The sequence below is a fragment of the Gnatocerus cornutus genome, chromosome 2, assembly GCF_029298725.1.
Source record: "Gnatocerus cornutus isolate USDA-ARS CGAHR chromosome 2, icGnaCorn1.1, whole genome shotgun sequence".
Lineage (NCBI taxonomy): Eukaryota > Metazoa > Arthropoda > Insecta > Coleoptera > Tenebrionidae > Gnatocerus > Gnatocerus cornutus.
Window position 1 is genome coordinate 4,579,390 of NC_142234.1, and position 51,590 is coordinate 4,630,979.

At 33.0% G+C, this 51,590-nt stretch overlaps 3 protein-coding genes across 7 annotated transcripts; 2 read left to right on the forward strand and 1 right to left on the reverse strand.

The window, feature by feature from the left end:
* Positions 1 to 1,879: 1,879 nt before the first annotated feature.
* LOC148178226 (fatty acid synthase-like) lies at positions 1,880 to 11,391 on the forward strand. Its single transcript, XM_088031531.1, has 18 exons — positions 1,880 to 2,358; positions 4,525 to 4,728; positions 4,775 to 5,725; positions 5,773 to 6,162; positions 6,209 to 6,438; positions 6,483 to 6,825; positions 6,869 to 7,123; positions 7,174 to 8,164; positions 8,212 to 8,342; positions 8,398 to 8,547; positions 8,594 to 9,238; positions 9,295 to 9,450; positions 9,497 to 9,748; positions 9,796 to 9,949; positions 10,000 to 10,355; positions 10,403 to 10,691; positions 10,740 to 10,997; positions 11,047 to 11,391. The coding sequence occupies exons 1-18, from the start codon at positions 1,889 to 1,891 to the stop codon at positions 11,389 to 11,391; spliced, it is 6,570 nt and encodes a 2,189-aa protein (XP_087887657.1). The 5' UTR covers positions 1,880 to 1,888.
* A 1,296-nt stretch (positions 11,392 to 12,687) lies between these two features.
* Positions 12,688 to 16,354, forward strand: GCS2alpha (glucosidase 2 subunit alpha). The gene is made up of 14 exons (XM_088030282.1): positions 12,688 to 12,773; positions 12,950 to 13,039; positions 13,092 to 13,328; positions 13,381 to 13,557; positions 13,604 to 13,894; positions 13,945 to 14,194; positions 14,243 to 14,570; positions 14,619 to 14,857; positions 14,903 to 15,157; positions 15,205 to 15,454; positions 15,504 to 15,658; positions 15,705 to 15,818; positions 15,866 to 16,076; positions 16,127 to 16,354. The coding sequence occupies exons 1-14, from the start codon at positions 12,697 to 12,699 to the stop codon at positions 16,234 to 16,236; spliced, it is 2,784 nt and encodes a 927-aa protein (XP_087886408.1). The 5' UTR covers positions 12,688 to 12,696; the 3' UTR covers positions 16,237 to 16,354.
* A 763-nt stretch (positions 16,355 to 17,117) lies between these two features.
* On the reverse strand, positions 17,118 to 50,264 carry Awh (LIM/homeobox protein arrowhead). Of its 5 annotated transcripts, none has more exons than XM_088029649.1 (7): positions 50,036 to 50,264; positions 26,195 to 26,376; positions 17,901 to 18,118; positions 17,802 to 17,845; positions 17,606 to 17,747; positions 17,446 to 17,553; positions 17,118 to 17,392 (listed from the first exon to the last, which is right to left on the reverse strand). In XM_088029649.1, the coding sequence occupies exons 1-7, from the start codon at positions 50,039 to 50,041 to the stop codon at positions 17,331 to 17,333; spliced, it is 762 nt and encodes a 253-aa protein (XP_087885775.1). In that variant the 5' UTR covers positions 50,042 to 50,264; the 3' UTR covers positions 17,118 to 17,330. The 5 variants fall into 5 exon arrangements, with proteins under 5 accessions (XP_087885775.1, XP_087885774.1, XP_087885772.1 ...); XM_088029648.1 differs by having other exon boundaries at positions 17,802 to 17,854; XM_088029646.1 differs by having other exon boundaries at positions 17,606 to 17,854; positions 17,901 to 18,115.
* Between the last annotated feature and the right edge of the window lie 1,326 nt (positions 50,265 to 51,590).

Sequence of the window (51,590 nt, forward strand, 5' to 3'; positions counted from 1 at the left end):
ATGTTCCTATGAAGTACATTCCTCCACACAATTTTTTGGGATAGTCCCAAATTTCGGGCCAAGTTTGACATTTGGACCTCACTATCAATTGGTATGAAGTATAGGTGGGCATTCGCTTATAATAATTTATGAATTTTTAGTACTTGGACCTAATGCTTGTGACTTATCGAGCTCTAGTCATTCTATCTTTTGGTTAGTTTGTTTAAGAAGGTTTTTAAACACCTAAAAATCTGTCCTAAAAAGGGTGCTACCAGTTTATCGTCGTGTGGAAAAGCTGCCGGCTGCAACATCATTTATTGACCATTCATCAAACATGAGGATTTTATTTATATACCTACAATAACGCAAATATTTTGCTTCGTTTATTTGACAGAATTATTGCTAATGTCAAATAATTTAAAAGAAATAAGAGACCACTTCAATTTCCTAGGCAACAGGATCGTAATGTCAGCTTGACAAATGGACAACAGTATTCTCTATTTTGCCTATTCTAATAATCATAAGAAACCTTACACAATACCGCTGGCCATTGTCGGTTCAACGATCGTGATTGGCTACTGCATTTTCATCTTAACTCGATTATGTTTTGCCTTGAACATTGTTCGCTTTAAAATTTTGGTTTCGAATGGCTGTCTGCATGTGCCTGTTTTTTTTTGGGTCACGAGTTCGAATTAATTCAGAGCTAATAAAAGTTATAGTTTTCAATTTTTGATTAGATTCAGTTCAGAAGCTTTTACCCACTAACCGGAAAAGTGCGTTGGTAAATTAAAATGCATTATGGGCCGGTCAAGCTGTATCGTGCATACTATTGTGGACACTGAATCTTGGACAGAATTGTCATTTGATTGTCAAAGTTTCTAAACCGGGGTTACGGAAGACGTTTGTTCATAACCAGACTTTTATTTTTTGATGTAATTGTCATTTTGACATTTTAGCAATAATAAAACCACTCGACTCTAAAACTCTTCGCCCATGACCAAGTGTTGTAGCGCAAATCCAATTCTGGCTTCCTTGTGGCGGCACAATCAATTGTTATTGGTGGCATATCGCAGAAATACGTTTTCAAAATTTGTTTGACTTTTGTATTAACGTCAGTCATAATGACACTAAAGCTAGGATTACATCGATACTTTTTGAAATGACAGGAAAGTACTGTCCAAGATTCTGTCTCCACCATAGTATAATGCATTTTTTGTTTTTTTTTTGACGAATCTGTCTTGTCTGGAAGACGAGGGAAATGAAAATATTAAAATATCATTGTATATTATTAGTGTATGTTTGAATACTGATTTTTGACCATTGTTTCTTTTATAATCTTTAATGTATATTAATTTTTTTCGTGTTATAAAATAATACCACAAAGACAAAAAAATATTAGTTTTGACTAATTTTCAATATGAACGTTGGTTATCCTTCTCTTCACCTGGTGAGGAAGTGGTAATCTCAGGAATGTCGACGTCTTCCAGAATCTAACAGCATTTCTAAATTTCAAGACCATCTCTTCAACAAAGAAGACATGTGACAGATAACGATATAAGATAGAAATTAGATCACCCAGAAATTCCACAGAGGTTGGGATAGATATTGTACATATGCATATGCCCAGGAAGAAATTGTCTGTAAAAATTACCAACTTCCGCAAAAGTTTGTCGGGAAATTACAATCCATTGTGCATACAATGAATTTTTTCTGTTTTTTTTGTCGAATCCCTTTTAAAGGATTGTGTGGAAGACGGCCGAAATAGAACATCATTGCATATTATTAGTGTATGTTTGAATATTACTTTTTTGTGCATTGTTCCTTCTATAATCTTTAATGTACCTTTATTAATTTTTTTGTGTTATAAAATAACTCCACAGAGATAAAAAGGTGTAGTTTTGTGATAAACATGTCCTCAAACGATCGTAAAACCGACCCTAATTTCCAATATGGACGTTGGTTATCTTCCACTTCACCTGGAGAGGAAGTAGTTATCTCAGGAATGTCTGGACGTTTTCCAGAATCTAAGAACGTTTCTGAGTTTCAAGACCATCTCTTCAACAAAGATGACATGGTGACAGATGACGACAGAAGATGGAAATTAGATCACCCAGAAATTCCACAGAGGTTCGGAAAAATTTACGATGTAGATAAGTACGATGCTGGATTTTTCGGAGTGCATTATTGTCTAGCTAATAGTTTGTACCCGAATATACGAATTATAATGGAAACTGCGATTGAAGCGATAATGGATGCTGGGATGCATCCGAAAGAGTTGGAGGGGACAAAAACTGGAGTTTTTATAACCGCTGCTACAATTGGTATAGAGACAATGGAAGTTTTTGCAAGTGTGGGCAAGCACAACGATGGAGTTTCAGGGTAATTAAACTTGTTTATTTTATCTTTTTATCCCACACTATCTTACTGTAGCAGTTAGAATCTTAAGAACCAAAAAAAATGTTGCAAACACCCTAACTCGCCTATGAACTCACTAATTGCAATGAAATAACTTACGCAGAAACTAAATTTCTTCAATATTAAGTAGTTTTTAGTATCATGGGCATTTTCACTATACACTTGTCCGAAAACTTGCGCACTACCTCGAAGGAACTTTTAGAATTCGAAAAAAAGGCAAAACAAAATAAGGAGAATAGACAACATTATTGAATTGTGCACCCATTAATTTAAATTTCTAGTTTTCAAAGCCATGGTAACGTTGTTGCATTGTTGCTTTTAGTCGGCTCAGTTAAGTAAAAAAAATGTAACTAAGGTTTCATGTAAACGATGCCACACTAATTAACATTAATTCGAAATTTCACTTTTCAGAGATTTTTTATAAGATTCTTTTAACTTTTTTACCCCACGTCTTTTCACGCATGCCTTTTATATCATAAACGCTTTGGAATGTAAAATTATTGCCCAAAAATCTCAAATTTTAGAATTACATTTTTATTTTTCAATCCATTATACAGGAGATTTTGAAATAGTAGTGGAAAAAAAATCACGGTTTCACGGCAATGCGTAGAAGACGTTTTCGGTATTTTTTATTAATCTTAAGGTAAAGGTAAAAATTCCAAAATCCGGACCTTACTTGGCGCCACTGATATGCTGAAATAACCTTTATCGAAACATGAACATTAAGATGTATCTAATACATTTGTATGCTTACGTGTAAAGTACATCATAATAGTGATGATACAAATAATTCATAATAACATAGTTACTGTTTCATAATAGCATAGTTACCATCTCATAATAGCACAGTTGCCATTAATCCATAATATTCAACGTTTTTATGCAAACGAAAGCAACTCCAAAAACCAAAATTAAAAACATTCTGAAGATCTACATTTATTTATAATAATTCTAACATAAAATATCTCGGAAAATGCTTTTCTCGCTGTTTCATCGCGTTCAAAACTTCCGTCAAAAATTGGAAATTTGCAGAACTGTTGAGTGGTAACATTGCCAACTTCATCCATGTTTCGATAAAGCTTTGTATTTACTACGGATATTAAGTAATTCATAAAAAACTCGGACGTTAACAAGTAACGTCCTCGTTCATTATGAATTACTTAATATCCTTCTCAAATAAATAGCTATAATAACAACGCAGAGCATTTTGTTCGTTACTAATGTATCAATGCATAGTAATCTTAGTAATCATTGGCGTAGCAAAAAAATTGGAATTAATTTCTTTATTTTTTTTTTTAACTGAGAGAGCAATTTAAAGAACGAAACCTGCCAACTTCCTTTATTTACAATACGCTGTAATGGTTTGTTTCCGCCTCTATTTCAAAATTACCCTGTACATACATACGTATACTGACAAATCTTGCCACCAATTAAATTTTGTGCCATTTCAATAAAAGTAGTAATAGAAAAAATTAAAAAACCTCCATAATGAAGCATAGGTTAAATATGCGTGACATTAAAATGTTGTCATTTAAAAATTAAATTAAATTAATGTAAAATTTAAAAGTCAGGATAATAAACACTGTCTCTTCTGTTTTTGTTTCCTTAACACGGTTATTTTATCGACTGACAGTTGGTGTGATTATATCGAATGACAGAAACTAAATTAGTTGATAATATCAAAGGTTGCTTATATCAAATGTTTCTTATATCAAAGGTGACTATATCGAATGTTCAATGTATATTGTCTTATAATCATTTCTAAAAATTTTTTTCTAGTCTAGGAATGCAAGAAATGAAAATTTTTAACACCCGGTACTTATAAAGTAGAAAGAAGTTTTTAGAATTGGGCAATTTTTTTTTGAGTAGCTCAATATAATCTAATATAATACTATAATTAATTTATGTACGGGGGACACATATCCTGGCCAGTTAGTTATTATTGTGATTTCAAAAAATTTCAATGAAAAGTTGTGGCACAGACCACATTAACTATTAAGTGTTAAGTTTATTTTCTTTAAATGCTAAGATAAGTAAAAGTATCTAGTCTAAGTTATAATAAATCAATAACAATTTTGCCCACGATTTCGTTTCCAAACCTTTCTATTGGTTATTGTGGTTTGATTTTAGCAAGCTACTATGTTTACTAGCTAACAGGCTGAGTTATTATTTAAAAGTTAGAGGTCCATCGGTCATGATAGATACTGCTTGTAGTAGTTCTATGAATGCGTTAGATACTGCTTTCCAAGCTATAAGAAGTGGTCAATGCGACAACGCAATAGTTGGCGGTGCCAGTCTCCACGTGCATCCTAGTCCTACACGCCAGTTCTTCAGGTTTTTCTTGTACAAGTCAAAGAGCTATGTTAATGGTCCGTTTTAGATTAGGAGTTCTGAGCAGTGATGGTAATTGCAGAGTTTTTGATGAAGATGCTGCTGGTTACGCCAGAGGTGAAGCCATTACTTGTGTTTTTCTTCAGCGGGCTGTAAACGCTAGACGCATTTATGCAAGAGTCATCAACATTAAAGTCAACGGCGACGGTTTTAAAGAAGAAGGAATTACGTTTCCGTCATCCCAAGCACAAAAAGTTCTCATGTCTGAAATTTACGATGAAAGTGAAGTTGCTTCTTCTGAACTGAGTTTCTTGGAGACTCATGGAACGGGAACCCAAGTAGGTGATCCTAGAGAAGTGAAAGCGATTGATGGAGCTTTGGCTCAAAATAGAAAAAAACCTCTTCTTGTGGGATCTGTTAAATCAAATATTGGTCACACGGAACTTGCATCTGGTCTTTGTTCCATGATTAAAGTCTTGATTGCAATGGACAGCGGATTTATACCGCCCAACATTAACTTTAAAAAAGTGAAGAAAGGGCTGAAAGGATTTGAAGAAAAGAGAATGAAAGTGGTGACTGAGCTAACTGAACTCAAAGATGACAATGCGGTTATTGGGGTTAACAACTTTGGATTTGGTGGCAACAATGTCCATGCCATCTTAAAAAGACACCAAAAGGCAAAAATTAGAACCAAAGATGATTGTCCTAGGTTGGTTTGTGTGAGTGGCCGCACTGAAGAAGCGGTCCGGAAGCTGTTAAATGTCAATAAAATGGATGCTGAATATGTTGGGCTTCTCCACCAGATCTTTAAGATCAATTTTCAAGGTCATTTTTACAGAGGTTACACTATAATTGCTCAGGATAGCGTCGCGACGACATCAATAAAGTTCTCAAAATCACAATCACCTTTTTACCTCTACTTTGGCCAATTTCACCTTAATTCTGATGTGCTTGAAACGTACTTAAGAAATTTTCCAATCTTCAAAAATATTCTTGAAAGGTAAGCTACCAAGCTTTGTTATAAATTATTTTAACATTCTTTTGAAGAATCAATGAATTTCTACAGGACAATGTGAAAACTATTAGCGGCTTTATGAAATACGACATCTTGAACTCTCTTTGTCTTCAAATTGCAATTATAGATATTTTCAAGCAACTAGAATTAAGCCCGACAGCTGTTTATGTCGACTCTTGCTGTAAACTTGTTGCTGCATACCACTATGGCATCATCACGTTCAAAGAAGCTGTTTCTTTAGCAGTCAAGACTACAGAGTTAGATGACTTCAACTTCCAACTAGTAGACGCTTCGATCGCTGATACTTTGACTCAAGTCCCGAAAGACTCCATAATTCTGAATTTTTCAAATTTCTCTCTAAGCGACAAAGACACGATGATAGTACGCGGTGGCTCAGTGGTTTTCCTCGAGGCCTTGGGAAGGTAAGTTTAACACGATTTTACCACTGAAACTAATTTAATTTTGCAGATTGTTTCAAAACGGTTATACGCCTCAACTCCACAAGCTGTATCCTGAAGTTGAGTTTCCAGTGAGTCGTGACACTCATATGATCGCACCTCTGGTTCAGTGGCACCATGATAAGCACTGGTACACTTATAAATTTAACGAAAGCGATAGGTCAATTCATGAGCTAAAGGAGTTTAGATTGTCCTATTCGTTTGAAGAAAACAAATTTTTGGCAGGTCACATTATCGACGGTGAGTTGTCACCAAAAGAGTCACCTAGTTAAAAGATGTCTTAGGTCGTAATCTCGTTCCGGCAACTGAATATTTGCGTTTGGTGTGGGAGACCTTGGAGAAATATCGTTTAGTTGACGATGTTCAGCTAGTTTTCAGTGATTGCAAATTTTTAAAACCTGTCACAATACCAAAGAGTGGTTTCATTACGTTGTTGGTGACAATTCAAAGAGGAACTGGTTACTTTGAAGTACTTGAAAATGATTCTTTGGTTACAAGCGGATTTGTAAATATAGGAACTGACTTAAATCAAATGAAACCGATTGATTTTAACGAAGACGATTCCACGAAAATGTTGCAGCATGATGAAATCTACAGAGAATTGTACTTGCGTGGGTACAACTATAGGTAAAACTGCTATAAAAGAAAATGCTGCTAATGTGTCGCTTAGTGGCTTGTTTAAGAGTATCCAAAAATGCAGTGTTGATGGTTCTGTTGGTCTGATTAAGTGGGCAAACAACTGGAGCGCCTTCATTGACAACATGTTGCAAATGATTATTCTTCAAACTGATTCAAGGCTGCTTTTCGTTCCTGTTTCTATAAAGAAATTGAGTATTGATTCTGTAAAACACTTGGAGGTGGTTGACCAACTGGGAGAAGAACCTCTCATTCCAGTCTACGCGTACAAAGATGCCAACATTATTAAGTAACAAGTACCTTCCATGTTTAGCCTGATTTTTTAACATTTTTTTCTAGATCCGGTGGAATCGAGATAAGCGGTCTTCACGCCACATCAATTTCAAAGAAAAAGCCGCGATTAGAGCCTGTCTTGGAAAAATATGTTTTTGTTCCTAACGTCACATCTCTCAGTCTTTCAGATGCAATAAGAGTTAACACTCAGATTATTCTTGAGAATTCTTCAGGCAGTCATTTCAAAGCTGTGGAAATCATCGACGACACTCAACTTGAAAGCGATTTTCTATTACTTTTAGTATGTAATGTACTGGATGATATGCCTTTGGTCGTTCCAGATCTTACAATTTCTTCCAAGACAGAAATTGAAGATTTAACCGGTGTGAAGGTTGAAAGCGTCACTCTTACACCAGAAAGTAACTTGCTTTTGCTTGTTGGTACCAAAATCTTACAGCGTCCGAACTTGAAACAAATGATGGTTGGTTTGGCCACCAATGGGTTTGTTCTGACGCGCGAGTCGATTGATTTTGATTTAGACTCTACTACGGATGTCGACGTTTTAACAGTTTACACAACTCCCAAAGAAAAATTGGTGTTATTTCGACCAAGTCAACCAGTCTTAAAGACAAAGTTCGTACAAGTGTCTTCAACTAATTTTGAGTGGATACCAGAATTAAAAAGTGCTCTAAAAGATGAAGAAAATGTTGTCATCTACTCCACGAATGTTGAGACTGAAGGAGTCTTAGGTTTGGCGAATTGTATTAGAAGAGAACCAAGTGGCAGTAAAGTGAAGTGTTTCTTTATGATGGACGAAACTTTGGGAATTCATCCTCAAAAACACGAAAATCAACTAAGAAAAAATTTGTCAATCAATGTCTACAAGAGTGGAACCTGGGGAACATACCGTCATTTGTTGCTTGAAGAAGAGCCAAATGTTCTCTGTGAGCATTGTTTTGCTAATGTTACCAAAAGAGGCGACATTTCAAGCTTGACATGGTTGGAAGGAAATCTAACTGATAGTACGCCTATGCCTGAGGGAAGACGCTTAATTTCAGTTGGTATCGCTGATGAAAAACATAAAATTACAGAGGTATTTTCCAGACTTACTTCTGTGCAATTAACTTTAAAGACATAATGGTGGCATCGGGACGAATTCCTGTGGAAGTTTTTGCTCTTAGTCGTTTGGACCAAGAGTATCCCATTGGTTTCGAATTTTCGGGAACAGACCAAAAGTAATATTTTTCATTTTCGAATGTACCTTTTGTTCAACAAATTATTTCTTTCTAGAGGACGACGTGTAATTGGAATTGTTAACAATAAAGCATTGTCTTCGTACATCGTTGGTCATGATGACTTTTTATGGGAAATTCCAAATATGTGGAGTCTTGAAGAAGCGGCAACTGTTCCTGTTGTGTATTCAACAGTTTTATCTGCCTTTTCAAGGGTAACTAAGAAGAAATCACTTACTTGATGTTTGGATGACAATTTTGCAGAGCAAATTGCAGCCCGGATCTTCAATATTAATTCATTCCGCCACGGGGGGCATCGGTCTAGCTGCTTTGAATGTTTGTTTTTATTACAACTGCAACGTTTATGTCACTGTTGGCACTAAAGAAAAACGCGAATATCTTAAGAAACATTATCCTCAAATTTTGGAGAGTCATATTGGAAATTCACGTGATACATCATTTGAAGAGATGATCAAGAAAGATACTGCTGGCCGTGGTGTTGACTTTGTATTGAATTCTCTTGCAGACGATAAATTGACGGCTTCGGTGAGGTGTTTAGCGAGAGGTGGTAGCTTTTTGGAAATCGGTAAATTTGATTTGGCCAACAACACCCCACTTGATCTCTTGCTTATGGAAAAAGGAGCGAGTTATCACGGGATCATGTTGGATAAATTGATGTTTAGTTCTTCAGAAGAAAAACTTGTTTTACACAAGCTTGTGTCTGAAGGGATTAAAGCTGGTTTTGTAAAACCGCTTCCTCGAGTGGTGTTCAAGAAAGAAGAAATTGAATCTTCGTTTAGACATATGATGACTGGCAAACATATAGGGAAAGTATTGGTGAAGATGAGGGAAGAAAGAATTGATGTCCCAAAACAAATCCAGTTTGATGCCAGACCCAGGTGGGTAGTGATTTGATAAATATAACGATGCAGTTGCTTAAATCACTTCTTTAAAGATTTAACTGTGACGTGCGATTTTGCTATGTGATAATTGGTGGTCTTGGAGGAGTTGGTTTAGAGCTAGCAGACTGGTTAGTACTAAGAGGAGCTAAAAAGTTGATTCTAGTATCAAGAACAGGAGTCCAAAGTGGGCACCAAAAACAGAGAATCAGGTAAACTAAAGGAATGTTGAAACATTCGACTAACTCAACTGTATAGATTGTGGACATCATATGGTGTCGATGTCAAAATATCAACAAAAGACGTAACAACAGAACATGGATGCTTAGAATTATTGAAAGAAGCCTCAAAGTTAGGACCTGTTGATGGTATCTTCAATTTGGCGGTCGTTCTTAAAGACGCTCTCTTCGAAGACCAAACTACAGAATCCTTCTTGGAGTCGTTGGGACCAAAAGCTCGAGCAACTATGTATTTAGACAAATTATCAAGAGAAGTGTGCTCTCAACTAAGGTCTCTACTAACCTCTCCCCAATTTTTGTTACTTTTTCTCTCTTCAGATATTTTGTTGTTTTCTCGTCAGTGTCTTGCGGTCGTGGCAATGTAGGCCAAAGCAACTACGGAATGTCAAATTCAATAATGGAAAGAATCTGCGAAAAGCGTAAAAGTGAAGGTTTTCCAGCAATGGCGATTCAGTGGGGTGCAATAGGAGATGTAACTATCATCATTCCTCTCACAGTTCTTTTTAATCAAGTCTTTTTCAGGTCGGCTTGGTTGCCAAAATGCAAAAAGAAAATAGAGAATTAGTCATTGGTGGTACAGTTCAACAAAAAATTTCGAGTTGTCTTGAAGTTTTAGGCAGATTCTTAACCCGAAACGATCCAGTAGTCTCCAGTATGGTTGTCGCAGAAAAAAATAACAGAAGTCGTGGTATCGTTAGCGCAATAGACTCTGTTGCCAGCATTTTGGGCATCAAAGATCTAAAAACTGTTAGTTCACATTTGACTCTTCCAGAACTAGGAATGGACTCGATGAGTGGAACCGAGATTATCCAAGTGTTGGAAAAAGAATTCGACATATACGTCACACCGAAAGAAATGCGGGGTTTAACATTCGCAAAGTAATAATCACAGTAAAAACGACACTCTTTAATCCGACATTTTGTAGATTAGCTGAAATGGAAGCTGATAAATCCACTAAAAATGATGAAAGTACTACCATAAACCTAAACACCAACATTTTTATACAGAATATTCCTAAATTTTTTAACTACAACGAAGCAATAGTTGAACTTAACAATTATAAGAGTGACACTGTTGCAATTTTAGCGCCAGGCCTTCAAGGCATGTTTTCCAATCTCGAGCGGTTGTACAAGATAAAAGCACGTCTTTTGGGTGTACATTACAACTATTATAACGGAGAGACAATCCAAGAGCTTGCTCGCAAAATATTCTCAGTGAGTAGTTTAAAGTTTTCAACACCAGATTTGCATTTACAACTTTAGGACATTGAAGAAAAGTTCAAGAAAAACGTTGAATTCGTTATCATCGGTTACTCTTTTGGCGCAGATGTTGCTATAGAACTCACTGTCCTTCTAGAACAAAGCGGTTACAGTGGAAAAATCATCTTAATTGATGGTTCTCCAACATACCTCCAAACTTTAGCAAAGTTATTTTATTCTTCAACGGAGGAATTCGATAACGCAATCATACAACAGATTCTCTCTTTAGCGTTATCTACCACCGCACTTTCACGAAACAAAGTATCTATATTCATTTTGTTAAACTGAAAAAATTGTAACGTTGTTTCAGGACAAATTCTTGAAGTGTTCCAGTTTTTCGGACAAAATTGACCTCGCAGCCTCATTAGTACCCATCGAAATGCTGAAAGAAGCACATTTTAATAAAGAAGCTGCACTTGCTCAATATCAACGCTTTAAAGCTTTGATTAGGTATAATTTCGCTCAAAAACAAATTAATTCGGATCTTTATTTAATCAAAGCTAAAGCTTCTATGGTTGATGTTTGTGACGATTATGGGTTATCCAAAGTTTCTAAAAAGGTTCCTGTGATTACGACAATAGAAGGAAATCATCTGACAATGTTAAATAATCCAGAAATTGATCAAATTATCAATAAAATTATATTTAATGGTTAGATGTAACTTAAAGGCGACAAAATAAGACCATAAAGAACGGGTGAAATGGGTTTAAAAAAGGGTTTTTACGATTGTCAATTACACTTTGTTTAATGTCTTAACACTTTTGGTACTGAGGATTTGCTGGTTATAATATGAGTAATTTTGAAAATACATGATTGCCTTATTTTGTATTGCTATGTTAATCCTACTATTCACATTAAACTTATTGATAGCTCCTAAACTATTTAATTTATTTTATTGTTTATATTGACACCAAACGTATCGATATAAAGCGTAGTTCTAATTCCCTTTTTTCCAGAGACTCGGGTATTTTTCTTTTATAAATAGAAATCATTTTAAACTTTTCAACAAAGTATATAAATTGCAGCTCATTGCTATCAGTCCACTCTTCTCACTACTTCTCAATTATTTTGAATACCACATTTTAAGGTCATAAAAATTCAATAAAAACTTTACATACCACACCGTTGCCACTAAATTCTGAAAAAGTGAATGATATTTTATTTATAAATATTTTTCAATAATTTTCAATATTTTATTTATAAAAAATAGCCTTTAATGTAAATTTTCTAGTCAAAATTAATAGTATTAGAATTTAATAAGTTTTTACTTTAAACGAAACGAAAAAGTTCTAAAGCTTTAGGTTGCACTATTCCATCAGATATGCAGTTTTGAAAGGATCAATCTGATCATTTTAACAAATATTTTTTAAACAAAAATGACCAATCTAATTATTTTTTTAAATTTTTTGGAGTTTGTTCTCAATGTAGTATGAATAAATGTGAATAAAAAAATAGAAAAAAAAAGATTTTTTTAACGTTAAATGGATGCACAGCACTATTCGACGACAGTTATTAAATCCATAATTATTATTTCCATATCATGTTTTTCGGGATTGGCTTTTCTCGCACTAAACCATAGAATTAATAATAAATTATTATCCTACGTTTGAGCGAGGCAACCAACAATACAACACGTCGGCAATAACTTTATTTTGCTGTATGCAACAGACTTGGTGGTGGGGATTTAGAACTGAGTTAAGGACGCTAGGTTCACACAATTCACACCAACTCAGATGTGTTGAAATCAACTGCAACAGAATAAAGCAAGGAATAAAGTATATTAGTTCCAACAAAAGTAACTTGAATGTAACAAAATAACTGATTCGGTGTATTAAAAGGCTATAAAGTAATTACAATTTTGTGAGTTCCAAATTCCCGCTGAAACAAGAAAACCAATAACAAATCACCTCGTCTGCTTCTTATGATACTTGTCTTCTCATTGGTCGCATCTTTACGTCAAATGAAATCAGCTGGTGGATTGTCAAATCTGTCAAAAATCGTTCTCGTTCAATTCGCCAACATGGCGTTAAATTTTAAGTAAGTAAAATTTATTCCACTCTAATTCATTATTTATATCTCATGTATCAACATTGTGTATTAAAAACAGTTCTATAATTATATCTACATTGTTATACATAAAACACGTAAATTTTCTTCATGTTTTGTCCCTGTTAAATAATGCCGGCACTTCTAACCGTTCATTTCCATTCTAGGTGCGCCTGTTTTATCTTTTTAGCACTTTCTCTTACCTCTGCCGTGGACAAAAGTAACTTTAAATCATGCGAACAAAGTAGTTTTTGTAGGTGAGTTTTTCAGGAGCTTACATATTCTCGCACTTACTAAAACAATTCGCAGGCGTTTACGAAACACGAAACCTGAAGAATCATCATACGTTTTAAATCTCGACACTCTTCACGTCTCCGACAACTCAATTGAAGCTGAATTGAAGAATGTGGAAGAAGAGGCAACGTTCAAATTCGTTCTCACAGCGCTTCATGGTAACATTTTCCGTGTGTTCATAGATGAAGAAAAACCGTTACACCCTCGCTATCAAGTAGAAGGGGCACTCAACGGCGAGCCCCAAGTTGCAAAGTAATTTAACATAAACCAATGAATTACATGAATGTGTTGGTCTTACTTTTAGGCTAGAAGTGCTTGAGCGTGACAAAGAAAAAGTCACCGTGCGCTCAGGCGACAACAAAGCTGTCGTTATCGCCAATCCCATCAAAGTTGAATTTTACAAAAATGAAGTTCTTGTTGCCATCGTCAACGGAAGGGGACTGTTTAAAATGGAGCACCTCCGCGTTAAAACCCCCGAAGGGTGAGCTTAAATCCCTTAAAAATCCAGCCTAACATTGTATTTCTAGTGAGGGTGGAGAAACTGATGTAGTCAAGGAAGACCCAGGTGCTTGGGAGGAGAACTTCAAATCCCATCATGACAGTAAACCTCGTGGTCCTGAAGCTGTAGGCATTGACGTTACATTCCCGGGAGCGTTGAGAATCTATGGATTGCCAGAGCATGCTGACAAGTTGCCTTTGAGAACTACAGGTCCTGGGGGAGTGGAACCTTACCGTTTGTACAACTTGGATGTTTTTGAGTATGAAGTGGATTCGACGATGGCGCTCTATGGGGCTGTGCCTGTTGTCTACGCGCACTCGTAAGATTTTATTCTAGATGTGTGAAGTTTTTTATGCTTATCTTTTGCAGCGACAAAAACACCGTTGGCGCTTTCTGGCACAACGCCGCCGAAACCTGGGTGGACATCGGTAACAGCAAAGACACCAACGTCGTATCATCAATCGTCAATTTAGTCTCAGGGCATAAACCCGAAAACACAGTCGATGCGCATTTCATGAGCGAAAGTGGAGTTTTTGATCTCTTCATTTTAATGGGGCCAACTCCTAAAGACGCCGTTCGACAATATGCGGCTTTGACAGGTGTTGCTCCGTTACCACAAGTAAAAGCTTCCAGTTTTGTGTTTTCAGACTAAAATTAGTTCTTTTAGTATTTCGCTTTGGCGTATCACCAATGCCGATGGAATTATAACGACGAAGATGACGTTATTAACGTGGTGGAGAACTTTGATAGCAACGATTTACCGGTGGACGTTATGTGGTTGGACATCGAGTATACAGACGGAAAGAAATACTTCACTTGGGATCCTATTAAGTTTGCGCATCCTAATGCGATGATTTCGAATCTTACTTCCGTTGGAAGGAAGCTGGTGGTGATTATTGATCCTCATATTAAGCGTGAAGGAGGGTACTTCCTGCATGAAGATTGCTTGGCTAACGATTACTACGTCAAGAACAAGGATGGCAATGTCTATGAAGGTAAAAACTCATGTTTTTAAAGGAAAATTCTGACAGGAAGTTTCTCAGGTTGGTGTTGGCCCGGCTCCAGCAGCTACCCAGATCTCTTAGACCCCAAAGTTCAAGCCTATTACAGGGACCTTTACAGTTTAGAAAAGTTCAGAGGAACAACTCCTGATGTTCACATCTGGAACGATATGAATGAGCCTTCTGTCTTTAACGGCCCGGAAGTCACAATGCCCAAAGACTGTAAACACTACGGGGGCTGGGAGCACAGACATGTCCATAACATCTACGGGATTCTCTATGTATGTTGTTTTGAAATCCTTCACTTTAATGAGTTAATTTTTTAGACTAAAATCACATACGATGGCCTTCTCCAACGATCTCCAGACAAAAGACCTTTTATTTTAACACGCTCTCACTTCTCCGGGTCTCAGAGGTACGCAGCTATCTGGACCGGCGACAACGACGCCGAGTGGAGTCATCTTCAAGCTAGTCTTCCGATGTGTCTCTCAGAAGCTATAGCTGGAATCAGTTTCTGCGGTGCCGACATTGGCGGTTTCTTCCATAATCCAGACACCGAGCTCTTGCAGAGATGGTACCAGGTGGGTATGCTACTACAGGGGTTGCTCTTGCAGTTTTGCCATTTTAGACCGGAGTGTGGTTACCGTTCTATCGCTCTCATGCTCATATCGATACTCGTCGCCGAGAGCCGTACCTCTTCAATGAAGATGTCAGGAATCGCATCAAGAATGCTTTAAGGTTGCGCTATGCACTTTTACCGTTATGGTATACACTGTTTCGGGAACACGAGACCACGGGCGAACCAGTGATCAGACCTTTGTTCTATCAGTATCCAAATGATGTCAACGTGGTGGATATTGATAATGAGGTTCTTGTCGGTACGTTGTCGTCAGAGAGAAGTTTTCTTTGTAAAATATTAACTTACAGGTGATAGAATTTTGGCACGTCCTGTGACCGAGAGTGGTGTTTCTTCCGTGAACGTGTATCTGCCAGGGGGTTCTAGTGAACTCTGGTACGACATTGAGGATTTCAAGCAGTACCAAGGAACTGGTGTTGTTAACATGCCTGTGACTCTAGATAAAGTCGGTTGAATTTACCTTTTACAATCTACTTAATGTCTTTTTGCAGATTCCGGCGTTCTATAGGGGTGGTACTATCACTCCTAGAAAGGACAGACCAAGGAGATCGTCCGCGCTTACTCACAACGATCCTTACACTCTTTACGTGGCATTGGACAGCAATGTAAGTCGTGTTAATTTTCTTATTGAAACCACATGGTTGTTTTTTAGAAATCTGCCTCTGGAACTTTGTACATTGACGACGGCGAAAGTTACGGGTACCGCAATAAGAAGTACTTGTATTTGAACTTTGAATTCAAAGACAACACTCTTACTAGCAGTTTAATAGACAAAACAGACTTTCCCACAAATGCTTGGATCGAAAAAGTTGTGATTTTGGGTCCACCGGCACAAATGAACAAAGGCCGTCTCACCAGCAAAAGTACTAATCCACCTTATTGAAGAATGACATAACTTTTTGTTTCGTTTCAGATCTTGGTACTGTTAGTTTGGAGGTTTCGTATGACGGAGAAAATCGCTCTCTTACCGTTCGTAAGCCTGGTGTTAACATCAGAGAGCCTTTTACTTTAAAGTTGCTTTAAATTTCATGTAATGTGTTACTTAGGAAATGTATAAGCTGTTGATACGTAGCAATTTTGTTTGTGATACTTCGCTGTTAAGCGCTGACGTTTCAGTCAATATAAAAAACTTCCTAAACTTCGACTTTGTTTTTCTTCTCCGTCAATTTCCATAAAAAGGATCTCAAAATCTCCAAAAAATGTATGTTTGATTGTCCTTTCTTGAGTGACGGACAGGACTGCCCACATATACAATGTCAACTAGAGTTGTCTTATTATTTTTTTCTATTTCGCGTTCATAATGAAGATATTTCGATACGCGTTTGAGTGTATTTCGGTATCGTAATGAACCAATCTCGTGCCAATATTTCCAGGAACTTATATTTTTCTTAGGTTTGCAGTAGACAAACCGTCACCCTACCGTCAACGTTGACAATTTAGATTTTGGTTTTAAAAAACCATGATAAATCGATCAATACACTATTATTTCTTGTTGCACTTGGCTTAATAATTTATCAGAGAAAAACTCTTTGGATGCAAGAGAACCATCATGATCATGATCAACATCTTCGCTCTCTTGGCTCTCTTGCGCTCCGGTAACCTCAAAACGTCACACCTGTCAAACTGACTGAAATTAGATTTGGCTACTTCGATTTTTTTCCCTGAACATTTTGCAATTGCCAACTACCTTAAAATTCCCTAGATTTCGAAATCAAGTTTTTTCGTTTAAAATAAAATGCATTATGAACAAGTATCATACGCTATTTTTTCTATTTCGCCGCACTTACTACTTTATACGTGTACGTGCGTGCGTGCGTGCGGCAAAATGTTCATTATGAAACGCGTTTCATAATATACCTACTATTTATAGAGGAGAAACTTTTTGTTTAATTTCAATATTTTTATTTAACTTATTTTACGCTTACAACAGTGAATAACTTTGAGTAACACATACTGCTAATTGTTTAGCAAATTTTTAGTTTTTTTATACAATAACGAAATAAATAAGACTAATTAACAATATAATAAAACTAAATATTTATAGTACATTTATAAAATCACGAAATACGTTGGGAGATACCAAGACGTCAATCTATGGAGGAAGCGCTCAAAGCTCTTCACACTTCACCTTGCATGCAGTGCATTGTAGATTCTTGTGAAAGGTCATCTAAAGCTGATTCTAAAAGAGAAACAGTTATAGAAATGAATAAAAATTGTTTCTTACTGTCTAACCAGGTTGTCCAAACAGCGCCGATTTCGAATTACTTTGCTGCTGGAATGAGTACGTCAGATGCAGGTTTATGTGTCGTCCGAATCCGTTGTCCTCTCTGCTATTGTGCACTGCAAAAATTTCCCTGTAAAAACTCACATCGAGACATTTCTCTTCACTTACTTTGCGTTTTGATCTTCCCAGTGTGCATATGCTTCTTCTGCCGCGCTCTCGAATTCTGAAACCACACTTGAGTCACTCTTTTACTCAACCCCGTAATTTGTGCTATTCGCTCCAAATCCTGTCCATCTGGATTGGAGTCCAACTGAAAATTAGCCTGTAACACTTGTAACTGTTCTTCCGTAAAAGTCGTTCGAACCCTTTTCGCTTTGTTCTTGTGATAACCTTCCACGTCACAACCATCTGTAAAGTCTGAGTTTCATATATCGCATGTGAAAAATAAAGTGGATTTGTTTACCGTCTGAAGAAGTTGTCCCGCCGTCTAAAGTTTCCAGGTAATGAGCTTTGCAGAGGACGCGCTCTTCGTGGAGGGCGAATTCTTCACCGGTAGATAACTGCCGGTGGCAAGCCGCACATGCAAAACAGGCCAGATGATATACGTGGTCGCGTGCTTTGCGGACCCAGTCGCTTGAAGAGATTCCTCGGGAGCAAACGGAGCATTTGGCGCCGAAGCTTCTGGAAAAAAGACAGGTGTGTTGGTGACTTTTTTTTAAATATTATTGGTTATCTGTTATAAATTTTATGGTTGCTCGACTTTGTAGTTTTCTATTGACATTAAAACATTGAAAGGACTATAAAAATCTTGTCGATAATTTCTAGTGAGAAATGGGCGAACAAAGGAATAAACATAGAGAAAACGACTTCTATAAGTTAATATAAAATTTTCGAAAATGTCCTGAGATTGCTAGAAAAACCGAGAAAATGCTAGAAAGTCAAAAAGATTTCTAAAGGATTTTAAAATACCGTAGACTATAGAGGGAAGAGTCTTAAAAGACAATAAATCCGGAAATTTTAATATATCCTACAATTACTTTTACTTTTAATTTTTTTACAAAATTTTCTATTGCTTTTCTTTGAGTTTTTTAAACACTCGGTTTTGTTTAAATCTTCTTCAATATGTTTTTTTTTGGTTTTACTAGATTTTTTTTCAGATTCTCCGTCGATTCTATGTAAATTCACTTTAGATCCTCAAAATTCTCAAAATTCTTTTTGGATTCTTTCTAGCTTCTCGTTGCCTTATTCTCCAAATTTTCTTTGCTCTTTTTAAAGTCATAATGATTCTTACATTTTATATTCATAAATTTTTCTTCGCGTTTCTTTGATTTGTATGTATCTTTTTAATTGATTTATATACTTTTCTAATAAATTCATAAATTTTTCAAATTCTTAAAGTTTCTATTTTTATAGATCTTTGATTTTTTTTAAATCTACATTTGCCTTTAATTCTTTATTTTTTGTAAATTTTGCACGTATTTTCGATCAAAAAGTAGGAGTTTAGTGCACCGTGCAATAAAACTTTCATTGCACGTTTTTCGCTTAGATACGATAAATCAGCAATCAAATTATATTTTACTTTGACATTTGATGGCAGATAATTTTTAATTATCTGTTTATACAGGGTGATGAAAAAAAGGCGCCCATGTTACCTATTATGTTGCGGCTAACTGTTTCCTGAGTCCAAAAGTGAAAACCAAAATGAAAATTGTGCTTTTTTAACTAAGATAGAAGCTTTCTAGTATAAACAATCAAACTCTGTTTGGATAAACTTTTTATAACATTGTTAGACATCACATTTTTACAGTTAATGATATTCTCTAACAAAAAAAGGAAGAAAAAGGGCTTTAAACCGAGTTTCTTAAATGTTTAAAAGTACCATTTGTTGGCTTTGTAGAAAAATATTCAATGTTCCAACATTGTAAAGTTCTAAGTATTAGCTGCTTAGTTACGCTGCATGTAAAATTTTATTAGAAAGGGTTGAGAAGCAATGTCAAGTAAAAAAAAATCTTATTGTGAAAAGAAATTAGTTTAAATTAATTTTGTTTTGATTACAGAAATGGTTTGACTGAAAAAGACATGATACTTCCACTCATGGGCGCCTTTTTTTCATCACCCTGTATAAACTAAAAATGGAGAACAATCGTAGATAAAATGTTGTAAAATACACGTTTAAAAAGTTTCTTCATAGTAGTTTACCACTCATTTAACAACGACTGTTTAAACTTGTATCTTAAATAGCTATATATTTTTCATTCTAAATAATACTCTATGAAAAATTATTCTTTATATCTATTTGAAATTTTCTAAATTATTTCTGAATTATCTAGATTTTTCTACTGTGTGCAAAATTATTGAATTCACTTTAGATTTTCTTCAAATTCTATTTCGATTCTATTTAACTTTTCAAGATTTTATATGTATAGTTTCATTTAAGATTTTTTTACATTGTCTCTAGTTCGCTTTATCTTAATTTTAGGTTTTCTCTAATTTCTGTTAATTGTCTATGTAGGTTTTCTTTAAATTTTGTTCAATTCTTCTTAGATGTCGTACATATTCTGCACATTTACCTTAACTTATAGTTAAATTTTCTAGATTCTTCTTGGGTTTTATATTCATTTAAGATCGTACATAAATTATATTTAAATTTTTCTTAGATTCTCTTGAGTCTGTTTAGATTTTTCTTCGACTTTCCGTAGAATCAGTTTTGAGTCTATATTTTCACTGAACTTTCTATTTTTTTTCTAAGTTAAGACTCAGTATGCTTGCTTTTAAATTCGGCTTTGAATCTCTCTAATCATTACAACTTTAAAAAAATATATACAATAAAAAAAAACAAAAAACTAAATCAATAACAAAACTATGCAAAATAAGAATTGAGAAATAGGAAATAAGGAATAAAAAGAGCAGGTAAATAGGAAATGAAAAAAGTTTTATTTCATGAAAAAAGGAAGAAAAAACGAAGAATAAGTATCAAAAATTAGGTGAAATATTAAACAAGAATGAATGTAGAAGAAACTTTAATGCGGGATAAAGACGCAGATATAAAATTAATTTAACGGTAAAATAAATCATTTTTGTTATACAAGGTGTTTATAAATGTTTCTAGCATCAAGAGTAGCTATGAAATGTCAAAGAATTTTGCCGCTCATTACAAATATGGCTTTGGATTTGTCAACTGACAGTTGTAGCTAACCTCAATCATAGAGCAAAGTAAGTTTTAAAAAGAAAATTCTTTTAGTTGAGGTTTAAAACCTAAAAATCAAGAACTTGAGACACAAAACAGTAACTAAAACCTCATTGAAGTAAGCAACATTATAAATAATTTTCATGATAGTAATATTCACTATGAAAACAAAGCGGCAAAATAGTGTACGACAGGAATTCCAAAGCCGCGCTTGATGCTATAAACATTTATAAACACCTTGTTTGAATAAACAACGAGTTCAAATATTCTGCCCGATTTAACCCACACCTCTTGACATTTTTTACCAGTTCTTCTAATTATGATATTTTCTAGATTCTTCATTTGGGATCGTACATAAATTCTCTTGGAATTTTTCTTAGATTCTCTTAAGTCTGTTTAGATTTTTTCTCACATTTTTTTTAGATTCTTCGACTTTGCGTAGAATCTGTTTTGAGTCTATATTTTCACAAAACTTTTTTGATTTTTTCTAGCAGATTTCTAGCAGATTTTTCTCAAGTTAAGACCCAGTATGCTTGCCTTTAAATTCGGCTTTGAATGTCTCTAATCATTACGAGTTTTAAAAACTTAAAAAATATACAATAAAAAAAAATCAAAAAACTAAAACAATAACAAAACTATGCAAAATAAGAATTGCGAAATAGGAAGTAAGCAATAAAAACTGCACGTATATATGAAATGAAAAAAGTTTTATTTTATGAAAAAAGGAAGAAAAAACGAAAAATAAGTATCAAAAATTAGGTGAAATATTAAACAAGAATGAATGTAGAAGAAACTTTAATGCGGGATAAAAACGCAGATATAAAATTAATTCAACGGTAAAATAAATCATTTTTGTTATGTGAATAAACAACGAGTCCAAATATTCTGTCCGCTTTAACCCACACCTCTTGACATTTTTTACCAGTTCTTCTAAGTATGATATTCAACAAGCGTCAATGCCGTTTAATTGATTCTTATATCATTATAAATTGTGATTTATTGATAAAAAAATCTCCAAGGGAACGAAAGCGAAGATAATGGTGTATTATCATGGGAATGTTGGGAACCTGGCTGAAGTTTGGTCATCATAATGCGCGAGATGAGCTGGTCAGATGTCACTGCCGTCTCTGGCGGATGACAAATGAAAAGCCAAGAAGTGCGAGTCACTCAGATACAATATGCTCACGGTTTATTGTTCGTGTGTGTGGTAGATTCTTCAAGTATTCAGATATTTCCCCTCTTTATCTGTCTATCTTATAAACAAACGTACCACAGTTTATTCAAGATTTATGATTATATTAGTTGTGTGCTCACCACAGATGTCTAATTCAATTCCACAAAGATTTGTTATTACGGCGTTTCTTGGATATGTTGCTGTTTCTAAGTACCAATCAACGCATTATATTGTTGATAATGTTTTCTTATTACCGCGAGAATTATCAAAAAGTGCCAATTCGTGTTAGAAACAACATTTGAGTCGGTGAAAATTTTTCCTTTTTCGACATTCTTGCATCAATATTCACACATGTCAACGAAAATAAACATAATCTATGTGTGTGCCATTATCATAACAGACATAACGACTTTGAAAATAATAACGACATCATGGTAGAAGTCGTTTGCTGCCGCTGCCATTCATTTAAATTTCAAAACACCAGTAATTCCATTAGAACATGAAGTGACGATCAATATTTCACGCGACTGTATAATTTTTAATTTTCTTTTATTAACATAACTGCCTTCAGAACTATATTATCATTCGTTGGTCGTAACTTGTGTGAAATATTGGGTGCTCGAACAGGATGACATCATAAATTTTCGTTTTTTATCCATAGTACGAATAATTTTATTATTAAGTTTGTCGATCTGAAAAAGACGTAGTAATTCAAAGAATGTATTAGAAATGTGGGCACTTGACGTTTTTTTAGTCGTGTCCGTATCTCTGAGAATTTACAAGTCATGGAGATGCTGTGCAGTATCGGTCACACAGACATAAAATATTAGACACTCTTTCGATGATAATCTCATTGTTTCTGACTGCAAGTATATTCTGAATCAGCAAATATTTGACCAAATTTAAGTCAATATTCAATGGTGCATGATAGCTCAACTTGACATCCATCATTATTAATATTGATGATCTTAGGATAAATAAGACTATTTGGGCAATGGATTTGGATCCAATATTGGGAAGGAAGCAAATTCATCAATTTTAAAAAATGTTGGTAACACTAGGCAACAGTTTTTAGACGAAACTTGTACTGAAGCAGTGGAAAGTCATTTTTAATGTAGAATTGTCTCCTGATCAGGTCAGAACTTAGAGATATTTGAAAAATGTAGTCTCCGCGTTCACTTGCTTTTTTCATTTTTGCTTAACAACTTTGCTAAATGGTATGACATATCATTGGAATAAAAAAAAGTGCCAAATGAACTATAGAAGTCGCCGGTAGAGTTAGTTTTTGCCAAGATATTTGAGAACTGATTAAAATTTCAAAAAACGAACGGTTTTTAAAAGCTTTTTGACACTTTTTGCATAGAACTAAATTTTGATTTAGATTTTTTATTGTACTACGTCGTTATAATGGTTAAGGTCTTTGCTTTCTAAAGTGGGGTTAAACAACTTCTTGTCATTTAGAAGTGACATGACAAAGAATGTGGCGAGATTTCTACCCTTTAATTTTTTTTTTCGTTCATAAGCAAAGAAAGAACTCTTCATTATCAAGAACTTTTCTAAAATGAATTATTCCACGCTGCGTTAGCATTAAAGTTGTTTTTAAATTCAGTATGTGTCTAGAAATTAGTTTTTATTCGACTTAAACTGAAAATGGAATTTTTAGGCCTCAAAAGCGGCCTAAAAGTAAGTCTTTTCTGGCCGCAAACAGTTTTGGCCGCTCTATGGTGGCGCCATCTATCCATAGTTTTGCATATTACATCAGGATACCGACATTACCCCCAATTTTATAATTATTTGGGTAAAATCAAATCGACAAACTGTTGTAAAATGCAACAAAGACGTGTTCAATTATTGCAAATGAACTTGTCTAGCAGTGCTGCTGCAACAACGTCAAAAAGCATATCAAACCTATTTCATTAATTGTAAAGCCAAAACTGCAAATTTAAATAAAGAAAATATGAACTTTTCTGAAGGATTCATAAATATTTACAATTATTCAGTTGTATTAATAATTAAATCAATAAATCATAAATAAAAATTAATTAACTTGTAAATTTAATGATGTCGCCTAAAAAAAAGGCTGGGCTAAAAAGAAACACTTTTTGGTCTTAGTACACAAATAGGTATTTTTTTTAGTAATGGCATTGATTGTTCATAAAAATTCAAAAAAATAAAATAAAATTTCAGTCTTTCAAAAAACATCTCAACCGAGAATCAGCGAGAAATCGTTGTTTAGCATCAAAATAAGCGGATTTCTGCTGTTTTCTTGCAATTCAGCCGTTGAATCTAAATAAAAAGTGGTGGTGTTGTAGATTTCGAGCTCTTCTTTGCGAAATCAAGTCAGAAAACGGCGAGAATCAGCAAGAAATCGTCGTTTAGCATCAAAATAAGCGAATTTCTCTAAGAATTTTGATGATTTCGTGGATATTTCGACTGTTTTCTTGCAATTCAGGCGTTGAATCTTGATAAAAATTGGTGATTTTGTAGATTTTGAGCTCTTCTTTACGAATCTAAGCCAGAAAACGGCGAGAATCGGCGAGAAATTGTCGTTTAGCATCAAAATAAGCGAATTTCTCTAAGAATTTTGATGATTTCGTGCATATTTTAGATGTTTTCTTGCAATTCAGCCGTTGAATCTTGATAAAAAGTGGTGGTGTGGTAGATTTCGAGCTCTTCTTTGCGAAATCAAGTCAGAAAACGGCGAGAATCAGCGAGAAAGCGTCGTTTATCATCAAAATAAGCGGATTTCTTTAAAAATTTTGATGATTTTGTGCATATTTGGACTATTTTCTTGAAATTCAGCCGTTGAATCTTGACAAAAATTGGTGATTTTGTAGATTTCAAGCTCTTCTTTGCATATTTACGCCAGAAAACGGCGAGAATAAGCGAGAATTCGTCGTTTAGCATCAAAATAAGCGGATTTATCTAAAAATTTTGATGATTTCGTGCAGATTTCTGCTGTTTTCTTACAATTCAGCCGTTGAATCTTGACAAAAATTGATAATTTTGTAAATTTTGAGCTCTTCTTTGCCAACATAAGTTAGAAAACGGCGAGAATCAGCGAGAAATCGTCGTTTAGCATCAAAATAAGCGGATTTATCTAAAAATTTTGATGATTTCGTGCAGATTTCTGCTGTTTTCTTACAATTCAGCCGTTGAATCTTGACAAAAATTGATGATTTTGTATATTTCGAGCTCTTCTTTGCCAATTCAAGCCAGAAAACGGCGAAAATTTGCGAGAAATCGTCGTTTAGTATCGAAATTTTCTCTAAGAATTTTGATGATCGCCTCGGTCATTAAAAAAAGGCTCGGCCAAAAAAAAACACTTTTTGGCCTTGGTACACAAATAACACAAAATATTTTTTTTAGTAATTACATTGATTATTCATGAAAAAATAAAGTTTCAGTTTTTCAGAAAACATCTCAATGTTTATTGTCGTGTAACTTTTAAAAGTTTAAAAGTTTCTAGCAATGCATTAGTTAGCTAAAAGGCAATCAATCTTTTGAATGATGCAACATAATAAAAAATCGATGAAATAATTTTTGAGTAATAGGTATGCAAAATTGCTAAAACAGCGTTTTTTGGAATGTGAGATCAGCTTTTTAAAAACATCATGAGAAATAGGTACTTGTCCTATATGAAGTTTTATAGCTCTTTGGAAAGCTTATTAAATTAGGTTTTCAAAACACTGGCAAGCAATTTCATAGCTTTGTAAGTTTTCAATAAAATGTGAAGCATATAAAAGTTTGTACAATAGAACCAAAAAAAGAATCTCTATGAATCTGGACCTGATAGAATAAAACAAATTGGGAATCAAAAGACTATTCCACTTTAAAACTTTACCAGTACATTTTTTTTTTTCAAAATTTGTCGACTAGTGTAATCTATAAAAGATTCAAATTGGACAGATCATCCTCGTCGTGTTCAAAAGAGGCCGTGGAAAGATTTAATATCGCCATCGCCAAACAGCTTCTGAATGTGCCTCCCCTTCTGAATATTCATAGCCCATTTACAGCGAAGCTTCGATTCAGCCCACGCGAATTCGGGAGCAATCGCCGCGTGTATCTTTTAATGAGAGTTCTAATTCCTTCTAATTTAGTAATTTTTATTCGAACCGCGACCAAGAAGACACGCGAACGTCCGTTTCTTAAGTCCCTCAACGCACTTTACACTGAACTTCAATTTGGAGTGTTTTAAATTCATGTTTTCGAACACCGACGAGTCGTAAAGAATGTCGTTCGCTTCATTTCGGTATTCGATAATTGTTTCATTAACATTTTACAATTTTCGGTAGGTGTCGGTCCAAGTTAATTATAATATTCGTGGGCGAGATTTTTCTTATTTTAGGAGAGAATTGAAATGTTTGCCAATTTTGAATTCAAAGTGGGTACTTACTTCGCATAATCTGCTTTACAATAGATGGCTCGGTCGCGGATGAAGCAGGATGGCTGGCGGTCCAGTTGTAATTGACAGACGCAACACCTGAGGCATCTCGCGTGCCAACTTCTGCCAGAGACTTCTAAAAGAAATTTGTCACTTATTGGGTCACCACATGCTGAGCACAGTCTATACTCTGTCTGAAAAGAAAAGGACATTTTGTAATGACTGGTACACATTTCCCCTACATTTTTACATCAGGAAAAAACGCCTAAATCAAGAAATTTTTCAAAGGCCCCGCGAAGAATGTTTTTGTTCTCACATCGTACGCGTATAGTTCACGTATTATAATCACCTTTTTTTCTCCTCATTTAAAATTCTCCGTTAATGAAACGTCAATGGCCACGAAGGGACGAACGTGGTCTGTGTTGGCAATATATTGCATTAACCTGTCGGCAGGGGCGCTACACAGAGGTTACGGTGTTAATTAACTAATTTATAACAACACCGCCGATCGCTTACTGGTGGTACATAAACTCATGAGATTCCTCTCGCAGTTCATGCTGTTGATGGACTTCCGTAAATCCCATCCAGCTAAATTATTTTAACCAGTGGGATGCTTTTCAAGTTATCCACCATTAAATGAATATAACTTCTTTTTTTCACATTTTGTTTTTTGCTCATTGCCCATACATCAACTATAAAAGGTTTATTTCGATTCGGATCATTAACACCGACTTTTGTTTCATTTGCTGTTATTAATAGTACCTAAAAGCGTTCTTAGATATCTTCGAAACAATTTTTTACTAATCAAAGTGTGTGTTATTATATAAACATATTAATTTTAGTAAAATATGGGCCAATAAAAAACAAGACTACTCAACCTTTATGGTGATTCTCACAAGTCGCGGCTAGAATTTTTATATTCATTCAAAAATCCGTCATAATTTATTTAATATGCTTATTTACCATAACTCAATAAATTTATCAATCCCTACATATTTTGTTTGGACGTTGACTTTAACATGACAAAAGTAGCAATAAGTTAGTACAATACAAAGCTTTAGATACTTTTAATTGGAAGTGAAAAACACGAATCGTAGAAACGTTTGTTATTTTTTATTGGAATTTCATCAAAAGCGGTTTCATAATTCAGTAGAAACATTTTAACACCACTTTTGAAAGAAAACTCCGGTGATAATAAACACCGAAGGCAACTGGCTTTCCGAATCCTTCGTGTCTCCCGCAGCGTGAAGATGTTATTCTACACCAGGCTCAATTTGTAAGCCGCCGCCACATTTAGTGTTGGTAAGCCCTAATCCGATTATATTTCAAATCGCACACTCCCTGAATTATAAATCCGTCATTAAAAAACTTAACTCTAACATACTACACAAATAAATAATGACAAATATTTTAGAATACAATAGCAGACTTATCAAGAAACAATAATTCCACGTCTTCAAGGCCGATTTATGGCACCAAGATGTTACAATTTCTTAGAGTTTCGAGTATAATTGATCGTCGTGAGGGTTGGAGGAGGGCTGACAGAAGTATCCAAGAGATATCGCATCTTGTCATTCCGATCATTTATCAAAATATATTTGTTATGTATTTGTATAATAATCTAATACACAACACCTGTCATTCAGCTGCAGTGACTTACGAGATGGAGTTTATTATTGACTGCGGCAGCTTGGGATTGACCGTTTATCGTGAAGACCGGGTCAAAACATGCATACCTCATTCTGACATGAATCAAAACCTTTTCAAAGGCGAAATACAAAATAAACGCGTTTTATTTATTTAGTTTTGGGTACATTTCACATGTCTACTGAAGCCACAATTGATGATACTTTCTTGTGTTCAGACTTCTTAATGAAGTGGATTAATTTTTTTTGGATTTTCATTAATCATCGCTCTTCTCATCGGTTTTCGTTTTTTTTTTCTCAAGTTTCAATTCGCAGCTTTTCTTTTCTATTTCCGATTCTCAATACAGTACAGGTGATAAAATTTACCATATTTCTCATGCATAGAAATGAGAAAATTCCGGAAAATTTCATTGATTCTCAAAACATATCAAATCCACGGAAGAATTCATATTTATTTCTGTAGCCATCTATGTAGAAAATGGTCTAAAAAAAATCCAGAGATTTCAAATCATCAGATAATCCAAAAAAACGAAATATTTAAAGTACCTATCCAGTACATCTAAGAAAAAGGCAAAGAATCCAAAAAGGTCCAAGACAATCGACAGAATGCTAGGAATTGAAAATGAGAAGTTTTCTATAAATCTGTTGCAACTCCAAGAAATTTAGAAGATCTAGAAAATTTTAATTATGTAAACCAAAATAATCCTAAAAAAAAAACACGACAATCCCAAAAATATCCGCATAATCTTGAAATTTCTTATAGAACTTATTGAACAATTATGTAGTTTTATTTTAGATTTTATATACAGGTTTCCCTAGAACTCGTGACCCAGAGAAAAAAGGCTTATGGAGGCAACAATTCTGAACCAAAATTTCGAAACAAAAATTTTTTAGCTAAAAAAGTAATCGAGTTAAGACGAAAAAATAATAACCAATCCCGAACCAGAACAGTATTTTAAAATCTGTAACTATGGACATTCATTGGTGAGATGAACATTACACTCTCGTTGCCTAGGATATTTTACTCCATTTCTAGAATAAGCTTCCGGGATTTGTTGTTAATTTTTTTAACATTTCTCAATCACTATTAAACTTTATCAATTTTTGTTTTAAAATTTACCATGTGTATTACTGTCGGCACCCTCCCTTGCCCTATGGGTCATGAGTTCTGGGACACCTATATGTAATTCTCAGGCCTAAAATTCTTTGCATCTAAATTCCCAGGTTACAAAATCCCACATTTTTAAATCAGAGTTAAATAATTTCTTATAAAAACTGGGAAAGCATAGTAAATAAAAGCGTCTCCGACTTTTATGACTTTATCATTCTAGTTAAAAATTAAATTAGAATTTTAGTATGTTGAATTCATTGGAAAATTGGAATTTTTGTTCTAAAATTTTCTAATTTTATACAAGCAAGAAATGACACCTCAAAATTGTAGAAATATCTGAATTGTCTAAGAATTTAATTGAAGTTTTGGAATTTAAAGTTTCCAATAGAAATGAAGTTCTTTTTCCTGTTCTTGAATTTACCAAATTGCACAGTAACAGTTTGATAAATTATGATACAATTGTAGCTAAAATTATTAGAAGTATGTATTAGTTATGAAAAAAAAAGACGCCCGTGCTACCTATCATAATGAATGAATGATGATGAATTCTTTCCTGAGCCCAAAACTGAAAAATTGAAAACATTTGTTCTTTTTTATCCAAGATAGAAGTTTTGTTTTATAAACGATCAAACTCTATTTTACAAACAATTTCATAGTTAGACATCACATTTTTTACAGTTACTGATATTCTGTATCAAAAAAAAGAAAAAAAATTGCTATAAACCAGGTTTCTTAAACGTTTATAAGTACCATTTCTTGAGTTAATAGAAAAATTTTCAATGTTGCAACATTTATTAGTATTAGTATTTATTATAGTATTAGTTACTTAGTTGCGGAGACTGTCGAATGTAAAATTTTATTAGAAAGGGTTGAGTAGCACTGCCAAGTTTTTCCTTTGAAAAAAATTCATATTGTTAAGAGAAAAAGGTTTAAATTAATTTTGCTTGGATTTCTGAGATATTTTAACTGAAAAGCACATGGTACTTCCACTCATGGACGTCTTTTTTTCCTCGCCTTGTACACAAAATAAGATTATTTAAAATTTCCCGTTTTTTTAAAATTTGATGATAATGATAATGGCGACGCCACCAAATTTCATCGTTTTACTTTTAATTTTCATCTAGTAACCTTTAGAATATAATTTTGTACTATGTTACAATTAGTAGTTCTGTCACTTTGGACTTCTGTCAATAGTGTCACTTGTCAAACGTCAAAATCGCCAATAGGAGAAAATTTGAACAACAAACAGAAAAATTAAGCAGAAGTTGAACCTAATTTATCGTTTTTGCCGAATAATTTTTGAAAAGTATTGTGAGGTCGACTAGATAAAAATCTTTTTAGAACCCGATGTGGATTTGGATTGATTCGAAATATGAAAACTTTATGAATAAGTGTATTAAATATATTAATACTTAATGCACCCAAATTTTATTGCTGTAGCTTTCAAACTATCACTTCAAAACTATGAAATGTTTGAAAGGTTTAAAATGATTATTTTCTAAAATATTGAAATTAGGTACACTTAATACGTACCCGTTTAGTGCACTTTTCACGCTTTTTGCTTCGATACGACAAATCAGCAGTCAAGTTGTATTTATTTTGACATTTAATGACAGTTGATTTCTATTTATTTATTTTTATTTATTTCTAATTATTTATTTTTTGAGTTACAAGCACTTTAAGTTGACAAATCACAGCTCATAAATCGCTAGAGAGCATTCTGATCCTACGTTACCTACGAAAATTTTTTCTTAAATTGCACGAAATGCGTTGTGAATGGTCAACTTTAAATGCTTGTAACTTGAATACTATAAATGCCTGAACATTGTGCGATACGACAATCAACTCAGATTTTGATGGAGAATTTCCCATTAAAAGGAAGTGCGAGCGTTCTGGGACACCTGTATAGAAATGGAAAACAATCGTAGATAAAATACAAGATTAAAAAGTTTTTCCATGACTTTTGTTAACTTGCGTGTTAAACTAGTCACTCATGCAATAAAGACAAACTTTTTAAACTTGTACATATCTTAAATAACTATTTTTTAGTGCCTAGGTGTACGCAGCCAAAAATAGCTATTGCACCGACTCTTTTAAGTCCCAAAATAAGTCTTTTTCGGACTCAATCCCAAAACGTTGCCATGACAACTAATAAAGCATAGTGGTTTACTACATACTACAATTTATTATCTTTATTTGATTTAATAGGTACAATATAAATAAAATATTAGGTTTGTAAGTAAATTAACACAATTTTCTTAGCGTTTTCGATAATTTTTTCAGGATTATGCATATTATGCAAAAAATGTCATTTTAATGTGTTTATTTTAAACAATCTGATGGTTACTAGAATGGCATGGTAACAATAATATGAAGTGTAGGTACTACTTTTAAGAAATATACATATAATTAATCAGACATACTAAGATTTTTTAATGTGTTTATGGGAGCTTTAACTAAAATGTTGTTTGTAATACCTAAAAAGATTTTTTAGGCGACTTAAACTGAAAATGAAATTTTTAGGCTTTAAAAGCGGCCTAAAACTGAGTCTTTTCTGGCCGCAAACATTTTCGGCCGATCTATGGTGGCGCCATCTATCCATAGTTTTGCATATTACATCAAGATACCGATATTAGCCTCAATTTTATAATTATTTGGGTAAAATCAAATGGACAAAATGCTGTAAAGTGCAACAAAGACGTGTTGAATTATTGAAAATGAACATGTCTAGCAGTGCTGCTGCAACAACATTAAAAAGCACATCAAACCTAATTCATACAAATTGTGAAGCTACACATGCCGAAACTACAAATGTAAATAAAAAAATATGAACTTTTCTGAAGGATTAATTAAGTATTTACAATTATTCAGTTGTTATAATTGATTAAATCAATAAATCATAAATAAAAATTAATTAACTTGTAAATTTAATGATGTCGCATAAAAAATCTTGTGTGTATCACGGCCAAAAAGTGGCATTTTGCCCTCGCCTTCTTTCTGGCCTCGGCTAGCGCCTCGGCCATTAAAAAAAGGCTCGGCCAAAAAAGAAGCACTTTTTGGCCTTGGTACACAAATAGCTATTGCGGACTCATCTGCAACCCTTAGTTCGAAAAAACTGTATTTTAGGTAGTTAACAAAAACAGCTATTAGTATTATCATTAAAGGATTAAAATTATTGATTTTTTATCATTAAAATGATCATAGTTATGGAATTTAATGAAAATTAAAAATAGCTCGTGCTATCCGTTTAACAAATTCTTTTTCTTTGTTCCAAAATAATGTCAACTATGACAGCTATAGAATAATAATTAAAATAAATTATGAACTAAATCAAATTGGAATGGAATGGAAACAAAAATAAACAAAAATAAAAAAAATAAAAGTAGGTATGTTCAAAACTGTTGTTTTAAGTCATAAAAAAAAACTGAAATTTAGCTTTACCTCTCTTAAAATAACTCTTTGTGGCAGAATAGTTCTTCCCGCCTCTCTTCAGCTCGAGTCTCTTGAACCTGGCGCTTTCTTGAAAATAAATAACCTACTAAAGTCAATTTCTTTCAATCGCACAAAGCCTCACGTTCACAAAAACTGCTCTTTTTGTACCTTTAGACCGCAGACAAAAGCTTCCTACAATGGTCAGTGCCACTCTAAACACAATTGTCGGTTATATATTTTTCACAAATTCCCAAAGTTTGAGGCCACGCTTCAAAGTGGCGTGAAAGGCAATTGTCAACTGCTTTTCTTTTGAAATGCTCGTGCCCACACTTTAAGTTTTAATCGGATTTTAAGTAGCTTCTGGCAACACGCGATAACTTATCAGATGGTTATTGAGATAGCACGATGGTATTTGACGGTGGAATTAAAAGAAGGATCGAGTGGAGTGAAAAGGTGAAAGGTTACATCGTGGGTGGTTAGTGGTCCACAGCATATTCTTTGTACAAGTGCCGAGCGCGTTTTTACGTCATCTACACTTGATCAAACAACTATTGTTCTGTTTTGATTGATTTCTTCGACCGCTCTCACAACATTTAAATTCAGACCGAGATATCATCGGTGGATTGGAAAATAACAACGATGGGGCCATTTCGACCGCTTCGCTGATCAATAGCTTATTAATATAATGATATGTGTGTGTGGAGATTAAAAGAAATGGCAACTCACCATATATGTCTGTTTGAAACTGAAGTGATTAAAAGGTTTGCGCCAAATTTCGTGCCAAAGAGACAATCATTTAATCTTCTTTGTAAATTAAGACACACAGCTACGAAGCATCCTTATGTAATAGTAATAATAATAATAATAATATCCTTCATTAGGTACATGGTCGTTAAATATTATGCAAATATAATCTAATCTTAAAATATCTAATTACTTTCCTGCTTTTATTCAAAATTGACCACCTATAGCTTTTTTGCAACATAATTTTGAAACCATACAGACAACAGCCTTTACAGCTATTTAACGAGTATTTTAATTTCAATTTTATGCGTATATAATGGGCCTGTTAATGTTAATGTATGTTTTATGTTTTAATTTTTACGTCGTATCCTTTTGAAGTGTGTTTTACAGTAATAATATCCATCCATCTATTTATTCATCTATCAAGATTTTGCGTAACAAATACGCTTTAATAAAAATTTAGGAAAAACATATTCTTCAAAAATACGGTGGGGTGAAAGAAAATAACAAAAAATGTCCATTCAAGAGAAACATTATTGAACAAGTATTTAATAATGATGAAAGATACCTACTTCTATTTCGCCACAATAATAAACGAACTATCACATTCAAATTACAGATAATACATATTTAATTTTTTCTAATTTAGGAATGATTGCTGTAGGTAGAAGAAAAAAATTGGGGCGATGCTTATTACTGTAAAAATAAAAAAAATACCTTAATTTTGTTAGTTCTATGCTGCCTGTCTCCGAACCCTTACACTTCCTTTTAATTTATAGGTACAATATTCAAGTCACAAGTATTTAAACTTGATCAATCATACCACATTTGCGTGTAAAACACGGAGAAATTTTTGTTGCTAGACTCTCCTTCACAATAATAATCTGATACACGTCCCAAAGACATTTGCAATCCTTGCGGTTTTCAAATTGAAACACTTCAGTTGATTAGCCGTTTGACATTCAGTGGTTTAGTGTAATAAAAGCTTAATAAACTACATACTCAGAAGTTAACAGTACTGCTTGAGGCATTGTCAGATTATAGTAAAGAAAACTCCAGCTTGTGCAAAGTTTTAGGGACTGTGATTGGAGAAATTATCATAATGTGCTTCTAACTCAAAAACTATAACTTGAACTGAACATTATACGATACAAAAATCATCTTTCAGATTTTGATGGAGAATTTTTCATTAACAAGAAGTGGGAGCATCCTGGGACACCTGTATACGAAAACGATTCAAATTGAATAATGCAACACGTGCAAATAATTATGTAGGCTAATTATTTTTATTTTTTTCGTTTTATTTAAAAAGGCTTTAAAATTGTTCAGTTAGATTCATTCGATCCAATTTTTATTTTCGGTAAAACTGAAGTTGTGTTTCGATCAAATAAATATAATTTGTCACTAAAATCATTGTCGTCAATAAAAGGAAGAAAAAGCACTGCAATTTTGTTTGAAAAAAAAACAATTTATTATTAAGTAAATGTTTAAAATGGGCATAATTTTGAATAATACAAACGTGTAACCGCCGTAATAACAATAGCTTTATTGTGCGGCAAATAAGTTTATTTTCACATTTACGAACCAGTATAAAATAATACCACAAAATTTTATAACATGACTTTGATTCAATATTGATGTCCGATTGGTTATAAATAAAGCCTTTCAGTTCTTAAACGGGTTAAAGAAAACTTAACGTTACTAAACACCCTGTATACAGGGTCCGGCAACACTTGTGTCCACCCCCAAAATCGTCTTTAATTTTAAAGTTACAATTTTGAAAATTTGCATACGCTTATAGTTGACAAAGCTCTAGAAGCTGACGCAAAAATTTGTTTATTATCACAGTTTGTTTGGCGTCGCGACGACTAAGAAGTATAATTTTTAGCGATTTTTGAGTTCTTGCGGAAATATTCGCGATTTAATTTTTTTTCCAACATAACTATGATACAAATATTTGAGTTTTTATTTTAAATCTAATGCAAATTGTGTTTAAAATTTGCGAAAAAAACGCTGTTTTATCAAGTTAGTTTTCAAAATTCTGACAGCGCAGTGGCAAACTACGTTCACACCAAAATTTCACAAGTCACTTCATTCTATCTTATAAAGGTTAATTTTGATTAACACGGGCATGTTGCACTTTATGGACACCAGAAATCGTTAATTTACATCGACAAAGTGACAATTTCACCAATTAAGACTTTTGTTACAATCTAAAGCGAACCAAAGGGTAGATGTCATTTGTGACACAAGATGTTGACAGATGGGTGTAAACGTAGTTCCCAATTTTGACGTAATGAAATTGGAAACTAACTTGATAAAACCGCATTTTTTTCTCAAATTTTGAAGACAATTTGCATTGAATCTAAAATAACAGTTGACATATTTTTTATACATTTATATTGAAAAAAAATTAAATTAGGGGTTGATATCACAAACTCTCACTATTAACTAAAAATTACATTTTTAAGGCGTCGCGACGCCAAAACTATCAGTGATACAAAACAAATTTTTGCGTCAGCTTCTAGAGCTTTGTCAACTGTGAGCGTATGCAAATTTTCAAAATTTTATCTTTAAAATTAAAGACGATTTTGGGGGTGGACACAAGTGTTGCCGGACCCTGTAGAAGCTACCTGCATTATCAGATTTGTTTTCTCTTAGTTATTATTGCGATAAAATTACAACCAGTTCACACCTCATTTGTGCAAGTTAATGTAAAATTTCTTTGTCAGAAAAATGATAAACTGACTATAAACATACAACATTCTATTGATGCAAACATACGACTAGAAAACTTGTCACACGCAAGCTGTCTGCAATCTTCAGTTGCTTGAATCAATTTTTAAGAAATTGATCGGTTCATAATTCCAAAAGATTTAAACATACACGTATTTCTGTTGTACCAACATAACAGGATGAATGCTATTTACAACACTAAACTGTTTAATTATATTAAAGTAAACAGTACAAGGCGCAATTAAACACTAAATGACCATAGACACATTTGAAAATATCCATTAAGAAATTTCCCCAGCTTAAAAAGTTGTGCAAAAACTTGTGTGGTTTTGTGTAAAAAAAATCAGCTTACAGCTCTGATTTGTCATCCTCCAGAGTAGGAATGGTTCAAAAAGTCGTGTTTTAGGAGGAAATTGAGATTAAGTTCTCAAAAGAGCATTTATACCAACATCATCTGAAAAACACACCTAATAGAAACCTGGAGCGAACCTTTAGTTTTTAAAACGCCACTGTTTTACTGATACCGAATCAGACTGTATGGAATAGGTTATTCAAGATTGTCTTGACTTTAGACACTCTTAACCTATGTCTATATTTAGCACGGTTTTATGGTGTTTAGAGAAGAAGTGGCTGCAGCTTAGATTTGAAGAACCTACCCAAAGAAAATTTTTTTTTTCACTTTCAAACCTCCGTTTTTTCTGTTCAAGATGATGGCCAATGCAGAAAATCGTACAAAGAACAATAAAATTGGTTGTTGCTGCAATATTTCTAACCATTTCTGGTGTGTGCTGCGTGCTATAGGCAGGAATAAGTTTGGGATAGCAAAGGGCATTCATATTTTTGGTAGGAATGTAAACTTATCGCTCATAGAATTTGTATGTTTTGAATATATAATATTGTTGACCGAAAAATGTAACTTTTTGGGCGATAACAAGTATTTTTTTGTTTCTGGTTCTTTGTGAAAAAATTTCTTTCGAAAATTTGATTAAATCCCAATTCCCAATTCAGCCATTAATTAAGTTCTTCAATATGTGTACTAACATGGTTTAAATCTAAATTTTTAGGTAGGCACGATGCGTTCTTTAATATTTGATAAAATTTTAAAGAAATTAGTGTCTCGATATTTGTTCAGTAAACAGTTTAAGAAAAAATGTGAGTACTGTCCAAGTAAAACTAATCATAATTCATTTTTGGGCAGATAGAAAAACTACATAGAATTAGAAAAAGAATATGAACGTAAAAAAGTAGTCAAAAAACTCAAATCAGTAAACAAAATTTTTAGTAAAATTTGAACCACCTTTGTACCTAATTGAATGAAAGTTGTGAAAATATTAGAGAAAACTAGCTAGTTCTAATTCACTAGAAGCTCCAATTCTTCCAATAAGAGATACCGGAAAAGACTATCAATTTACATTTTTTCTACAAAAGCGCACTCAGTTCCTCAAACGAATTAACTTTCTATCAGACATAATCGTACTAAATATTAAATCCATTTTCACATCATACGTGCATTTTAAGATGTACATAAATCACTCATTAGTGATCAATAGTTCGATAAAATATCTTAGCCTTTCGTTGATTTGTAACTGGATAACGTATGAATGGAATTAACGGTCCTTTTTTAATTTGTGCTTGTAATGGGTTAACTGAATGTAGCGTTAGCTTTGAGAACTCGTTTGGTTCGTTGCCTACGACTGGAATCACACTCCTCATTATCCATAAAATTTTCTTCAAAAACTAAATTGCATCAAAATTTTGAACAATTCATGTCGTTATTTTATTTCTCGTGGGTTGTAGACGCACAAAACATATTAACGTAGAAAAAAAACCGAACCGTCAAGTAAATATATTCCCGGCGTGAAGAGAGTGAATAAATGGAGCTAAATACAATGCTGTAAACAGCAATAGACTCGTGGTCAAGTAAATTATTAGTCTGGGGCCACGACTGACGCTAAATGTGCTTTATTGACTCCGACTGCGTTTAAATCTGCTGTAAATATACAGATTATCACACTCTAATAGTGACGGTACGAAATACGATGTTGCAGTTGAGCACATTTGCACTATTTCTTCGCTTTTAGCACGAAATCTACCTTTACTGATAAAGAAAAAGTTATTGTAATCGAGGGGATAATCCACAATGCTTGTCAGTAAAATCTGAAAATTCGTTAATGTGTAATGATGCGTGTAGGTTTCATGGCTTGGTGGTTGGAAGCGATGGAACCAGCAGCCGCAATATGTTTGTATATAAGAGGTTTTCCCCCAGCTTGACATGACACCTATTGTTGCAGCCCACTCTATTATATCCCACTTTTAAACATATTGACTTTACAAGGGTGTGAGCCTGCGGATATTTATCGCATAAATGGTGGGTCGCTTTTACTGGCTTCCTCGGAAAACAATCCAGCAAACGGAAACGAGCACATTTTTTCACGGTGCAGGTCTTTCCTGAATATTAATTTTTTTAGATTATTTCTCTCCTTCATTAGAATTACATCCCCCAAATCTAAAATTCTAGAATTTCAAGTTCAAGTTCGATTTGGATGTGTTAAGATGAGGACTTAAGAAATCAAATCTTTCAACGCAGCAAAGCCATTTTTTTTTATCTTTTAAGGGTTTAGAATCACAGAAATAACGCAATCTCTGTTTCTAGACAACTCGAAATTATTACATATTTTTGGCTATTCGAAAGCTACAAAATCACTAAAAATTCCTGAACAATCTGTTTCTTAGAAATATCTAAAAAAACTGAACAAATGTCGAAGCATCTCTCTCGGTAAAACACTAATTTAAAAACTAAAAACTCCAAAAACACTAATTTGACTTTCCCAGAAAATTTTCCGGAATTTTTAAGAAATCTCAAAAAATAGAGAGAAACTGCAATAATGCCATGGGAAATAGTTTTTTTCTGAATTTGTAACAATCTGTGTGTGGGCGATTGCCACGCTTGCCCCTCAAGAACGTCGAAATGGCCAACTTTCTTAACCATTTTCCTGTGCCAGCTTTCCCTCTTCCAATCCTTGCCTCTTGCACAAAGCCAAAACCCCGTCAAGGTACCCACAAAACGCGAATCTTTACATGACAATGAGGCTAGATAACATATGTACATATGTAACGTCCCGCCCTAGGGCTCGGCCCCTGCAGTTAACACACAAAGAGACCCCCTCTGGCCAATCTCACAATCAGTCAGGGCCGGCACTGCGCCAGCTGACTGTTCACACTTTTCTTCTTGTATTTATGGTATACATCATTGTGAATTCGGTCAGGCATTACATGGCCGCAACAGTGTTATTTTTTTTAAAAGAGGTACTGAGGTGTTGCTTTGCGTGGTTTTGACATTTGAGAAGGCTTCAAACGGATAACGTTACAATGTTTTTTGCATTCCTTTGATTGATTTACCCTACATACTTGCGATAAGAGTGAATAATGTAGTTACGAGCCGCTCTATGAGAAATTTTAAAAATGCTTTGAAGTGCTAAAATCGCTTTGGAGAAAGTGGTTTCATCTCTGATTTTGATTTCAATTTAAAATACATTTTAATCGTGTCTAATAATATTGTAATCCTAAAAATTTTAGACCTTGTGTTTAATTTGCAGCTCATTATGCAGTCCAGAACAATAATTAAAACAAATTAAAGTTTTTGCTTCCGAGGGGAAAATAACAACATCCTTACATTTAAAAATTTATGTCATTATTATTTTTGACTGCAAATATCACGCAATTGTACTCGTATACTAAATTTGCAAAAATTTGTCAAAAATAAATAAACCGAAAAATTAACACTGCCTTAGGGAAAACAAAACTAATCGAAGAATGATCAATAAATCCCAAATAACTACAGGGTGTTTTCAAAATACACTACCAAAAATTAAACACGGTCTTTCGCTCAATTGACTATTTTTTATTTTTTTTAACGATATAAAAGAAAACACCTTTTACCACTTACTTGGAACACCACTGATAAAAATATCCACCTAACAGAACAAACCTTGAATTGCTGCTAAGCAATCAAGACTACTTTCTTTAATCCAGTGGCGAACTGGAAATTTTGATTAAATATTTGAGTACTTTTGTCTCGAAAACGAAAAGACTTCTACCTACAACATTTTTTGTCAATTGATTCTACTTGTCTTTACTAATTACCGTGTTTTCTTTGGTAGCGTATTTCAAAAACACTCTGTAGAATTAAAAATCTTTACAATCTCTTAAATAAATGACAATGAATAATTCAAATGTTTGATGTGAAATGCATTTACAAATCTGCTTTACAATCACAAAATTCTTCAAGTTTTTTAATAATTGACTTCTTATTATCATTTGTTTTTTCAAAATGTTTGAGAAAATACATAATTGTATTTCTTGTTTGTACATATTTAACTTTAAACAATTGACTAAAGTAATTGTAGAATTCATTCTTTCTTTATAAATATCTATGTATCTAATGTAGTTTTGAACTGACGCCAGGTAAAATACATTCTTTAAATTTACATCTTAAAATTCCAAAAATATTTAGGTACAGACAGGCTCAAAGATTCTTACAGATTCTATAATTCAGAGAGATTTTTTGTAAAGAAAATTTGAGAAAAGTTTTCCATAAATTCTTTTGAGGTTTTTTAAAACATTTTCAAAGATCTTTTACACGTCTAAGGACTTTATTCGAGTTTGTGTCCAGATTACGATTTTATAGATTTTATGGAATTTATGCATCTTCTACCCATCTTACCTCGAAAAATTGAAGACATGGATTTTTTTTAACATTTTCCCTGTGATTTATGATATTGTCCGATGATACAGTTTCACGGTGGTGCGCGACTTTCCGGACACCTGTATTTACATATACACACTTGATCATTTTGAAATTTAAATCAAACTGTCATCTAATTCGGAACTGTCGTTATTTAATCTTATAATAAGTTCATTGGGAGAAGTTTATCGAAATGTTGCACGAAATGCGTCCGGACCTGTTCAACCTTCAGTCTTTCCCCTACCTAGAAATTTGTCGGCTGCAGTTTACAGCACCCAGTTTTGACTTAAGCCAAAAAATGTTTACTAGGTGTATGTCAACTGTGCTTACTATAAATTGTCAGAAATCTTCAAAAGTTCTTAGTAATTTAAAGAATTTTATAGAGTAGATTTGTACTTAATAGTTACTTAAGATACAAGCTTAAAACGTCATTGTTACAACAATTTGTTTCTATGGCAAAAAATCAATTTAAATTTAAAATGGATTTTTAAATACATAGTTATAAAACTGTTTTCCGTACAGTTCATTAAACGTGTAGTTTTTGAACAGAAATCTGCTTACACTACGCTTATTTTTTTAAAGTTTGTAGATAAAGACGAATAAATAATGTTTGGTGTTAAAAAAAGGCGCTCATAATACCTACCATGTTGCAGCTAATTCTTTCCTGAGCCTAAAATTAAGAACCAAAGCAAAATATATGCTTTTTCAACTAAGATAGTAGAAGCTTTCTTTTTTAAATGATTAAACTCAATTTCGTTTAAAATTTTATTGTTAGAGATTAGATGTTTTACAGTTAATTATGTTCTTTCTGTATCAATAAAAAGGAAAAAGTGCTTTAAACCACGTTTCTTAAACTTTTAAAAGTGCCATTTATTGGCTTTGTAGAAGATTACGTTACAACATGTATTAGTTGCTTAGTTACGAAGATGCCGACTGTTAATTTTATTAGAAAGTGTTAAGCAGCATTGCCAATTTTTTCCTTTAAAAAAAATCCGTATTGTTTGATTTGTGAGATGGTTTAACACTCTTGAGCGCTTTTTATTCATCACCCTGAATAATATGACAGAATCCCAGTGGCGTGCCGAAAATTAATTTCGTGTCAAAAAGGTGTCACAGCTCAACGCCGATTAGAACTGTAGTTAAATCAACAAAGCTTTTATCTAAATAGTAGAAAAAAACTAGAATGGTGCTAAATATGATTAAGATTGGTCTTCGAGACCAATTGGCACTGAATTAAATAATGTGAGTCACATGTGTATTTAGACACGCCACTGACACTTAACGCCATTTTGACATACCAAACTCGTTTAAACAATGGAAAATAAGAAAGAGGGTCTACTAGATATATTTAATTAGTACATTGGAGTGTAAACTATTTAGTGGCCGCAATTGTCCATACATAAATGCATACAATTTCGCAGAATCTAAAAAAATCTATTCATTTTAAATACTCCACAGTTAAAAAAATGCAAGGATTTTATGTTTCAGATAAATTAACAGTTTTTATTTAAACAATAAATAAATAATACTCCTACTTTGTAATTCTTGTAAAAAACATTTTTTCCGAATTTTACCTGTAGGACATGGAAATATCGAAGGAAGTACACGATAAATCATCGATAGACTACTTACATAAATTGTTATTATATTTTCACTTTAAATTAGCATATTACATATTTGCATTCCGTATGTTTTGTCACACATATTTCACGCATTAAAATAATATTTTAATCAAAATTATTATTACCGCATTTATATCCACCAGCTTCAATATTTATGATTTTATTAGTTCCATAAAAGTAGATAAAAATTGCTCATAATTTACAATAAGATGTTGAAAATAACTCACTCATAAATATGTGAAGATTCAAAACTTCAGTAAATCTAAGATATAATCTCTAACTTAATTACCAATTTCTAAAAACCGGAAATGTTTAATTAGATTTATCATCTAAATGAATGAATACATTACTCGCCTAATTTAACGCATGTTAAGGCAACTTTTTGTTGTTTTGCACAGAATCACTTTTATTTCCTTTCCTCTAAACTCGTTCGCAAATCCTTTTTATCCCGTATTCGAGATTTTTTATAATCATTGAAAAATATAAGTGCGTAGGTACGTTAGCGTAGAATGTAGACGTCAGGGATAAATCTGAGTCGAAGCCAATGGTGAGGTGCCTAAGCCAGACCTGTTTCATTTGCATATGTCAGACTTCAGCCGATATATGTATTTATGTATTATTGATTGATCCTTTTCAGTTTGTAAACCTATTACAGGGGTGTGCCATTTCAGCTCACATGTTTTTTGTTCGCAGTACAGTTTTTGCATTTGGAAATTAAAACAACGCACAGATATAACAATATAAAAAACGGCCATAAATTGTGGTGATGAAGTGACTTGTTATTTTTACTATAAATAATAGAGCCTTAAAAAATGTAAAATAAGAACTCGATTTATATGCATATTAGCGATCACCTCGTAGATCTATTAGGTAGCCGCTTTTATGAAAAATGCCTCCTATACATAAAAACGTTTTGGAAAAGCATGTAATAGAACGCACACAACGCAACATAAATAAAGTTATTAATCTTAACTATTATCAGAAACATCTCAAGTAATTGGTTGTGTGATAGTTACAAATCGACACCATACGTCATGTTAGTTAACACAAGAAAAAGTGTCTGCGACTCTTCGTGGTTTATGATCTTTTCTTCATCACTATGTACCCAGTTGCACATTCGATTTGCTTCATGTCAAAATCCTAAAAAGGCATCAACGTTAATTTCACATTAATACTTGCGAATAAAAAGTCGGTTGTACATCATACGCATTTGAAAAACGTCCGTGAACGAGTGGGTATAAATCGGACTTGGTTTACACGTTCGGATTCGGCAGATTGGATTTTCAAACTTAAGTTAGGAGAAGATAAGGAGCAAACGCGAAAGCCGCCGTCCTGGATTCGTATGATAAATGGACTTCGAAATTCCACTTGGATTCTTTACATTGTGTTCAGAAGCTATATCTGAGTTGTGCTTCTTTTTTATTGAAATTTGTTTACCGTGAAACAAACGCTTAAAACGGCTGTCAATGGATGAGATCTAGGCGGAACTACATTAATTGAAAGCAAGTAACCAACCAAATTGAGATTGTTTTGAATACTCACAACAAATGTTCCAAGTCTTGTCATTTTCATTGCATTATTTTCAGAAAGTTTTTTATTACTTCTTTAGATTCTCTAAGTTTTTCACCCATTTTCTTGAAAATCTTTACGAAAATGATAATTTCGTCAAAAATATCAAGGAAGTTTCCTTGCAGTTGCTGACGACAAGTATTGGATCGTTGGAAAGCTAAATTAATTAGCCTTAATAACGCAAAGTTTGCCTCACAAAAGGTCTTTTTGGGTTGATATTCAAGAGACTTGAGATTTATCATCTGGCCTAATTTCAGATTGGTAGAACAAATATTTTAGAAAAGACACTCAAAATACAAAAAATTCTATTTTTTATCGCTTGAGTCAATTTTTTTTTTAAAGAAATCGATAACTGAATTTTTGATACATAACAGCGGATTCTTTTAGAAAACAAAATGCGGAAAAAACGACAAAACTGGATTTTTTTATCTGTCCTAATTTCAGAGATTTGGAGTACCGATATTTCCGATCAAAATTTTGGCTCTTGTAATTGATCATAACTTAATTATTTGTGGACGTACCTGAATTTTGAGTATGGATTTAGATTCAGCGTAATATTTTGTTTAAAATGAGCAAGTTTGCTTCAGAAATAAACTAGATATTGAACGAAATAAATTTTTTTGAGGTGATATTCAAGAATTTTTTTGGAGGTAAAACGACCTTTAATGCCTTAAAATTATATATCGATCGAAAAAGCACCTCGAAATCTATCATCTGGCCAAATTTTGAATCGGTAGTACAAATATGTAGCTTATAGAAAATGCAATCAAAAGACAAAAAAATCTATTGTCTTCATGGTTTATGTCAAAAATAATTTTTGCAAAAAATCGACCACTAAATTTTTGAAACCTAAAAGCAGATTCTTAGCTAACAAAATGCGAGAGTCTTTACGAGTTTCAAGAAAAACTGCAGAAAATATATATTTTTACAGTAAAACCTAAAAATATGTTTGAAATTGAATTCCCACATTTTCAGTAAAAAGCCTTTTGACCGTTTTAGATTAGAAATTAAGTATTTATGTATAATATTTAAATTTTGATGCCTGAGACTGTGCTTGAGAATTTATAGCCTTTTTAGAATGTTTTTCAAGTTTTTTACGTTCTTCACTTTGTATTCTTTAGATTTTTAAATTCTGTTTAAAACTTAATTTTAGTAAATTGTGAGAATTGTGAGAAGGATTCGAAGAAGTAAAAATCTCTTCTTTCAACGTTAGTCAAGAATCAGCTGAATTAACAGCTTTTGAAAAATCTGAAAAAATTGAAGGGTTAAAAAAGTTTTAAGAAATGTTAATTAAAGAATTCAAATGAATGAAGAAGGAATTTAAAGTGTTTGGACATTCAAAATTTAGAAGAAAGTTTCATTGGCAATCTTAGATCGTTTGTAATTTTTCAAGATTTTCACATTCTTTAATTTCTTATTTTATATCAATTTTTTCGACGATTTTCAAGATTTATTCAGAAGATCTAATTCTAACTCGATATAATGGCTAGAAAAAATTATGATTTCAAAACTAGAGAAAAAAAGTTCTTGAAAAGCAGCTCAAGAATTTTTTGCAAAGATAACCAAAAATTATAATAAAAAATGACATTCAACAAAAAATTCAAAAAATCAAAACAAATCTACAAAAATCTGAAACATCTGAAAATATTAGAATTCATTTCTACGAGATTTTCATATTTTGCCTCTATCGGAGCCTAAAGTTCTTATTTTGTTTACGCAATTTTAATTTCATAAGTGCATAGATAACTACTTGAAAAATTTACATAAAAAAATAAAACCTTTACATTGTCACAGATAGAAAAGAGTTTAATTTTTGTATATATAAATAATAACTTGTGACAGTTATGACTATTAGATATTATTTTAACGATAGCTTCATTTGCATATAATAAGTTGCACAATCTCATAATTAATTTATAAGTAATCTACACATGTCAAAAGACACTGAATATTGTATGTAGTTTACAATAACACAATAAGAATAAGTTTAATTTTTTCGTATTTGCGTTTAGTAGATGCTGTTTTATACCTATAGAAAAATATTTTTAACTTTGGTATTGACTAAATAATAATTACTTTTGTAAACTTTTATTGATATTTAAATAATTTCAAATGAATATTTCATAGTAAAAATTTCACGTGGATAAATTAGTATTGTATGTTAAAGTACGCATAATACAACTCTTCATCCCGAATTTAGTTAACATCACTTAGTCTTCTCTGATTTGATCATGAGACGTTTTTAAATCTAAAGAAAACAAACTCAATCAATCTCAATTCAAAAACCACCACCACATGACCTCTCGATGACAATGAATGAATTCCTCAGATCCGTTTATTCTTCTGAAGGTGACATGTGAAGATTGCTGCGTCTGTATAAAGCCTTAGACACAACAATCACATTCTTCCGTACCAACTCTATTAAAAACAACTACAACGCAAAAATTATATAAACAAGAAGCAAAAAGAATTTGGAAATAGAAGATGGCTTTGTGACTATTTATAAAAAGATTAATCATTTTTTTCGGCTATAAATTTGAATTTTTTGTGGTGGCTATCAAAAATGAAATAAATGAGAGAAAGCTTTTTGATAAACCCATTAATACTGTTAGGGTGACGAGATGAGTCCTGTGGGGCTTCGAAGAGGCTACTTCTTCGCGTGAACACCCGCTAGGTGGCCCCCTGCTATTCAAGAGTCCACTATCGCACCGCACAACCATAAATTATTAGAATAACCGCGACAGCAGAAAGCGTGAAAAATGTGTCGGCAGATCGTAGCTTTTGCTTCTTAAAATACTGCTTCTCATATAATAAACGGTTATTAATGTTGCCGTTGGATTTAGGACGTAACAAAATAATATTAGATTATCCGAAACCTATTTTTCAAGTGACTGCTGGGACAAAACGAAAAACAATTATAGAGTCAAAAATTTATGGTTCTGTTTAATCATGTATCAAAAATAAGTGAGTGGCGGGGTTTTCCTATAGAAAGGCCATGGGCTTCTTATTCGTTTTTGATTTCTGAAGGTAATTTTATTTTAGTTATTTTTCAGATACATATTTACACTTTTTCCATTACATAAATCAAATATCTGTCATTTTGACTTCTGCTTTTAAAAGTGATGCTACAAATTTGAGATTTTCTTAGAAGAGTATGTGCATATTGGATTTCCATTTCGTTATTATTTGATCTCCAAACAATGGCTGATGGGCTTCTATCAAACTATCAAATAAAAATTCATTCAGTCTCAGTTATTAGAATTCCATAACGTGTCCTTGACAGCTGTCAATTTTGAGATTATTACAAAGAAATTGTCTTGAAATTCAAAAAATGAAAAGCAAGAGTAAACGTGTTATGGTCACTTTTTGCAATGCGATTTGAACAACGGGTTTTTGACGATCTGTCATTCTTAAAATTCTTAGTTTGACAACGTCAAATTACCTGTCAGAAACAAAAGACTAGTTCTACAATTAAAGTTAACTGAGGATGAGTTTTTTTTTCATCTAGGCGTTTAGGTGGGCTTCCTATCAGAAAAGCCTAGTAGGTAGGTGCTTAACAATATAAAAAAATACAATAAATAATACCTATCAAAATAACTGTGTATACCTATTTGTTACAACTACTCCTAAAAAAAGATTTGAAATTTTAATTTCGTTGCAAATTAATTAAATTAAAAGTAGTGCCAATTCGAAAAGTTATAATAAATAATCATAGATTTATTGCCTGCATTTTCACTTAAACTTTTTAGACAATTTGGAATAAGCAATGAAAGTTAAAGACAACTTAAAATGTATCTAAATGATAATATTGATAACACCTAATAATTTACCTTTCTAAAAATTTCTTCATAAATGTTGTTTCGAACCTTGTCTGTTGAAATTGAGTGTTCTTTAAAAACTAACATCAAGTAAATTAACAAAATATCTATTTATTTTGAAAAACCACTCAATGTTCTTCGTCGTGGTAAGACAGCGTTTCAGAAAGCTTTAGACTTCAGTCTATTAGGTACACCAGAATGGTTCAAATTAAACACGAAAGATATTAACAAAATAACAAGTTGTAATTTGTTTATGTAAATATGTAAACTAACAATTATGTTTTTAATTTTATCAATCGTTTGTTGAACGGTCAAATTTTGGACTAAATCGCAACAATTCTTATAGTGCCCACAGCTTCTAAATATTTCAAACTATTATGAAAAAAGACCATTTAATTAGTGTTAAATTTACACGAATTTGTAGAGCAAAATTCGTGGTTTTTACACCACCCGTGTACTCATTAAAAAACTATGTTGTATTTTTTGGAAGATTGCATAATTCAATTTGTATGGAAACTGTTTACACAAAGCGATCCTTTTAAATTTAATTATTTAAATTACATTAAAACAGACTATACATTTTTATAATATATTCAGAAGTAATTAAAATTTGCAGCGAAGTATCTAAATTGTTTAGTACCTACCAACAAAAACGCAAGAATTTGGTCAAAAACACACAAATGCGTCAAAAATTTCACAAGTGAAAAAAGATGTGTCAATTTTGGAAATCACATTTTGGAAACCTACATCAAATTCAAATCTTCTGTTTTTCATTGTCTCAGACTCCAAATTCCTGACTAAATTTGTAAAAATGAGAAATAACATTTTTAATATTTTTTTTAGTACTTAAGAGCAATTCGCCAATAGTTTACAATACTTATCACTTAGATACAAAGGTAGTTCAAATCTTAATGTTTGTTTTGTGGAACTATACCTAAGCTAGCTACTTAACTACTTATTGCCATTATTAAAAGATGCTATTAATATAAAAACTTTAGTGGTTATAAATACTAGAAGTAACCAATTCTTTGCTTGAATTTATAGACAACTCCATAATTAATTTAAGAATAGATGCTTTTCAGGACAATATTCGTAGAGAATAAAAAAAAACAAAACTTTCTCGAAACACCACACCTAAATTGCAATTAAATTACCTAAAAATAACTGACAACTAAAAGCAATAAAAATAAAATATTTGAACTAGTTGGGTATGTTTTTACTTATTACCACTTATTACAAGTTTAAAAAAAATATGAGAACAGGCTAAAATCGAATAAAAGTCCTTTATAATAATAGATAATTTTAGGACGTACTGGAACAATAAAATATGAGCCAAAAAGGTGGAAAGCGGCGCGGCGGACCTACTCTTTCAAGGATCTAAAGCCATTTTTATTAATGATATCGTTTGCCTTCTGTTACAGAAATGAGTCTCTTTACCAAAGTCAGAACACATGAATTTACAAGCAGCGGAAGCAATTTTGAGTAGAGGTAATGTCAATGTGCGGTACCATTTTTTTTTATTTTGCCGGCAACAATCTTGAAAAAGCTTGAGTTATTTTGCGGCGTTGGCACTAATTAGAATTGGTACATATTTGCTTTTCTAGTTTTGACAGCTAGTTAAAATGCATTATGTCATTGTTTGGTAGATAACTAATACGATTTTCCGTCACTAGTAATCTACCTTAAATTTTCCCTTAATTTCCGATTTGATATGTCAGAGTTGATAATTTATTTTGCAAAATTAGAAATCTTCTACTGCACTTTTGAAGTAGGTAATCCGAGATATATTTTTTTTCTTTTTGCTTGACGTGTCAAAATTGATAATTTATGTTTAAGTTTAGGAAAATTTGGATAATCTCTGCATTTTTAAAGAAATCAAAATTTTAGGCACTCGCTTTAGGCTCATGTCTACTCGTGATTAAAATTCAGCTGATCTCCCGCATTGTGTAATCTCCTATTGATGCAAAAATTACGCATGAAAAAAAAATAGGTACCGTTGTCAGCAATAAATTTTAGACATCAACTGACAAACCGTCTATTTAGGTAAGTGTACATCATTGACAGGTAACCCCACAGTTAAATTATTGAAAAATTAAAAGGTAATGACACTCAAAATGACAGTTGGATGATTAAATTTACATTAGACTCCGAGAGATGATGGAAGAATGAGTGATGTCCAAAACTCATTGTACGAAACAGTAAAACTTTGTTCATTTTGAATTTTGCTTTAAATATTGCAATTTCTTTTCAGTTGTTTATGAAAAATCAAGTTTTTATGTAAATATATGTATGTAGCCCTTTTTTGTACCTATGATTATAAAAAAAAATCTAAATTATTGTACTAAATATCTAAATAACCAAATTGCCATTCTTCAAAACCTGCAAACTGTGACAAACCTTTATCCAATCAAAATTATTTTTTACTTCTTACCTTCATTTTTAAATTTTCAAGTTAGTCACATGTGTCTTTATATTGCACTAGTTAAACTGTCCTTTCTTCCTCGTATTACAGTCCACAAATCACAACTTTTTTCTTTCAACGTCCAAATCGAATATCACAATCAAAACGTTTCAATATACAACTTTTCGAAAGTAGCAGCATGTCTCCGATGTTAGCAACGCAGATGTGCGCAAGAGACTGCCCAATCTGCCCGGAACTTGCTGCCAGAAATCTGATACTCAAAGGAGTGTTCTTATTGGTTGAATGCTTGAACTGCAGACCGAAATTGGGCGGAGTTTTCGATTAAGACCCGCCCAGCCATGAAATATTCAATATGATCGTTTGCCGTTTCTTTTTGTTTTGTAAGGCAAAGGTAACGTAATGCTATTGTGAAATCTGACGGCAAATACAGTGAAAATTGAGATTAGTATATTTGAAAATGTGGTCGGTCTTTTGGGGTGGCTCATATTAATATTGAAAATTATATTGTGTGTATTGTATTGTTGAAGAAAGTATTTTTTTAAATTAATAGCCATCTATGAATTGCATTTTACATATATAGATTTATTGTTATTATATTATTAGGTATGTTACTTTAAACCGGTTCAGTCATAGATAAATATTGTACTTACCTGAATTACGTTAATAAAAAGTCTAATAAATTCGTTAATAAATTACATTTTAAATTTTTACTACTTGCTTAGCACTTAGCAGAGGATTTTTAAAATTGACCTAGCATTTGTTAATTGTTAATTTTGCCATTAAACTTTTACTTTTCAATCTATCAAATCTCAAAAAATTGAGAACATGGATTTTTTTAAACATTTTTTTGATTTTTCATGGCATTGTTCGATGATACACTATTACGGTGATGCGCGACTTTCCGGACATTCTGTAGTTAATAGGGAAAAATACACGATTTTTATTTATATTTATGATTCAAAAAAGGTTTCCTAATATTACGTTCAGTTACGGTTTTGTGTTCAAATTTTTAATTTTCAGATTTCAAACCACCACTAGAACAGTTTTCTTCTCAAAACTTATTTTGCTCTATGATTGAGGTTAACTACAAATGTCAGTTGAAAAATCTAAACCCACATTTATAATGAGCGGCAAATTTCTTTAACATTTCAAAGCCACACTTGATGCTAGAAACATTTATAAACACCTTGTATAACATTTAATTACATAGTTACTTAACATTGGACATCGAATATTGAGGACACTAAAGTATCCAATATTAGGGATTTAGCATACTTTGTTTCGGAGAGAAAAATTAGGTATTCATTATGACAGATTATGAATTTTTATTGATTTTTACTATAAAACAAACATTAAATATGATTTACTTACCCAATAACTCAAATTTTATAGTAAATAAACGTATTTAACCCGCGCAAACAAAATATTCAAATTAGCACAAAAGACTTTCGTGTTGTTATTTTCGTCATATTAAAAAACTGACACGTGCGAGGAGTCTAGGACCTCAAATCTTGTCAAACCGCAGTCAATGACGTAACGGTTACTAATGTCTCGCTTTTCCAAA

What these genes read in the sequence shown, in the direction of transcription:
- Awh (XM_088029644.1), bottom strand. An exon ending in CGGGACAACTTCTTCAGACG is followed by an intron (nt 17,855 to 17,900) that starts GTAAACAAATCC and finishes TATGAAACTCAG; the next exon opens with ACTTTACAGATGGTTGTGAC. An exon ending in GGCGCTGTTTGGACAACCTG is followed by an intron (nt 17,393 to 17,445) that starts GTTAGACAGTAA and finishes TTTCTCTTTTAG; the next exon opens with AATCAGCTTTAGATGACCTT.
- GCS2alpha (XM_088030282.1), top strand. Translation starts at nt 12,697, where the DNA reads ATGAAATCAGCTGGTGGATTGTCAAATCTGTCAAAAATCGTTCTCGTT. An exon ending in CCTGTTGTCTACGCGCACTC is followed by an intron (nt 13,895 to 13,944) that starts GTAAGATTTTAT and finishes TATCTTTTGCAG; the next exon opens with CGACAAAAACACCGTTGGCG. An exon ending in TGCCTGTGACTCTAGATAAA is followed by an intron (nt 15,659 to 15,704) that starts GTCGGTTGAATT and finishes GTCTTTTTGCAG; the next exon opens with ATTCCGGCGTTCTATAGGGG.
- LOC148178226 (XM_088031531.1), top strand. Translation starts at nt 1,889, where the DNA reads ATGTCCTCAAACGATCGTAAAACCGACCCTAATTTCCAATATGGACGT. An exon ending in CACAACGATGGAGTTTCAGG is followed by an intron (nt 2,359 to 4,524) that starts GTAATTAAACTT and finishes GTTTGATTTTAG; the next exon opens with CAAGCTACTATGTTTACTAG. An exon ending in GAAGTGTGCTCTCAACTAAG is followed by an intron (nt 9,749 to 9,795) that starts GTCTCTACTAAC and finishes TTCTCTCTTCAG; the next exon opens with ATATTTTGTTGTTTTCTCGT.